This window comes from Sceloporus undulatus, chromosome 4, assembly GCF_019175285.1.
Source record: "Sceloporus undulatus isolate JIND9_A2432 ecotype Alabama chromosome 4, SceUnd_v1.1, whole genome shotgun sequence".
Classification (NCBI taxonomy): Eukaryota; Metazoa; Chordata; class Lepidosauria; order Squamata; family Phrynosomatidae; genus Sceloporus; species Sceloporus undulatus.
The window spans coordinates 108346977-108413779 of NC_056525.1; the positions used below are offsets into that span (position 1 = coordinate 108346977).

The following is a 66803-nucleotide window of genomic DNA, read 5'->3' on the forward strand; positions in this document are numbered from 1 at the left end:
CCATGCCTGATTTTGAGTAAACAGTTGAATTTCTAGCTAGTATGATTGATTTTTAACTGTATTCTCTTTTAATTCATGTTGTGAGCCATCTTGGGCCCCAAACTGAGAGCAAGTCAGGATATTAAATAAATAATCTGTTAAAAATATTGACCACTCTCTGCTGCCATCTTTTAATCATGATGTTTTTCTATCACCATCTCCCACTCTTTTTGATACCACCTACCTTGGTTAAGAGTTGTGGAAAATACAAAAGCTTGCACATTTCTGTGGCACTTTGTCTAGTCCAAATAGAAATATCAGACTAGCATGACTATCTTGGGGAGGGAGTGCAGATGAAATGGGAGAACTGAAGTGGAACCAGCACTGAAAGTTTTCCCATTACCAGGTAATAAAACAAACCAAATAAAGAAGTCTTACCAATTGTAGAAGATGCTGAGAATACTGGATTCAGGTCAGTTTGTTCACTTGCAGCCTCAGTATAGTAGAGATCAAAGTGCATGTTCCACACTGTAGCTAGTTAACAGATGCAGTGGGTTGAATCCAAATTTAGTCAGAGTAGCCACACACTGCAATTATGACTAATATAAATCCCATTGATTTTAGTGGAGGTAATCCAAGAAGGAGTAAGTCTGTATCCCGTTTCATATCTATTTTTCTCTCTAAACCCTCAGTGCATCCATGTTTGGGTTTTGTTTAGCATGGTACAACTTACTGTTACATAGCATAGGATAGGCTACCAGCTTTAATATATGCACAGGTTTATCTCAGTTAAGAAAGTAGATGTGTTCCTTGGTGTTACTTCTTTACCAGAAAATTTGATACTAGAAGAAGTAACATCGGAAGCAATAGGGATTGGTTCGTACTCACAAAAACAAAAAAAAACCCAAAGAGCACTTCAACACATATCAGCACACATTTTATTCAGAACTAATAATATGTGCATGTGAAATGAAACAACCAGGTTGAGTGAGCCTTGCATAAGTGAACAAAATATGTTAAACCCTCTAGAAGCCACCTGAAGACCTCTTCCAAAATGCAACTAAGGATGTTTTTATCCTTTCACCAGCTTCCACTTTCCTTATGATTTCCATTTTGGTGACCAAACTTATAGTTCTGTGGGCCTTTGTATTTATTGTTGTTGTTGTTGTTATTATTATTCCTTATACACCTCTACCCATGGATCATGGCAGAGGACAACAACAACCCACCTTGAATCCCATTATGGGAGAAAGGTGGGATATAAATCCTGAAAATAATTAAATAAATAATAAACAACAATTAATAAACTACAGTAATAACATCAATTAAAACACATCAGTTAAAAATAAGATGTTCACATATGAAAACAAAACACATCTAAAATTCATCATTTAAAATTCATCATTTAAAAATCATCTGAATAAGCCTGCCGAAAGAGACTGTTCCTTAATGCTGTTTTAAATTTGGGTAGCGTATTCAGCTACCAAATCTCTTCTGGCAGGTCATTCCACAGTCCAGCGTCATTGAAGAAAAATGCCTCAGGCTGACAGTTAGCAATCTAGTCCTGGCTGTCTGGAGTAGATGCCTGCCAGAGGATCTGAGTGTATGGGTCAGATTATATGGAAGCAATCCTGTAGGAAACCTGGACCCATATCACGTAGGGCTTTAAAGATTATAACCAGCACTTTATACCTTGCCTGGAAATGAACTGGCATCCAGTGGAGTGATTTTAATATTAATATACTAAGGGTGGCTGGTGAGGCAGGCTTATCCACTTTCCCCTTTTCTCTCTGTTTGTCTGTTCATACACACTTAGGGGCTAAATAGACCACCCTTTTGGAGCGGACTGCCACTGCACCTTTCCTCACTGGATCAGGGCTGCAGCAACTATATGCTGGGCCCTGATCCAGCAGTTTGCTGGCGCTAAAAAGAACGGCAAAATGCTGCTCCTTTTAGTATTGGCAAAAAGGTGCCCTTGCCACTGCAGTGGTGGCTTTTTGGCGCTTCTTTGGCACAGCGCGTTTAAATGCTGCGCCAACAGAGCTCCATGATGCCCCCACCATGTGGTTGGACACACAGTGTGACACCAGCATGGGGCCAGTGTGGGGATGGCTGGCGTGTATACACCATGCCAGCGTATAATGCCAGTCTGTTTAGCCCCTTAGTATCCCCCTCACCCACCACTACCAGGATGGCTAGGCATGATGAGAAATGGAACTTAAGAGCATTTAGATGACCCCAATTTCCCCAGACCTGTTTTACAGGGTAAAGCTGAATGTTGCATTAACATTGAGAACTGTGAATGTGGTATATCTGAAAAAACCAGACCCAGTCTGATTTTGGAAGCTAAGCAGGGCCAGCCTTGGTTAGTTCTTGGATAGACCACCACCAAGGAATACCAGGAGCTGTAAGCTATATTTCAGAGGAAGGAACTAGCCAAACTACATCTAAGTATTTTCTGCCTAGGAAAATCCTGTGAAATTCATGAGGTTGCTATACAGTAAGTTGACAGGTGACCTGAAGTTGTGTGCACACACACACATTTTTTAATAATATTTTAATGAATAAAATTGAATGCCTTCCCTGAATAGTTTAAAATACAATATTTGAAATATAAATAGTAGAGTCTTTGCCTTTTGGCAAAGCCTGGTGGAATGAAAGCTGAGAAAGAGCCAACTGAATCTCCTGTGGGAGGGAGTTCCACAGCATGGGAATAGCCACTGAGAAGGCTCTTTCCTGACCAAACATGCCTATGATGATGGTGGGACCAAGAGGAAGCTCTACTCTGAGGATCTTAAAATTCAGGCAGGCTCATAAGAAATCCCACACAAATATTCAGTTCTCACATTAACCATTTCACTCTCGAAATAAGCAAAAACAAAACAGTGATGTGCTGATATAATTTTAGTGATGTTACATTTCTTAAAGTAGGGCAACACATTTGGACCCTGTACCTCTTTTTTGAAAGTTTTCTGCCCCACCACTGCCAAACTCATCACCAGACATTCAAGCTCTACTGCCAAAAGTTACTGTCACTGCAGGAAGCAGCACAAATGCTAAAAGTTTGTTCAAAATTGCTTACATTGTCACTGTACTTTCCCTCTGAAAGCCACATTCTTTTATCTCATCTCCTCCACAACCATCCTTTCCCTTTGCTGGTTCCCTGACTGTCTCTCTTATGAAGGAGGTCACTATATCATCTTCCTACATAACAGAGCTGCAGCAGTTATCTCCAAATTTTGATGGAAACTGCAGTGGCAGTTACACCTTTAGTGGCAGAAAGCAAAGCTTCAAACCTGAAGGATTCAGGGAGAGGCAATGCAGCCTCCGGAGCCCTCAAATGTTGTCATCTCTTGCCTTTAGTATTAACTGAAAAATGACATTTCCTTTTGGGTCTTTGAGCAAAGGATGGTGTTTTCCCTCAGCTACTTTTTCGCTGAGCTCACACAGACCAAAGAGTTTTACTTTTTTATTAAAACAATTAATTCATTTCTCTTCATAGAAAAGCTTTTAAGGAGACAGACAGAGCCGCAATACACCAATGAATCCATAATAAACTAAACAAATGTGGAGGGGTTCATATATTTTGATGTGGCAAACCTTCACTATAAGACATGCTATTTGTTTGATGAACTGTGGGAATATGTGTGTTTGTCTCCTTAAAGGAGCATAAATACCTGTAGAATGCCCCACTGGGACAAAATGTGTCAGGAGAGTGTACTTCAAAATGTTGAGCAATCAACAAATCATAGCCTCTCATCTTAACCTATTTCACAGGGTTGTTGTTAGGATAAAAATGGAAGGTGGGGTGGAAAAAAAGTAATGTACGATATTTTTAGCTTCAGGATATAAATTGGATAAAATTAGTTAAGAAAGACGTAGCTGGAACTTCATGCATTTCAAGTGACTTCCTGAATTCCTCACTTAGGCTGCATCCATGCTGCAGAAATAATCCAAGTTGACAATACTTTAACTGCCATGGCTCAATGGTATTGAATTCTGGAAATTGTAGTTTGCTGTGGCACCAGAGCATTCTAACAGAGAAGGCTAAATATCTCACAAAACTACAGAATTCCCAGTTCCCAGTTCCCAGAATTCCCTGGCATTGAGTCATGGTGGAGTAAGCATTCAGACCCTGGCCTCTGCAGTCATATTCCAGTGCTCAAACCACATTCTAGACATTCTAGGAGATTATTACACTGCCTTCCCTCCCAAACTCGGCACGGACTGAAACTTTTTTAAAATGGGTGTTATCACACGTGTCCATGCCCAGTCTGGAGGCATCCCATACATGATCTTGGCATCCCATACCCGATCCAGACTTCTCCCACACTTTACAATGAATGGGCCTTGTCTTCCCCAACTCTTTTTCAATTGCAGGCAGGTTTATTATTATTGATGAATAACCCACTCTACCATTTGAAAACTTCGCCATCCTCTTTTATCTTACCCTCTTACCTCTTCTCTTACCCTCTTATGTCTGTATTATGCATAGAGACCAGGCTTGATAAGCATTCAGGTGACAAGACTGTTATCAAAAGCCTGCATATTAGTGGGGGGGGGGGGAGGATCAGCTATAAGCAAACCACTATAAACACAGGAGACATATATGGTCCAACGTACAAAACAGGTTGCTTGGAGCAGCCAGCCTGTGATTTGGAAAACAAAGGATAAGCAGACATCAATTAAAGCACAGCTAAGCTTGCTTTTTGTATTTGTTCCATCACAATTGTATATTCTGCACTGTGGATCAATTTCACTTATGGATTTCAAGGCGACTTTCAATGTGCAGATCTGTCAAGGCCACATTTAGGAGCCATTATAATGTTTTAATGAATTGCAAAACTACAAAGCACCGCAGCAAATTCAGGAGCTATTATTCTTACACAGTTTTGCACTCCTGGCTCTCTTTTCATTATGTTTGTTGATTTTATAATAATTCTTCATCTAATGACACATTTATAACAAGACTGGGATTTGCCAGAGTTAATAAGATAATAGCATTAATGTATTGGAAACAGTTTACTAGGGGTGGTAAACCAATGTTAAGTATTTAGCTAGCGATTGTGTCACAGATAAGGAAAGTGTGGAGAGAGTCTGCAACACACTTTTCCTATGTTGATGGTCTGAAGAACAACAGCAGTAACAGTGCAATGCTACTATAAGTCACTGATTCATTTCCCCCAAAGATATAGATTTAGCATTTGATCTTAAGTGTACTTATCAGGACCATAACTATCCTGAAATCAAGTGAACTTAGTTCCATATATATGGGGTGTTAGCTTTATAAGTCACCTTATAATTATGGCTGTTAGCTGGTTAAAGATTTTTAATCAATTATCCCTCTTACTTTTAACCAATTAATTAACCAATTAATTTACAGATGTAAATGATTACTTCTCAGAGCCACTAGCCTGATGAACATTTTCTATTAATTATCCATGTCGAAGCCTTATGCTTAATTACTTAATCTAGAATTATAGGACTCGAGGCAACAAGGTCATCAGTTTTGATCCCTTGATTGCAGGATCCTTCACACATCAGTCCCTTTCAGACTTTCATTCATAATCTTGACTGCAGGCTGCGATCAGCAGAATTGGAAGAAAATGAGATGTGTCTGAAGATAGGGAGCTGTAGAGCACATAGGCTTTGATGCTCTGGAGAGCCACTTTATACAATCAGAAGAACTTGGGGGGAGTGTCATTTCTAGACCAATAAGTTCTGTACATCTCATAGCTAAGATTGTCATCTGAAAGCTAAGACTGGGAAAGTCCCCCCCCCCCCCCTTTGGGGCCATTCACACTATGAAATAACTCGGTGTAGAAACTGGGTTATTTCTGTGTTATTCATACTTGTACCGATTACACTCAGTGCAGTTTGAAAGGGGGGGGCTGCCTGAAAATCCACTTACCACGGATTATTTGAAATCAGATTTATTTTTTGAGTCATTTGAAAAGATGCGGATTGCCGCAAATAAGAATGCACTGTCAATTCTATTTGAGGTATTCTGAATCACCTCTGTTTCCCCCCCTCCTCCTCTTTCAATTACTCTCAAAGGTGAGACAAGATCCCTTTGCAAAGAAACAAATGGGAAGAAGAACATTGCAAAACATCATCCTTCCTTCCTTCTCATCATGGCATTTCTCATCATGTCCCCCATTATTATTGTTGCTGCGTGCCTTCAAGTCATTTCTGACTTATGGCAACCCTAAGGTGACCCTATCATGGGGTTTGGTTGGCAAGGTTTATTCAGAAGAGGTTTGCAATTGCCTTCCCCCTGAGGCTGAGAGCATGTGACTTGCCCAAGGTCACTCACCTAATTTCATGGCTGAGCTGAGAATCGAATCCTGGTCTCCAGAGTTGTAGTCCAACATTCAAACCACTAATGCCACACGGGCTCTCTCATTACTGGCTCCCCCATTGCTACATGTTATTTTACCTTCCCCACCATTGCAACTTCACTGGCCAAGAGGATTGTGGTTGCAGTCATTGCTCTAATGACTTCCTTGACACCACTTCACCTTCTCCTGGACTGCCACCTCTTGGAATCTGAACGTTTTTCCTGATTTGTCTATGTGCTTGCCTTTGCCCTTGTTGATTTTGTATCACCATTTTAGATTCTGACATCTGCTAGACCTATATTACACCCTTGCCTCTGTTTCTTCCAAATGATTGCTGACAAAGCAGATCCCACAAACCCCTGACAGAGATTACTGGGAGAGCATACCATCTCAGTTATGTAGTTTGCTTTAAAAGCAAAATACAGTTTCTCACTGCATTGCACCTCTTATACTTGCTTTGAGAGACCTAATTTCTTCACATTAAGAAGTAATAATTTTTCCCCCTTCTTTGAGCAGTTTGTTAGGAGGGCGTACATTAAATCACCCCTTTTATTCATTCTTCTTAATGGATAGCAAAGAGTTCAGAACATTTAAGCTTAGCGATGGATGGAGTCTTGCTCTGACCTTTCCCAGCATGCAGCATGCCCTTTGGCACTTTGCTTCTGAATGTGGTGGCAGACAAATCAGAAATGGTCCTCAGTCTTGTGCAGATTAGTAGCACATCTCATTTATCCCACAGGATACAAATAACCAGTAAATATAAGGCAAAAAGTGAAGTCTTGGGCCACCTGCCATAAATGATGAGTCAGAGCTGGCCCTACCATTAGGCAGAGTGAGATGGCAGCGTCATGCAGCAGATTGGGAGTCATGAAAGGGCACGAAAATCTGGCTTAATTTGTTGTTACAATGTGTTCTCTTTTTAACTGCCAGTAAAAGGAGAGGTGCTTGTAAAATTTTATGGACTAAATCCTGCTATCAGTCCCAAATAGAGTAGAGCCATTCAGTCAGTTGGAATCACCTATGAGTCGACTCACAATGAAACAGTTGATTCAATGTGATTAATGTGATTAAACAATGAGACTGCAGCCTATGCCACACATGGTACAGAAGCCCAGTTGACTCAAGGTACTATTTTATTAGCATTGAATTAAAATTGGCTGAGACTAAATACTTCATTATAGGAATTTATGCCCTGTTGGAAAATAAACAGGTTTTTTTAAGGAGAATTGGAGAATTATTTAATGAATTAGATTATGACAATATTATACTTTTAGGTGATTGGAACAGGGTAGTTGATCCACTAAAAGACAGAACATCGACAAAAAAAAAAACTTTAAAAGAATCAAGGGAAGCTACCTTCAACTTTTTTTCAATTACAAGATGAATTTGACTTACATGACATATGGAGGAAATTGTACCCATCTAGGCAAGGACACATGTTCTTCTCTGAAACTCACAAAACAACTTCAAGAATAGACATGTTGGCCTCGGGTCAGATACTACCTAGAGTAAAGGATATGGATATCTTGCCAAAACTGGTTTCAGACCATAATTTGATCACAGTTACTTTAGCATTTGGTGGAAAAAAATTCATCTGGTGGCTGAATGATTTACTTCTAAACAATAATAAATTTGTGGAAAAGGACCAAAGTATACTCACAGATTTTTTTTTAATTACTAACTGTACACAGGTTATTCCCATGAAAACTATTTGGGATACAAGTAAATCAGTCATGAGAGGACTATTTATCCGGAGAGGGACAGAGATAAAGCAAAAGGGCAAAAAAGAACTTCAGGAGATTGAAAAAGAGATTCAGGAAGCAGAAATAGCTTTACATAAGGATCCAACCTTAGATAAAATAAATAAAAGACTGCATTTTTTCAAAAAACAATTAGAATATAAGATTTCAACAGAAATAACTAAGAAAATAAGATATGTCCAAGAGCGACACTTTGAAAATACAAATAAGTCTGGCAAATGGTTAGCAAATCGACTTTGACAAGAGAGATGGAATAAAATTGTTTCAGAAATATAAAGTGATGGCAAAGTAATATGTAATCAAGAACAGATTTTGGAAGACTTTAGGAAGTATTATATGGACTTATATAAAAAAGAAGAAATTCTGATGGAAGACATTCATAATTATCTGGACAAACAGGAGATAAAAACTATTTAGGATAAGCATAAGAAGAATTTAAAAAAATTTTATCTCCTGTTTGTCCAGATAATTATGAATGTCTTCCATCAGAATTTCTTCTTTTTTATATAAGGTTTTCTTTTTTATATTAGATTTTATTAATAATTTTTTTTAAAAAAGAAAAAAGAAAGCATCCCCAAGTAGAGCATTAGTTCAAATGGGATCTAACCAAGGCATTTACCAACAAGGTCAGATCTAGCATCTCAAGGAATGGGCACAGTTGGTGCACAAGTTTTAGATGTGCAAAGAAATTTCTGGCCACTGCAGAGACCTGGGTCTCCAGGTTCAAAGCTGAGCCCAGGAGTATCTCCAAACTGCAAACCTATGTATTCAGGGGGAGTGTAACCTTATCTAACACAGGCTGAATCCCTATGCCTGAATCTGCCTTCTGACTGACCAGGAACACCTCTGTCATGTCTGGATTAAGTTTCCATTTGTTTGTCCATTACTGATGACAGACACTTGTTTAGGACCAGGACAATCTCTTTGGATTGAGGCTAACATCCTTAGAAGAGGATTAGGTGAGAAATATTGTGACCATCCTTTTACTTCCATTTCCAGATATGTTAAATGCCTATAGCCACCAGTCATTCCCAGTATATTCCCAGTTCTTTTTAGAGAGAAAAAGAATAATTTGAGCCTCTATACAGTGTTGTGAATGGGGGAAAAAACCCCTGAAATACTCCTTTTTATTCTCTGTACTGCATAATCTGAAGAAAATAACACGTTTCCAAAGCCAAGTGGAGAACTTTCCTAAAGGATCAGCGACACTATCAAAATGGATTGACATGCTCCTGGTTCCAGCTGTGACATGCCAATAATCTAATTATATCGTTTGCCAGACTTCCCTAGCAGGATGTTATTCACTGCTAATGTACTTTGGTTCATATCTAAAAATGAAAGAGCAAGAGCTGAGAAGGGGCAGTAGTGACTCTGTGATTACAGTATATTTGAGATATGTCCTTTATTCTCTTTATTAGTGAAGTGCACTGAGGGCCAAGAGTCACTTTTTCGGGGTCCTCTGTTCATCTTTAACTAGCAGTCCAGAACAACATGGAAGGAATTTAGAACTAAAGTTGGGAACAGCCAATTCTAATTGTGTCTCCTTTATATGAAATTTTGCTCCTTCCCTCTGTAATGTGTCAGTGACTAAACTGAACTGTGAAATGGGAAGCCCATGGTTCAAATCTGTTTTTTGTCTTGAACTCTGGAACCAACATCTGTATGAGAGCCAAAGGTTATGTAATAGTCATAGAATCATAAAATTATAGAATTGGGTATCTAGTCCAACCCGCCACCTTGCAGGGATACACAACTAAAGCCCTCTTGAAATATGATCAGCCAACCTCTAATTAAACCTTCTCCAAAGAAGGAAAGTCCACTGCTGTCCAAGGTAGTCTCCTCCACTGTTAAATAGATCTTATTGTCAGGAAGCTCTTCCTCATATTTAGGTAGATCCTCCCTCTCCCCCCCCCCCCATTGCAATTTGAATCTATTTCTTTGTATCCTGATCTCTGGAGCAAAAGAAAATAGTCTTGTTCCATCTTCTATGTGACATCCCTTCAAATATTTAAAGATGACCATCATATTACTCCTCAAACTTTTCTTCTCCAAGCTAAACATAGCTAGCTATTTAAGCTTTTCCTCATAGGGCTTGGTTTCCAGACTTTTCCCATCTTGTTCATTTTGTTGTTTTCATTACTTGGCATCTGAATGTGAAATGATACATAGATTTCATTTTATATCTCATTATTTTCACATTGTCAAAAGCAGACTACTGTGAATTAATGATTACAAAAACCTATAAAAAGTTTTCTTTCAAACCATCCTGTCAATGAATTCACATGAGCTATAAAAACTTGATAGAAAGATACAAATCATGCACTCTTGTCTTATTGTATACAGGTTAGTTGCCAGTCTTTCAAAACTGAAGCCTACAGATGCATCATGCAATCTTGGGCAGGGATTCTTGGAGTTGTAGTCAAATACATCTGGATGGCACTAGCTTAGGAAATATATGTTCCAAGTAAATGATATATGTATACAATGCCCTGACATGTACAATTTTAAAGATATAGCCATGTTAGTCTGTAGAATCAGTATGTAGAGAGATCTTGTAGCACCTCTGAGACTAACTGAAATAAAGAAGTTGGCAGCATGAGCTTTCAGAGACTTCAGTCTACTTCTTCAGATGCATATTGTGAGAATCTTCCTGGAGAAGAGCTAATTCTAGTGAAGGCTTAGAGAAATGCTTCCATCTTTAAATCCTGCTTGGGAAAAGAGAATGATCCATGCTCAAGATACAAGTTTTGTAGATACTCCAGGAAAGCCTGGGGCACAGGGCTAGGTATAAAACTGCTTAGTTGCTCTGGCCTAGCTGTTAATGGTTTTGTTACAGCTGGTTTCTTGTTCGAATCGTTGGCTGGACAGCTCCTCTGCTAATTCAGCATCTCTTGCCAAGGTCATGACTTGTGCTCTTGTCATGTCAAACAGCTCCTCAGTTTCATCATCTTAGTAGTGAATTCAACCAAACAGTTTATAGAAAGGGAATAATTACAAATACCTTTTTTAGTACCTGCATGCCTCAAAGCAGAAGAAGAGAGGATCAAGCCAGAGATTATATCAATTAGTGTTTGCTGTTGTCTTCCATGTCAGTGGGACATTGAATGTATTCTAAGGTTTTGTTGTTAAATAGCATCAAGTCAGCTTAGACTTATGGTGACCCTATGAATGAGCTCTTCAAGTCACCTTAATAACCCAACACCCTGCTCAGGTCTTGCAGACTCAGGGCCATAGTTCTCTTGATTATTCATGCAGTCTTATAAATGCAAACATGTGAACATCTTTGCCCATTTAATAATATAGGACTTGAAAATCCGTGCTTTCCCCATCTGTGGCAGCCCCAGGACTGAACCCCTGAAGATTGAAAGGGTGCACTGTATTTGTCTTTCCAGCAGTCTCCAGTATGTATAGATCTCTTCTCCAGCACAACATTTCATATGAATTATTTTTCTCCCTATCAGCTTTCTTCACTGTCCAGTTTTCATAACCATAGATAGGAATGGGAAATACGATAGCATGGGCAATCCTAACTTCAACATTTGATGATACATCTTTATACTTCTTGTCTAGTTCCTTCATAGCTGCCTTTCCAAGGCCTACCCATCTTCTGATTTCTTGATAGCAGTCTCTAGTCTAATGAATGTCTGAGCGAAGATATGGAAAATCTTGAACTATTTCAATGTCTTCATCATATGCTTTAAAGTTATGCAAGTTATCTGTGGTCATTATTTTTGTTTTCTTAATGTTCAGTTTTATGTAAACCTGTCTTTGCAGGTATACAAGGTTAGCCCAGACTTTATAGGAGCTGTGGAAGTGTTGAACAACATCCCTTGAACAAGTTCTTTTGATTGTTTGGATCCTTCCTTTGATGTCAGTTTTATGTTAAAAAATAGAACAGATTCTCTACCTTACTGACTTTCAAGCCAGCAGCTGCTATTGCCACCAACCAGCTAAGAGCATAGTTAGGACAAGCAGCCCACTCCTCTTTTTCCCAGAAGCTCTGTAAAGGCACGTCTGCTTTAGCCATATGGGAAGGCAAGAACAGAGATGCTGATCATACTAGATTCTAAAGAAACCTTCAGTGGCCTGAGATTTTTGCTGCTGCTATTTTATTATTCCATCTTTTGTATCTTGACTTTTTTTTTTGTGGAACTTTAAATTGTAAACTGCCCCAGGTGTTTCAGCAGCAGATATGCAGTATATAAATTCAGTAAGCCAATAAATAAATGCGCAGCTATTGAAGAAACATACACAATATGTGTCAATTAGCTATTGAAAGGACACACAGAATTATATGTGGATCGGGATGATCAGTAAATTTATTGGTTAGATTATTGAGTTTTAATTTTTTTAGATTATTTGATTATCAGTCTGGCCTGTTACAAACCGTCCAAAAGGGGAGGTCTCGGGCCACTGCCGATTGCAGCGCGGAGGAATCGCAGCAGCCAAACTGCGCGACTCCTCCGCACTGCAAAGAAGGAGCGCGAAAATCGCGCTCCTTCTGGCAACCCAGAAGAGACGCCGCAAGTGCCAAAGTGCGCACTCATGGCATCACTTCCAGGCCATGATGTGCAGACGCAGAGCGTCCGTTACATCAAACACTGTAAGGGACATCTGGAAGAGGCGCCCCTTTTTCAAAATGTCCCTTATGGCGGTGTGTAACCCGCCTTAGATTATTTGATTATTTGAATCAGTTCAAAAGCTGCCTCAGTTAACTGGACAATTTTAAAAATTCTTTAAATACTAACAAGACTGCTGGGTGGCAGGCATTTAGACCAAAATGCATCAGTTGAGACCAGATGTAGGTATTACTTAAAGCTGCCAAGAATGTTTTCCCAGAATACCCAGGTGACATTTCCTTCTGTGTCTTCAAATTCTCAGGAGTTGATCTGCCTATTAAGTTTACAGTACCTTGATTACATTTCGTTTGGATTATTGTAACACACTCTATATGGAGTTGCCTTTGGAAACTGTTCAGAAACTTCAGCAGGTCCAAAATGCTATAGCTACACTGCTGACCAGGACTTGTTATACAGAGCATATAACTCCCTTGATGAAATGGCTTCATTGGCTACTGGTCCATTTCTGGGTAGAATTCAAAGTATGCCCTCACTCTCTTTTCTCCAGCAGGGCAAGACCGCCTTATTTAAATAGGCCTTCATCTTTTAACTGTATGGGATTTGTACAATGGATGCACTCGGTTTTAATATGTAATAGAGTTTAATGTGTTTTTAACTCTTCTGAATTAAAGTTCTAAAATGGATTGTTGTTCAATGCTCTTTAATTTTTTTTTTGTCTTATGATTGTTTTAGCCATTTTGTTTTAATGTACAATGTCAGTTGCTTGGAAGTGGAATATCAATTAATTACAATAATAAAATAAATAGTATCTTGCAAAACACGATAGCCTTGATCCAGTCCACCACTGACCAGCCCTGTTTTCCTTTCCTCTACCTACTGTAGATGAGCAGAGTGATGCAAGACTATTAGAGAACACTGAAGACCTTTATTTACCTGCAGTAAGTCTAGTTAGTCTGCTCCTCCACTTGGTAAAAGAGCACATCATTATCTTCATCATCATCATGAATAAACACCTCACCTTACTACAGTCTGATATAAAATAGAACGTACAACATGCATTGGATAAATCTGGGCTTGTCACAGCCTGACTTGCCCCATACAGTGGTTATTAAAATAAAATGAGAAGTGGAGCCATATATGAAACACCTGGATCTCTCTGGAGGAAAGATGGTAATAAATAAATATGCTCAGAAATGGACAAATAAGGATTAAGGCTATGATATCATGTGCACACCACTGCCTCATTGATTCAAAAAGAGGCTGTTTCTGAATAAAGTGTCCAAAGATTGTGCAGCATGGTTACGCACTCTATTTTAAAGATCTACATTATTATGATCACTACTATAAAGATGTGGCTTCATTTTGCTTTGGCTTTTGGCTCCTTCCCTCCCCTCCCATCTTTTGATAATCTCCAAGATTAATTTTGATAACACCCATGTAAAGTCCTCTCTTCAATGAAGAGATTTCTGGAGCATTTGAACTTGAAGTAATGTAACACCAAGTAAATTACTTAGAATTCTGGCTTCTCCTGAATTCTCCAGAGCCTCCACAAGGTCATGTCTTGTCTGTCTTGAGGAACAACTTGTCTGACTGAATCTGTCGCTATAAGGAAGAGGTGTGGCATGAGGTCAGATATGATCACCAGGTTGATCCTTTTTTTTTTATTAAGGCAGAGGACATCCTTAACCTGAGGAAAATGTGGGTTTTTTCAATGCATTTTGTTTTTCATGGCATGCATGATAAGCAGTTATGCAGACGTGCGCTTGAGACACGAGGACTATCTCTGAAGTGGGGAAACAAAAATTGCAATTCTCTTTAGTCACACTAAATAAGGGTAGAAAAATATAATGGGAAAAAAAAAAACAGACTGCAAAGCGGTTTGGTGAAGGGGCTGAGTATAAATCTTACAGAACAATAAAATGTTTGAAAAGCGATTTCCAAGGCAGCTGCAAACTATGTGAAGTCAGCAAAAGTGGGAAAACAACAACATCCAACATTTTATTGTTGCTAATTAGCAACTTGTCTCTCCACTTCAAATTTAGCCCCCACATGACTGGGTGGGAAGTCATTCCAATTATATTCATTTATGGATATTTCAAAATTATCCTTTTTCTGGAGGCTTTAATTCCAGTTTTGAGTGGATGTGGGCATGTACTATGAATAAAAGCCTGCAGGGGTCCAAAAGATGAAATGCTATTTTAAAGATTGACTTGTTTCTGGTGTGGGTGGCTGGGTAGGGAGTCTGGGAACATAAAGAAATAACTGACTTCAAATCCCATTGGATCCTGAATGTGTTCTGCTTTGATAACGAAAAAGATTTTGGCTCTAATCCAACTGTAGTCACAGGTGGGCTGAAATGGGACATGAAACTATCCCTTCTCAATTGCATTTAAAGATCAGAGCTTAGAAAGTTCCTTTAAAAATTATTGCAGCTCTAGTTCCAGGAGGAAAAGTATAGATTTGTAGTTCCAGGGGGCAAAGTATGATGGTTTCCATAACATTCACTATTTTGAAAGAAACTCTTTACTTTTCCATTTCTCAGAAGTAAAATGGTTACCTTAAAATATCTGAGGGCCAGGAAGGAGCAGCCAGAGTCTGCTCTGGCTGCAAGCAAGCAGATTGGGACTATGGCAACCGTATGGCCCACTCCCAAAATACACTATGGCCAATGGTTCCAAGCCACTGGCCCCAAACCATGTTCCTTCTCCTGGCTCCTTTTTGTTCTGGAACAGACAGCAGTGTTGCAGTGGCCTTGCGCTGTGTTGGAGGTGTACATCTGAAGACCATACATCCAAAGCAGCTGGAAGCCACTTCTTTTGGCCCATCTGTTTCAGGCCTGAGTTTGCCAAACAGCAGACCTGTTTGAGAATACAAAACAGACTCTTCTCCCTTACACTTTGTCACTTCAACACCCACAAGCTGTTGGATCATATTCTTCTCCCATGCATAACTACAAAAGTTACTAAGGTGGGTTACAGACCGCCATAAGGGACGTCCTTAGGACGTCCCATTTTGAAAAAGGGGCGTCTCTTCCAGACGCCCCTTACCCTGTTACGGACAGAGTTCATAACAAATGGCGGTGGCCGTTCCACATGGCCGCCGCCATTTTGACATAATGGACGCTCTGCGTCCGCACATGGTGCCCCGGAAGTGACGCCGCGAATGCGCGACTAGTGCCTCGCGACATCTTTTCCGGGGCCCAGGAAGGAGCGCGATTTCTGTGCTCCTTCCTCGGAGCGTCCAGGACCCGCGCGGTTTGGCCGCTGCGGCTCCCGGACGCTGAAACCAGCGGCGGCGGGAGACCACCGCATTTCGGTGATCTGTAACCCACCTAAGTTACAGTACAGTTACAGGAAGTTACAGTTAAACTGCAAAGCAGTTATCTTTCTTTCGATATGAAAGACATTACCACATGAGACTTTTAAACTGCAGTTAAAGTTGGGGAACGGTACGTTTGAAAATACATCTTGCATGATATCTTCAGTGCTGTGCTAGTGAAGCAGAGTGTGCCTTTTCATTGACAGGGAAAACCCATCAATAAGCTCCAAATTATATTGTTGTTCCACTATTCCACAGGTGTGATAAATTCCTCCCACAGCAGTTGTTGTATTGGGCAGTACCATGGTGTCAGTTTCTCCTTCTCTCCCCCTGTCCCCTTCACTGTTCCAGAGCAGACTGTTTTCATACCTCCCACTTCTTTTGTAAAAATTCAATCTTATTAGCATAACTCTAGAATTGCATTAAAATAAAAATAAAACTTGTAAGTCCCACTGGGTAAGGCATAGTACAGTAAGGTAGGGTGGGGAAGAAACCACGCAGGACTACTGATGGTAAAAACAGCACCTTCATGCTATTGTAGAGGTCTGCAATAATGAATGCTCCTAAACTAGTATGTTTACATTTTCTTTTACTAACATGATTGCAGTCAGACTGAAGCTTATTGATAATGTCCTAAGTATGCCACTGGTATATGGAAAAGACATTAATTACAAGTAGGTAGTTATTTGCAACTAGTTTTTTGTAACTAGTAGTGCAAAAGATTGATAAATCCACATCAATCTGGATAAATGTTGCAATGTAAGTGAGGTCATACAAGCATAGGAAGCTGTCTGAATATTAAGCCAGACCCAATTTGTACATTTAGATCAATGTTTTCTACTGATTAGCAGAATCTCTCCAGCATTTTAGTCAGGAATATGTCATTGCCATACTTTTTGGCCTGAAATTCAAGCTAACCTTTTTTTAAAATGCAATGCATGTGCTTACCACCAAACTACAGGCTTTTCCCTTATAGCTACAGCGCTTTTCATGTCAGCTTTGCCTCTTGTAGTCTTTTCCATAAAGATCTTCCTTGGTTGATAAAAGATATTTGTGTGTCAGGGAGTCGTGGAATTAACAGCTAATTTACTAACAGCTGCAAAATTCTGGCAGCTTATTAAGTGCAGGGGGAAATGTTCTTCTGTTGAATGAGAATACTGAGAGAAAAGCTAATATGGAACTGTATCCAGGATCTGCTTCCAGGCAGTTTCAGGGATCTTCCTCACACTCCAAAGCTCATGCCAATCACAGGATCTTCCAAACACCCACAATAGCATTTTCAGGGGGCTGGAAGGGATGCCATAGGATGAAGGGCTGGGCAAACAGAAGCCAGTTTCTGCCTGTCCAGTTGCATGCACTTACAGTGCCTTGAAAAACTATCCACCCCTTCCACATGTACCTTGACTTTCCACATTTTGTTGTGTTGCAGCCTGGAACTGAAATGGATTTCATTGGCCCTTCATGTGAGTAAGATACTCAACACTGCAAAATATTTTGACTGGGTACAGAAGGTAAGTAAACAAGAATAACTGGACACTTGTTGGTTGCCTAAATATCTACCTGCCCACCCTCAACCCTGAGTCAATATGTGGTAGAAGGATGTTTGGTATTAATTAGAGCTGTACTTCTTATTGGGTAAGTCTCTTATCAGTTTTGCCCATCTGAATCCTGAGATATTCATCCATTCTTCTTTGACAAAATTGCTCAAGCTCGGTTGAGTTGGATAGGGATGGTTGATGAACAGCAGCTTTCAACACTTACCACAGATTCTCTATTGGGTTGAAGTCTGTCCTTTGACCAAGTCATTCTGAGACATCCAGGGTATTATTTTAAAATCTCTCAGATTTTAATTTGACTGTGTAATTTAGGATCATTGCTCTGCTGGAAGGTGAACCTCCACCCCATTTCCAGGTCCCTTGCACACTGAAGCAAATTTTCTTCTTGAATCGCCCTGGATTTGGCTCCATCTGTCTTGCCTTAAATCCTGACCAGTTTTCCTGTCTCTACAGAGGAAAAGCACCCCGTGATGTTCCCACCACCATGGTTTGCTATGGGGATATTGTTCTCAGGGTACTGAGCACTATTGGCTTTGTGAGACACACAGCATTTTGTGCCAAGGGCAAAAAGTTCAATTTTGGTCCTATCTAAGAGAAGCTTTTTTTCCCTTGTCTCTTTTTTGCAAACTCCAAATATAGGTTTATTTCCGCAGTGACTTTCTTCTTGTCACTTGTCTATAAAGCCTATTTTTGTCGAGTCTCTAAAATATATTTTCCCCATGGACTTTTGCTCCTATCTCATCTCCAAATCTCTCCAGTTCCTTTAGAGTTACCAATGACCTCTTAGTCATTGACTTAGTCTTTGACTAAAGCCATCCTTACATGGTCATTGAGTTTTTATGGAAGGCTTTCTCTAGGCAGAGTTTGGGTTAGATAATATTCTTTCAGTAGTAGTAGTAGTAGTAGTAGTAGTAGTATAATGGATTTGAGGGTCCTCTGGATTTGAGGATAATGGATTTGAGGGTCCCAAAAGAGTTTGGGATTTTAAAATTAACCCAATTCTGAATTGATGCTTCTGCCTAACTTTACCCCAGATGTGTTTTGATAGCTCTTTGGTCTTGATTAAGCTGTTTGTTTATAAATGCTCTTCAAAATACTCTAGGACCTTCAGAAACAGTTCATGTAGCATTGCAGTTGCAGACAATTCCACTCAGTGATTTATGCAACTATTGGAGACAGTGGGTTACACCATAACTTCTTTAGGCATGTCACATCAAAGGAAATGAATCTGTATGCAAACAGCAAGTGTCAGTTGCATTTTGTTTACTTAAACTCTGTACCACAGTCAAAATATTTTTCACCTTAATGGTGCTGCGCATATTGTGTACATTAAGCGATAACAGCGCCAATTAAATCTATTTCAATCCCAGGTTGCAACACAACACAATGTGGGAAAGTCAAAAGGGTTTGTGTGCATGTATGTGAATATGTCTGCAAGGCACTGTACAATACAAAACAGTGTCTATTATACATTACAATGAATTTTTTACCGTATTGATCTTTTTCAAAGGTTTCAGTTAAATAAATTTTTGCTGTGTTTCCTTTTGTGAAAAAAGAAAAAGAGATGCTCTTCAGATCAGTTTGACTTCAAGCCAAACACTGTCTGATGTCTTTCAGCTACTTGGAAACCATTGCCCTCTGCAGTTTGTGTCTCCCTTATCCTGAAATCCAAAATCGTCCACATGGACAAACATTGTTTCATGCACACCATTATTAAAAATGTTGCATATAAAATTATCTTCAGGCTATGTATCTAAGGTGTGTAGGAAACATAAATGCATTTCATGTTTGGACTTGAGTCCCATTTCCAAGATACCTCATTGTGTATATGCAAATATTCCAAAATCCAAAAAACAAAACACCCAACTCTGAAATCCAAAACATTTCTCATCCCAAGCATTTTAGATAATGGAGAATCAACCTGTAATTATGGACAATATCACAATACACTGTTATAGCACTATTATTCCACTTTAATTGCCTCTTGTGGAATCCTGGGATTTGTAGTTTAGGGGAAAGCATTTAGAATTCTCAGACAGGGGACTCTTAGGCCTCACTAAACTAGAAATGCCACAGAACATTCTGGGATTGGTAGTTTAATGAGGCCATAGCAGTTAAAGTGGAATAATAGCTCTATAACAGTGTAGTGTGATATTATTGTGCCACTAAGGATATGAAAATTTGCCAGTCATTTTCCATTGTGCTCCTCAGAACCCCACAAACATTCCTGAGCAATTCAAGTTCCACTTGGGGACTCCATTACACACACACACACACACACACACACACACACACACACACACACAGCGTCTTGCATAGAAATATATGCATACAGAGATTTTTCAGCGAAGTGGATTTGTTTCTGGGCATTACTTCTTTAACAGAAAATTTGGTATCAGAGGCAGAAATAACATGGAAAGAATAGGGTGAAGTTCATATACCACAAAATAAGAAGAGAAGATCAACATGTTTCAGCAGAAATTTTATTCAATATTAACAATATGCACATGTGAAGTGAAACAACCAGCTCAGGTAAGCTTTGCATAAATAAAAACATTTTGAATCTTCTAGAATCTAGAGACCACATGAAAGCTTCTTCCAGAAAGCAGCTAGGGATTATTTCTTCTTTCACCAGCTTCTACTTTCTCATGATTACCATTTTGATGACCTGACTCGTAGATCTATGCTGGTAAGTCAGGCTTATTTGCTATTTTCCTGTCCCCTGTTTTGCTGTTCATACATGCTCAGTAAGTGATTCTTCTGAAGACGGCTGCTGCTTACCTTGCCTGTTATGGACAGGCACATGCTGCTACAGGAGGATCAGCTAGAGTAGACACATGTCTTTTCCCAGCTCACACTTGATTAAAACCTGGCACTAAAGTCTGTGTTTTCTCAACCTTCCTTCACCATCCTCCCAATGATGGTGCCATTCCAAGTGTTAATGCTGCTAAAACAAAACAACACAAACTTTCAACTAGAAAAAGGACAAGGAAGAAAGTGCATTGGGTGAGCATAAAAAGACTGTAAAAACAAGCTTCTTTATCAGAGGTTTTGTTGACTGAGGTATTACTGTATTTAGGTAGCATTCAGGTAGCATGTTACCTGTGAGCTACCCAGTGGCATCACTAGGGTTGACATCACCCAATGTGGTAACTCATGGTGTCACCACGCCCCCATTGAACTCCTCTTATCCCACACCATAAAGAATCTTTAGTCATGTTTTTGTACTAATGTTACTTGTTAATCATAATTCCTGATTATCACTGAATGTCATGGTAATAGTTATGACATAAACAACCAGCACAATTAAAATTACATCTTTAAATTATAATATCATATGTACAGTCTCAGTGCATTTCCATATATATAGTTTCATGTGGTTGAAGTGAAAATTTGGTAAAAGGTGATTTTTTATTTTATTTTTCAAAATAAAATTTATATATATATATATATATATATATATATATATATATATATATAACAAACAACACCTTGGGACCACTCATTTCTCTTTCCACTGAGCCTTATCCCACTCACAAAAGCTCTTCAGCATTTTAATGGAACATAGGCAAATGCCACTGCCAATTTCTGCCAAAAAGCAGATGTTTGAGGAACAGTGGTGTCACCTGGTGCAGTGCGCTATCCCCCACACCCTCTTGGTGATGCCACTGGAGCTAGTGTGGCCTAGTGTTTTAGTGTTCGACTACACCTGTGGAGACCAGAGTCTGATTCCCAGTTCGGCTGCAAAACCCACTGGGTGACCTTGGGTAAGTCATACTTTCTTAGCCTCAGAAGAAGACAATGGCAAATGTTATCTGAACAAATCTTGCCAAGAAAAACCCATGATAGGTTTACCTTAGGTTTGCCATAAATCAAAAAATTTTTGAAGGCACGCAACATACACAACATGTTTCCTAATGCATACATTTTAAGCATTTTTGTTAACCTGCACATTTTAATGCACTTTCCCATTGACTACAACATATTCTATGCCTCTTGTGAGAAACACATTTAAAAAGTTAGCCATATGCATTTGCTTGTATATTATTTAGAAGAAGGAAAAAATCTGCTTCTCAGAGTTTTCTCCTAATGATGACGCATTGAAACACATGGGCATGCTTTCATTGATAGCGTCACAGGCTATGAATTGGATACCTTCATTTTTAAAATATCTTGATTCATGCAAATATTGTTTCCTCTCCCCATGTACACCAGGCAATTTCACTCACAATACTCTGGGCTTAAGATATTTTAGTTCTGCTGTTTTTATGAAGAAGTGGGTTAAAAACACCCAGCCCATGTGGCTGTGGTTCTTCCATAGACAAAAAGTTCACAGTGGTGAATGCAATTTGCAAAGATTTAAAATTTCCTTTTTGTTTTTTTAAAAAAGCTGGAATGGAGATCAGAGCTTGAAATAATCAATCTTTTGAGCCCAGTGAAGCTGTGCTGTAAAGAATGTGTGTGTTCGTGTATGTGTGTGTATGTGTGTAAGACTCTAAGATATAGTAACAAGAACTTCACTATTTGCTTCTTCATTTGAGCTAACTTGAAGAATGTTTACAAGTGTAAACCAGGTCTCCTTCCACTGAGCAATCATTTGCATTCACAGGTCTCATGAGAAATATTAGAAAAACAAAATGAAGTCTGGGAAGATAAATTATAAACATTAACAACAGTCTTTCAACATTTCCTGCTCATAAATTGTAGACATGGCATTACAAGGAACAAACTTAACAAGATAATAACTACGGAGTTCTCATACCATGTGGAAGAAATCATGAAAAGTCCTGAATGTGAGCTTGATTATTAAGCACATAAGTGTGCATTGAACTTGTACACACAATTGCATTCTTAATTTGTGCACTCAGTTACTGTGATTGTGTGTAGAAATTGAATAATTGAATAATTACCCATAAAACAGTTAATTATGATTATTTGTGTGCATAATTACTTGATCTGCATGTACATTCATGTTCATTATGCACAGAAATTAGGTATTGCATAATTGCATGACTTACCTTATTAAAAATAAAGCCCAATTCATTTATTTCACATTGCATTTGCTCAATGCAGCATATGTGCACACATGCGTATACACACACAAATATTGGCACTGGTTTTAGATTTCCAACACAAAACACAGAAATTGTGTAACCTGATCTATCCAAGGACTTCAGCACACATGTTGGCCATACTGGAGAAATACATGCAGTGAAATAAAAAGAAATCCTATTGTGTTGGTTTTCTAGTTAACTGTGAAAGCACACACGGGTGCTTTGGAGTCATATGAGAGTTTGCTTAATGAGAGCACAGTGATGGAGTAAGCTTTCCAATACCTGCTGGTATCCTGTTGGTGAATAATGGTGGTGTGTGTCAGACCAGTGTGATGGAGTGGTTTGAGCGTTAGACTTTGACTCTGGAGAGCTGGGTTCAAATCCCAGCTTGGCCATGTAAACCCACCTTCACACACTCTCAGCCTCAGAGAATGGCAATGGCAAACCCCTCTTAAGAAACATGCCAAGAAAATCCTGTGATAGGGTCACCTTAGGATTACCATATGTTGGAATTAACTTGAAGACAAACAACAGACACATGTCAGAGTTAAACCATAAATACTAGCTTTTTGATACTGTGAAGCTTAAAATTGTCTTCTGAAATTGCATCCTCAAAACAACAACAACACAAAAACACCACACCTTGTAAGCAGCGCAGCCCACTCTCCCCATGGCCATTTCCATATTGTTGGAGAGCAAGGGGGACCACCAGGCATGCCTACAGCTATTTTCCTATACTGTAAATGCTGGGATGGACATTAGCAGAGACCTGCAGATGACATTCTCACAGTACATCCAGGAGAGAAGATCAGGGTGGAAATGGTCTCCCAGCCTCTATGCAGTTACTCACCCTTGTCCACTGCTATTGCTCTCTTGACCTTACAGATACTACTTCACAATAAATCAGACGTGGAATAGTTCAGGCCTCTACCTGTGTATTGGCCTGCAGCTTCCCGCCGCCCCATCCAGCATAGTCTGTAAGGAATGCTGGGAGTTGCAGTCCAGACAGCAGTAAATTATGGTTTGAGTGACTGAAAACCCACAGTGTGCATGAGTTTGCTCATTCTCTCTCTCTCTCTCTCTCTCTCTCTTATCAGTATGTGTTTGTGTAAAGAAGGCATTCAAATTTCAATGAGAAACACATGATTATAATATTGGTTAAGATCTCAGTATAATAGATAGAGGCAAATCGTTTGAAGAGCCAGGTGTCAAAATATGTCAAAAAGTATCATTTTAGTATTTTATAGGAAGAAAGAACCATATGACTCCTCCAGAATAGATGTTTCTATATTCTGATCAATGGTAATTTAGTTCACATAATTCAGAAACACTAACTTGGATCTTTGCACCTGTTAAGTAGTTTAAGTCTCTGTGAGGGCGTTTTAAAAATTATTTAATGAATCCACATTGACTAATATTCTCAGCAATGAAAGAAATTATGAACAAACATGATAGTGAATGGGCTAGGTGGCATGCATTTAAAATAACATATTTGAGGAGGCAGGGAGGTCATAAGGCAAATGCATATGTAATACAGACATAATGCTGATTAAGGTGTTATGCCCCTCTCATGTGATAAAGGGGAGAGCTGGGGTTAGCATGGTGCCTCTGCCCTTCTTTGGCATCCCTGTGCCCATGCTCATCACCTTCCACATGTTGGGAAAGCAAATGTCTGGAGTAGCCAGGCAATGAAGCCAGGAGTCAGGACATAACAGAGCTGGTGGCCATGTTCTTTCACTCTCAGTATGGAACACCCAATGTTAAATCTAGTGTTACACTAGTGTATTTACAAAATACAATTGGATTTTCTCCTTTCCTACTCCCTCCAGCAGCATTCACATTCTGAAAAATGTGCTTCAGGCGGTTTCCCAGACTTCTGGAAAATTTTTTGAGAGAGTTGGGCAGGGGGTGGGGGGACTGCAGAAAAATTGTCCCCTTCCCAGCTTTGTTGAGGGTACTGCCCATCAAATAATGCTGTTGAATCCTGGTGTCAAGTAGAACCATAAACATACATTTCATACACCCTAAGAAGCTTATCACACACATTTCCCCCCATTATGGGAATGGGAATGGGACACTTGGGGCCATGCATCACTGAGAAAAAACAGATTTTATTGCACACCAAAGTGTCCTCAAAATGGCCCCATTCCATTTCCCGGTCCCAAGTCGACCCCTTTCAATGCTGAGGGACATTAAATGTTCAGGTCGGAAGTCTTCCAGCCAAGCAAAATGGTGCGCCTCAGCACTGAATGGGGTCAGCTTGGGACCGGGAATGGAATGGGGCCATTTTGAGGACACTTTGGTGTGTTATAAAATCTGTTTTTTCTCAGTGATGCATGGCCCCAAGTGTCCCCTTCCTGTTTCCATAAAGGGGGGAAAATGTGTGCAATAATCTTCTAACTCTCCCTATTATGAGATCCTCTGCTAACTCATTTTTTAGCTGCTTTTAAAATGTCCCAGTTCTTTTTCTACCTCCCACTTCCCCCTTTGCCCTCATCTTACTTCATTTGTTGCAAACTGAGTTCAAAGTGCACAAGTACTTTGCACTCAATTGACTTAGCATGTAGAGCAAACTAGAGAACTGAATCATGGCTTTCCCAGTAGGCACAAGCAAAAGCAAACTGCTGCAGCTTCTCTTAGCTTATGTGTTCTTCCTTATTAATCATTTTCCCCATCATGACCACACTCTGATGTTGCTTGGGTACATGTGTCCATGTTTTCATCTGTGAAATGTTAGCGGGAACGGCATTTTATGTAACTCTTTTTACACATGCATACACATATATACATCTGGCTGTTTAGCACTAAAAGTAAATATACTTCAGTTCAAAGCATACATAACTTTGGGCCTATACACACTACCAGATTATAGCAATATTTCTTCTCTTTAACTGCCATGTTTCCATCCCACAGAATCCTGAAACTGGTAGCCTTGTGAGGCACCAGAGCACTGTGGCTGAGAAGTCTAAATCCCAAATGCCCCTTCCTAAAGCAATTAAAATGGAATAATAGTAATATACTGTATATACTCATGTATAAGTAGAAATTTAGGTGAAAAAATTGACCCCCCAAAAACTGAGTTGACTTATCCATGGGTCAATATAAGTACTGTACTTTAACGTGTGTGTGTGGTGAAAAGCAAGAGTTTAATCTGCCCTGGAAGCACTGACCCCCTTCTACTCTCTCATCCATCCAGCCTTTAGTATGAGCACAAATAGTTATACCCACTAGAATTTTGCAAATTATTTCGTATTGTTTTCCTTTGCTTTGTCCTTTACATCTTTCATTACATGCGCCTAAGTTTTACCCTCAACTTATCCACTGGTCATATCAAAATCCATAATTTTGGCTCCAAAACCTGTCCTTGACTTATATATGAGGTCAACTTATAGTTGAATATATACTGTAATTCTATAGTATGAATGGGCCCTTTGGGGAAGTCTCACTGAATTACTTTTGAGCAGACAAGTATAGAATTTTAAGCCATATTTATCAGGAAGGAAACAGGAGTGACCCAAATTTCTCAACCACTTATGGCAGGAAGCACAATATGATAATACTCCTTGCTGCCCTCTTCCATTGCAAATATGAATTTGTATTACAAAAATAGCCCAAGACATTTGCTGCAAAGAACAAGAAGGCTGGGGACCTCTCCTATTTAATGTACAACATCTGAACAGTCTGGCAGCTGAAACTTTCTTTAACAGTAAAGGGCACGGGTCAATTACACGGGTCAATTACGGTTTCCCCATGTCCTCACAGCAGTCAGTCCACATGATGCAAGGCCTAATCCCCAATTTGAGTGTTAATTGCCTTCACAACGGAAGGCCAGTTCCACACCAAATCTGCCCTTTCCCTTCCTTAAACTAGTGTAAAATAACTCATATTTTGCTCTGGATTTTGCAGAAAAACCCAGAGCACTCTGAACAGACAGACAGCTGTCTTCATTCCGTCTGAGGACTCAAGGAGGCACCCAGGTATATGTTTGATACTGGGTGCTACATTTCTGAACTCAGAGAGAGTAATTTGACACTGGGCGACACAACAGGGATATGTGCATAGAAAGCTGTCCCACAACACTACAGGGTGCAGAGGTAATGAGGAGTATCCAGGGTAGCTCTGGAGATGGAATACTTTGAGACCAGCCTGGAGTATTCTGGCCAGTGTAGGCAAGGCCTAAGAGTGGTAGGTCATCCTCCACTGTACTTCAAGGTAGCAGGCTAGCCTAGGGCACAAGAGGGACTTGGCTGCCATCTCTCAACGTCAGCAACATCAAACAAAACTGCCTAATGGTAAAAAATAACAACCTATCACAGCTGCATGAGCAGAATGGAAATTGTATATAACTCAACCGACTGATACAGTCTTTCATTATAGGAATTATTTTCAGTTCCTATAATATTTTCAGGAGCAATGGCATCCCCACCCCTGGTGTCACCCGGTGTATGTGGGGCTTCCTTGGAAGGTTGCGCTGGGGGGTCGGCGATCAAAAGAGCATGTTTGGCTCACTTCTTTTCTGCAGCAATAGCAGAGGTCTTCTTGTGATGAGGTCTCCACCACCACAGCAAGGTGGGAGAGGGTTGCTCAGTCCACTCTTTTCTTAGAGCAGTGGAAGTCTTTTCGTGAGGAGACCTCCGCCGCCACAGAAAATCGGGGGGGGGGGCACAGGAAGAGGAGGGTCCAACCACGTATCACACCTCTTCTGCGGTGTTACCTGGTGCAGTCCACCACCACCCTGCTCCTCTTCAGGAGGAAACCCATGGCAGTGGCATCACTAGGGAGTGTGGGGGTGTGGACCACACCAGGTGACACCCTAAGAGGGGGTGACACCACTGCTCCTTAAACACCTACCTTTTGGCAGAAATGGACTGTGGCATTCACCTGCTTCTCTTTCAAATGCTTTAAGAGATGGTGAGAACTGGGTGAGGCTCAGTGGGAGGAGAAGAGAAAGGCCCCAGATTTTTTTTAAATTAAAATTTCAAATTTCTAATTTTCAAAATTTTTAAATTTCTATTTTTTCATTTTTAATGTTCTTTAAAAACATTTTAACTAAATGCTCACTATGCATATGTAAATACATTTAGGTTGTGCATTTGATATCGTAATTTGAAGGTATAATTTTAATTTTGCCAGTTGTTTGTGTCACAACTATTAGCATGCCATTCAGTGGTAGATGGGAGTTAAGATTGGTGAGGAACATTAGTGCATAAAAGCATTGCTAAGGATTCTGTAGGGTGTGAAAGGGGAGGAAGTCAACGAGGGGGTGACACCATGAGTTACCCCACTGGGTAACACCAAACCTAGTTATGCCACTGCCCCATGGTAGATCTAATGTGTGCTCTCAGACTCTGGCGCCCCACAGAATTAGTTTTATAGATGTTTCATAACAATCTAGGTGCTAGAACTCAAATACTGTAACATTATGCCAGTGATTCACAAGCATTAGTTTGCCTTTCATGGCAGTTGCTAGTGTTTAGGATCTGACTATTAATATAAAGGCCTGATGGCAGACTGGTGCCATGCAGATAAAAGCAATATTTATTTACAAAATTAATTTTTTTTTTGTAAAACCCTGTCAGTTTAACACAGCTATAAGAGATGTGTCCTGTCATTCTGCTATTCTGTATAATGATTTCTGATTACTAAAATACAGAGCACAAATGGTAATCAGTACCCCTTTCAGTGTAAGGGCTGATGCTGAGTACCTCCTATCAGTTTAATCACAGTGTGCAATTCACTCAGTAATGTGTCATAATTGCCCCCTGCAAAGTTGGCTGGAGGGTCTGACTTCTTTCTAATACAACTGGACTTCCTAAGCGGCTGAAACTCAACATGCATTCCCTGGCTGCAGAATCCTTCACTGTGAATCCCATAGGCACGATTAGTCTCTCCTGTAAGGTTGCTATAAGAAGTCCAAGAGATTCCTTTCTTTCTTTTTCAAATCCTTTTGTCTGCTAGAGAATAAAAACAAAAATTAATAGCAGTGGTGTTTCTTTTTCTTTCTTTTTCTTTTTCTCTTTAAACCCCATTGCCAGCCACTTTTCCTATACTTGAAGATCAGGTCTGATTGTTGCCATTTTGTCAGATAATTAAATCTATTTTTTCAGCAAGGGTGGATTACTAAATGCTGCACCGGCAAGCTTTTTCATTTCTGCTGGGTTCACCCCACAGGGGGTTTATTCTCATTTTGATACATTGAGAGTTGCATGTATAAATCACTGCACATATAGATCATTGCACAAATATCAGACTGTAAGTCTTCTTTGAAAATAGCAAAAGCCAAAACAAAAGATACCATACAAAGCAAAGGGAGTAGAGCTGTTCCCCCCTCTCCCCATATCGCATCCAAAGACTCTATTGAACAGCCACTTGGAGCACAAAATCGACCTGCTATTATGAGACATCAAGTATTCAGACTCTGATATAATTTCATCAGAAGCAATGTTATTGTAAACCACAGCTAGATAAATTACTCATTGTGAATCTATCCCACCCCCCAACACAGTATGAGAGCTCTTCTGTGTTAATTACTTGCCAAGAATGTATAGTTGCCTATTATTAAACAGTTCTCTTAAAGAATTTATGTGGCCAGATATCTTAATGTTTGAATATGGCTTGAGCCCAATTAGGCTGCCTCAGGTCAGATTGTTTCCGGTATCTTCTACTGGAGTCATGGCCACAAAAGATAACAGAAGGTGCAAAATTTGACATCTTCAGAGGAGTCTATTCTTTCCATCCCACCACCCTTACAGGTATATCTGGTGGAGCTGGCCTTCTTGGTGCCAGCTCCAAGGCTATGGAACTTATTTTCTAGAGAGGTACACTGACCCCCTCCATGATCTACTTCTGGTGGCAGAAGAAAACTCTCTGAACTTTATCGTACCACGGGCTGCTGACATGGGACGAGAATGGAATGGAACGGAAGGGGCCAGGAATGAGTGTGGAACGAGTGGGGGACGCATTTTACTGCATGCAAAGTCTTTCACTTGTTCCGTTCCATTCCCATCCATTCCAGAGGGGGCGATTTTTGAGAACTGTTCAAAACAATTCTCAAAAATCCCCTCCTCTGGGGATGGATTGGGAACGGAAGGGCAGGGAACGGAACGAGTGAGGGACTTCCTTATGTGCAGTAAAATGTGTCCCCCACTTGTTCCGTTCCCTTCCAGGCTCCTTTTGTCCCATTCTCGTCCCTGCCTGGAGCCCTGTGCGATAAAGTTCTTTGTTTTGACAGGCCTTGGTGAACTGACTGTTTATGAGAAAAGGGCTTTTACTGGTAGTTATACACTGCAACATCTGATTGTGTTGCTTTTACTGGGTATGCTTTTAAATTACTTTTAATTCTATTAATAGTTTGATTATACTGTATACTGTTTTTAGTGATGTGAACCTTTATCTGTATCTGTTTTAATTTTTGTAAGCAACCTGGTCTTTGGTTCACATGCTTTCCTCTACCTATTTCCTCCATCCATGGAGCCAGAAATAGTTCAGAAATGAATGGTTTTAGTTAAACATGGCTTATTGTATTACCATGAGAACCAGGGTGATATAGTGGTTTGAGTATTGGACTCCAACTCTGGGAGTCCATAGCTCGATTCCCTGCTTGGCCATGAAATCCTCTGGGTGGCCGTGGGCAATCACATACTCTCAGCTTGAGGGGAAGGTAATGGCAAAACTCCTCTGAATAAATCTTGCCAAGAAAAACCCGTAATAGATTCTCATTAGGGTGGCCATGAGTTGGAAATGAGTTGAAGGCAAGCAACACCCTCACATGCCATTAGCAACTTTGCGCAGTTGGGGGGGGGGGCGCTATGTCTCTGCTCAAACCCAGTGAGGCTTGCTGCAAAATCTGTCACATCTACTGCTGTATCCACTGCTGCCACCCCTATGCAGCCCAGCAATTTTGGAAGGAAACATGGTGTGCAAGGTGCATATTTGTTTCCCAACAAAATCATGCTGCTGGTCAATGCTCGGGAGTGTGATTTTACTGGGAAACAAGTCATGTACTTCTTAAACAGCATTTTATTCAGAGGAATTACTGGGTCTGGCTGGAGACAAAAACTTGATGAGCTGCATGAACCTCATGGCTCACAAGTGTCCCTGTGAATGCCTGAATAGACTTCAGGTGAAATTTGCCTTGATGAAAGAGGGCTGCATATTTCAGATGTCTAATAATTATCTGCTTTCAGTTGAGTTGTTGATAGTAGGAAAGAGGAAGTATTCCTACTATTAACTACACTGGAAATTCATAAAACCGATCTTTCCTAGTTCCTTTCTGCAACCAAAGCAATCTAGCAAATGCATGTGACTCACATTCCAGATTAGGGTCCCAGATCTTGGTGCTTGACCCCTCCTCTCCAGTCCTCAGGGAGGGAGAAGAATCTGTGGGCAAGAACACTGACTTGAACAGTATGTGTATGTGTGTGTGTATCTACTATTCATTTGTTAGACTTGGTGTTTCTTAATTGAATAGTATACTCTATGCAATTGCAGCTGATGCTCAATGCAACATACTTAATAATGGACGTTATCAGACAAGGGAAATTGGAAGTATAATCTAATGGCAATCCGAACACAATCATGGGGTTTAACGTTACTGCGTGATAGACTACCATATGCAATTTCGGGCAATGGCAAGCTATTTTCAGGCAATGGGAAGTCAGTTCGAACACAATTCAAATTCATGTAAATTCACTGAACTCGCAAATTCACTTGAATGTGTTCTGGCCCCACGCTCTTTTCATTCGAAATTAAGAGAAATTTCTCCCATGTGATAAACTCCAATATCATTAGGGGCTGTCCTTAATAATATTATCCTTATAACATCACCAGGACCCATCTCCTGTGACATCACAAAGGTTCATCCCTAGGTCTCAGGTTTGGGCCTTGAAATAGCCCTGACTTGGCAACCCTATTCCTGATAATAAGTCCTGATGTTTCCTATGAACAAATAGGCCACACAAAAGCCTACAAGTCAAACCATCTCACAGTGGCAGAACTGCTCTGATCCAAAGTACAGTATGCATTGGATTGTTTAGGAACACTTCTGTGCATGTATTCCGATTGTCCCCACAGCAACCACAAATACGTCTTTTAAATCTTAATCTAATTTAAATATTGATTACCACAATATAATTTATTTTCTAATAGATGCAGGGAACTGTGTTGCCATTTCCAAATACAAACTTTTCATGTAAGCATGAAAAACATTTTCTTAAACACAAGGAAAATATTTTTAAAAATAAGATAAAATAAAGCAAAATAATTCACAGAACAGGAGAAGCAATATTATAGCTGACACAGACCTTTGTTGGGTTTACGGATTTAGTGAGGTTAGTTAGGTTTATGGATTTGCCATTGCCTTCCACTGAGGCTGAAAGTTTGTGACTTGCCCAAGTTTACCCAGTGGGTTTCATGGCTGATCTGGGAATTGAACGCTGGTCTCCAGAATTGTAGTCCAACACTCAAACCACTGCATCAGGTCAGCGGGGGGGGGGGGGGGGGGGGAATGAACAAATAATGAAAGTTATACCTCTGACTCTGCCCTTATTTTCCTCCCATATGTAAAAAAATTCTCAGCATCTCTAAAAAATAAGAAGAGTATCATTCACATGTACAGGAACGTAAGCATGGTGGACTTCTTCTCCTTCTCCTTCTCCTTCTTTTTCTACTTCTGTCTTTCCCCCCAAAATTGGGACTTAAGTCGGTTTAGAACTTAAAAATAGAAAACAGATAAGAACACGCCCAAATGTGAACACTAAAATAGGAACGAACTTATGACAGAACTAAAATGATTTCCAACTACATCCAAAAAGATAACATCTTTAAAAGATAAAAAGTTGTGAAAGCAGTTCAGTCTGAAAGAAAGCCACACTCTTTAAAAACTTTCCATTATACAGTAAAAGCCTGCCTAAATAAATAAAAAAAAAACAAAAACTTTTTTCCTGGGGAAGGAAGGACAGCAGGGAAGGGGCCATTCTGGGCTCCCTGGGAAGGGAGTTCTAGATTCTAGAAGCAGCCACTGAGAAGGTCCTCTCTCATGTCCCCAGCAGCTGTCAACTTGATGGTGGTGGGACTGAGAGAAGACCTCTCCTGATGATCTCAGGGCCTGTGCTGGTTCATATCTGCCTTAAGCTCTGTGCCATTGGAACATATGGAAACAGGATGCAGTCAGAAGGCATGACCTTAATTCCCTTCTTGCCCCCAAATTCATACATTTATTTCTATATATACCAGGGATGAAAAGCATCCTTAGTCATTGGAGTAATTGAAGTAATTATAAAGAAAAAATAACGAAGTTTTGCATTTTAAAATATAAATAACTACAATAATATTGGAATTTGATATTTTGGTAAACATACACAAATATTAGAGTAAATTTACTTTATTTACTTTATTTACTTTAAGGGAAAATAAAAACAAAAATAAAGAGAATAATTTTTCAAAATAATGATGGTAAGAGTGTGAAAAATTTAAATAATATATAGACACTAATTCATTGAGAATAAACTAAAGCAACTGAGGAGAACTGAAGTCCAAACATATATGGAAACAAGAAGCTTAAAGAAAAAAGTTGAAAAGGAACGGAAAACAGAAAAAATGGCTATGGTAAAAAAAGGTTACACACAAACACAAACTCTTATACAAAGAAGAGGCTCTGGAAGCATAGGGGATGATACAATGAAAATTGTAGATCCAATTGCTGCATTGGTAGATGAAATAAAAAGCTTAAGACAAGAATTAAGAGAAAATAGACAAGAAATGAAAGAGGATTTAAAAGAATCTATTAGAGATATCAGAGAGGAAATTAAGGAAGCAAGGTTGGAAATAAGAAAAGATTTTAAAAAAGAAATTGATAATATGGGGAAAAGAATGGACAAATTTTCTTCTGAATTAAACAAAAATCAGAAAGAGATAGAAAAATTAAAAGATAAAAATAATATGATAGAAAAAATGACAATGGAAATATCAAAAAAACAGGAAACGCAACAGTCTCTAGATTGGACAAACGAACTAAGATATAGAGATAGATGTATTAAAATAAGAGGATTAAAAGAATCACAGGGGGAAAACCTGGAAAAAAGAATAATTAAACCATTGGCCGATTTTATTAAAATCGAAGAAGAAATTATGAATTTGGAAATTGATAAATTATTCAGAGTTAATTCACAACAGGCGAAAGATAAGAAATTGCCAAGAGACGTAGTCATTTGTTTTGTAAGAACGAAATTTAAAGAATTAATAATACAGGAAAGTTATGCTAACAAATTGATAGTAGAGGATACAGAAATTAAGATTTTCAAGGATATTCACCCACAAATTATGATTGAGAGACAGAAATATAAATCATTAGTTTTGACATTAAACAAAATGGAAATAAACTATAAATGGGACAGAATAGAAGGATTGTCCTTCCTGTATAAGCAAAAAAGGTATAAAATTGATAATATTGATATAGCAAATGAGTTAGAAGAAAAACTAAAAAATGAAACTAAAAATATGAATGAAGAGAAAAACAGTTTCAAAGAGTGGAAGAATAGCTCATACAGACAGGAGAGAAAGGAAAAGAGAGAAGAAAGGATCCTAATGAAAACTAAAGAAACTAAAGAAAACACGGGAGAAGACGAACAACTTATTGAATTGGAAACTGAAGGTAATTGAAATAATCAATAGATAAATTCTTTTTATTTCTTTTTGTATATATAACGTGACAAAGAAATACTATTTACTATTAACTATTTATTTTTCTCTATAACAAAATGGTAAAAATTATCTCATGGAATGTAAGGGGTCTTAATTCAAAATATAAAAGAAATATGATATTTCACCGTTTGGAAAAAATTAAAGCAGACATAATATGTCTACAAGAGACAAAAATAAAACAAGAAGAATTAAAATATATAAATAATACTAAATTGGGAAACAGTTTTTCATCAACATCTAAATCAAAGAAAAAGGGTGTGACTATTTATGTAAACAAGAAATTTCAAACCAAAGAAATATTAAATGATAACCAGGGGCAGTATTTAGGAATAGAAGTTAAAACACAAAATCAAACACTACTTGCAATTGGGGTATATGCCCCATTGGAAGAACGAGAATTTTTTTTTGAGAGGCTATATAATGAAATGTTGAAACTAGAATATGAAAATATCATTATAATGGGAGATTTTAATGCAGTCATTGACCCAATTATAGATAGGAAATCTAATAACAACAAGGTAATTGGAAAATATCAAGGGAAATTGCCAAAATCGTTTTTTAAGATAATGGAAAACTTTAATTTAGTTGATATATGGAGATATAAATATCAAGACGCAAGAGAATTTACCTATTACTCGGGAGTTCATGACTCCTTCTCTAGGATAGACCTAATTTTAACATCTAAACCGTTGTTACCTAGTATAAATTCTATGGATATTAAATCAAATTATGAATCGGACCATAATTTAATAATATTGAACACATTAGAAAAAAAGAAACAATACTTATGGAGACTACAGGAAGATATACTGAAAGAAGAGAAATGGTTGGAAAAAGTCAAGAACAGTTTAAAATTGTATTTTACGGAAAACAAAACAGAGGATGTATCATCAAAAGTTATATGGGACGCAAGTAAAGCAGTTATAAGAGGAGTTTTTATAAAATTACAATCCGAAAGAAATAGATTAAAGAATGAAAAAGAAAAAAGATTAATAGAAGAGCTTAATAAAAAGGAGGGAGAATGGAAGGGAAAAGGAGATAAAAAGTTAAAGTGTGAAATAGAAGATATAAAGGTGCAACTTAGAATAATAGCAACAGAAGAAATAGAAAGAAAGTTAAGAACATTAAAACAAAGACAATTTGAGTCTGGTAATAAAGCTGGGAAATTAATGGCATCCAGAATAAGAAAAGAAAAAGAAAAAAAACTAATTACAGAGATTTACGAAAATGAAGAAGTAATAACAGATTGTACTAATATAAATAAAGCATTTGTGAATTATTATAGGGAATTATATAGAAAAGAAACACTGGAGAATAACAAAGACAAGATCGAGAATTATATAAGAAAGAACATAAATGTAACATTACAAGAGGAACAAAAGAAATATTTAAACCAGCCATTTAGCTCAGAAGAAATAATAGAGGCTATAAGAAATTTAAAAATACAAAAAACACCAGGACCAGATGGATTATCGGCAATCTATTATAAAAAAATGGAGGACGTCCTGATAGAACCATTAAAAGAAACACTGAATGATATACATTTGAATGGGATTCCGGATTCATGGAATGAAGCCTATATATCATTAATCCCTAAAGGAGAGCAAGAGAAACAAACTGTTAATAACTTTAGACCCATTTCTTTAACCAACACAGATTATAAAATATTTACATCAATCTTATCCGCTAGACTGAAGAACTGTGTTAATATATTGATAAAAGAGGATCAAAACGGTTTCATACCAAATAGACAAATAAAGGATAACATAAGAACTGTCCTGAATTTAATAGAATACTATGAACACAACAATGGAAAAAACTTTGCAATGATCATGGTTGATGCGGAAAAGGCATTCGATAGGGTAGACTGGTATTTTATGATAGAAACATTAAAAAGAATGGAACTTGGTAACATGTTTATGAAATGGGTAAATGCGATCTACGGAAAACAAAGGGCACGAATATTGATTAATAATGATTTAACAGAGTATATACCAATAACGAGAGGAACAAGACAAGGATGTCCTTTGTCTCCCCTTTTGTTTATTTTGACATTAGAAGTATTACTTAATAGTATAAGGGACGACAATGATATAAAGGGAGCCTGTATAGGTAAATTTAATGTTAAACTTAAAGCATTTGCTGATGATTTGATAATATTTCTGGAAGAACCAAGAGATTCAATAATACCATTAATAAGAAAAATAAACAACTATGGTGAATTAGCAGGATTTAAAATAAACGCAAGTAAAACAGCTATTATAACTAAGAATATGACTAAGATTGAAGAACAAGAACTAAGTTGCATATCGGGATTTAAGACGGTCAGAAAAGCTAAATATTTGGGCATATATTTAACAAACAGAAATATTGATCTATACTCTAATAATTATGAAAAAGTTTGGACTGAAATCAAAAAAGATATAACAAAATGGTCTAAATTGAATCTTTCCCTATTGGGAAGAATAGAAATACTAAAGATGAATGTGTTACCGAAACTTATTTTCTTGTTCCAAAATCTACCCATTCTATGTAAAGAAAAATATTTTGAAAAATGGCAAAAATGCCTGACTGACTTTATTTGGCAAGGGAAAAAGGCAAGGATTGGGTGGAGATTGTTAACGGAGGATAAAAGAAAAGGTGGCTGTAATCTACCAAATTTAAAATTATATTATTATGCAGCATGTCTCCAGTGGATAGAAGAATGGATTCTTTTAAGAAATGATGAATTGTTAGAACTTGAAAGTACAAAAATGAGATTCGGGTATCATGCCTTTTTATGGTACGAAAAACACAAAGCAAATGCTGACTTTTCCCATCATTTTATAAGAAATTCATTATTTAAGACCTGGTTGAAAATCAAAAAAATGTTCTATAGTCAATGGCCACTATGGATATCAACTCAGGAAGCATTTTATAAAAGAACTAAACAAGTTGGTCAACGTTGGTTAACGTATAAAGAACTATTAAAAGAGGAAAATGGAACATTAGTGATGAAATCTAATGAAGAAATAGAAAAACTGACCAATAAAAATTGGCTATTGCAAAGACAAATAATGGAAAAATTTAGAATTGACAAAAAAGAACATGAATTAACAATTAAGAGGAATGAAATTGATAATATTATATTTGATGGGAAAAAAGGGCATATATCAAAATATTATAGAATATTGAAACAGAGAGATTTGGAATCTGAAACAGTTAAAAAATCTATGATAAGTTGGTCGCAAGATATAGGAGAAACAATTGATATGGATTTATGGGAAAAAGCATGGAGGGATACAAATTCCTTTACTTTATGTCAGAACTATAAAGAAAACTATCTCAAAATTCAACATCGATGGTACTTATCTCCAAACAGATTAAGTAAAATGTATAAAGCTGGAAATAGCATATGCTGGAAATGTTGTAAACAAAAAGGTACATTCTATCACTTATGGTGGGAATGTGAAGAAACTAAAAAATTTTGGAAGAAAATACAGGAATTTATGTCAAAAATCTTAGAAATTGCGTTACCATTAAATCCATTATTGTTTCTCTTAAATATGACGGGTTTACTAGAAAGAAAAACTGAAATAATGTATAGACGATTAATATTATACATGATCACAATAGCAAGGATTACCTTTGCCAGATACTGGAGATCAAGAATAATACCTCCAATAGAAGAATGGTTAGAAAACCTAACAGAAGCTATGGAAATGGACATACTCACAGCACGTATGAGTGATTTGAAAATGGAAGAAAGAGAAAAAGAATGGGAATGTTTGAGAAGGTTTAGAGAAATTTATACGGATTAAGATTTTTTATGATTTGAAACTTAAAAAGTTTATAATTTGTGTTAAGAGAAATTAGAATAAAAATGTAGAAATCTATGGATTATGCATAAGAGATAAGTGCAAAACTTTGTGGAAGCCTTAAATTAATAGATGGAAATTAATAGATGGAAATTAGATATAAATTTTTTAATTGTTTTCAAGATGGAAAACCGAGTGTGTTTTTGTATAATGTTTTGTTTTGTTTTGTATAATGTGATATTGTATTCTCTTTTGTATGTTTGACACAATAAAAAATATTAAAAAAAAAAAAAAAAAAAAAGAAAAGAAAAGCATCCTTAGTCAGTATAGCCAGGGTAGGGTTGCCATAATTGTCCACTTTTACCAGGGACAAAATGTGGAACAAATTCAAGACCAAACTGTAGGACAACTGCAGGACAAAACTCAGCCCAAAATGTAGGACATTGAAGAAAAATGGTGGACAATTGGAGTTGCAATCCAACAACATTTGGAAGGCTGTACATGCCCTACATTGACCTACATGAATGCCTGAACAAGGCTCCTGTGAAAGATGTCCTGACCTCTTGTTTTTCAGGGAAGAGCCCCGAGCAATATGCCAGTGTTGGAACTTTCAAGTTAAATCCCTTTTTAAGATGGAAACTTGGCCACAGATTTTCTGAGAGTATTTGGAACCATTGTCACGAGGCATTTGTGTTTCCCAGAATAATTAACGCAGACGTTCTTGGGTATATCTTGCCAAGGTCATCTGAAGATTATTCCCTGAGCTGCATTGTTTGAGAGGCAGGAGGAAGGTGGGGGGAGGCCTGTTGTGTGAATAGTAATTTCTCAATGCACGGCAGAATAAAAGCTACACAAGATTCGTTCACAGCTGAACTGAAGTGTTTAACACATGAAAACTCTAATTGACAATTCCATACCAAAGTGTAAATTTGTCAAGGAAGGATACACAACAAGTTTTTTAACATCTCTGTGCGAGCTGTTGTGATTTGGATCTATTACTTTTGAATATTGCATGAAGCTGACAAGCACTTGTCATTTAAAGACCACATGGAGACATTTAGTTTTCCATTTAGACATAATAACACATTATGCTAATCAGCTTGCCAAGGGAAAGCTGGAGGTTTGCATTAAAGAAATACTCAACGACCAGTTGCTAATAAATGAGCAGCTTTCTGTTTTTGTTTTAAATAGATTGCCTTAACTTGGGAGGAGATACAGCCATATGAATATGGTGGGCTGTAATGCTCTTGGCTATGGCCTATATGGATGTGCAAAGCTGCCTTCTCGTGAAATTTTAAGAGGAAATTAGGACGCCTTGCTCTTATGTAATCAATCCTTTTTCCATCTGAATATAAAAGAACAGAGCTTTAAATAAAGCTTTAATAACTCTTGACTGAAGAGCAGGTATACAGAAAAAGGGAGGAAACTTTTTTTTAACCCAGGAAATTGGAAGAGAATATCAGAGCATCATTAACCCAGGAAATTGAGAGAAAATATCAGATCATCATTAGCTGAAGTAGCAGCCTTACTTTCTTTTTAACAGAGATAAATAGATGGGGAAAGAAAAGAGAAAAGAGTGATGGAAGGTGAGCTTACCTTTCAGAAATAAACACCACCCCACTGGACACAACCAAGAGAAAGGTGGAAGACGTTTTCTCTGAAGTGTTCCTATTATTTCTGCTTCACACAGTAGTATATGCAGAAGTCTTCCCTTGTACATGCACCCATTGTAACATGGAATTAGTTTTGTTATTAAAAACATTGGGAATCATCAGTACTTGTTATCGCATGTCCACATTTATCTATGCACTGAATTCTGTATACATAGGGAGCTATAACCTGCAACAGGGACATTAGAGTGCGGAGGCCACCTCTGTCAACAGATTTTGAAATGTGCAAATTGTTAGTTAACTGATTTATTAGCAATGTATTCTTTTTTTGTTGCTGCTGGGGTGGAGATACATATTTAGGGAGTTTTCTACCTCATATAGGGTTGCCATATCTCAGGAACAACCAGGACTATTCCGGGTTTTTAGGGCTTGGCATGGTCCCATCCCAGCTTGCCCTAATTTCCTGGGTGGCCACCCACGACTGGCCGGGGGCGCAGCCGCGCAGGGCTCCAGCCTCCCTCTCCCTTTTGTAATGGAGAGGGCAAGCACACTGCACAGGAGCCTGTGTGGGGGGCGGGGTCTGCCAGTCTGCCTACCCTGTCTCCATTGGAGGCGGCACTGGCCGCGGCCTCCTCCTGCCTCGGTGAGGCTTTGGAGGGGGCTCCACCATCGGGGGTCCGGCCGCGGCCCCCTCTGGCCTCAGCGAGGCCTTGGAGGCGGCGCTGCGATTGGGCCCCGATTGCGGCCTCCTCTGGCCGCAGCAGAACTGCAAGGGGCCCGTCCAGCTGTCTGGGCACCAAAAAGGAGGCTGCCATGACAAGGCTTCCTTCAGGCTCCAGTGGAGCAGCAGCAACTAGGCAGCATGAGCTTTCCTAGACAAGTCTATTTCCTCAGATGCATCATTCAGTCAGGACTCAGGCATGACATCTCCATATCTTTGAATTCTACTGTTGTGTGTCTTTTTAAAAAAATAATGTTGACTCCTAGTTGGTTGTGTCCTCCATTTTTCTTGAATGTCCTACATTTTGTCCTACATTTTGTCCTACATTTTTTCTACGTTTGTCCCGGTTTGGTGGTAGCAAATTATGGCAACCCTAGCCTCATACCAAACTAACTTGGTTGCCTTTGGGTGTTGTGATCTTGACTTTTGGGAGACCATCAGCCCTACTTCACTTTAGGCAACAAAATGTTTTGGATTGGCTCTGTCTTGCAGTGGGAGTTTTGTCTTGGCTTCAGTGGCAGGTAAGGAAGAAAAAGCCAGCACATAAAAATGGATAAACAACAGATTTTTCATTACAGAACTCATGATCCATGTTAGTTTGGCATGTAAGGGTAAGGGATCTAGAGCTTAACCTACCTGTCCTGTTTGCTGGAAGATACATCCAGGTTGTTGGATAACTTTAGGATGTTTGTGTAAACCCTATACCTATAGCTGTTCTTGTGGTGTGTGATTGTAGGACTGGAGTTAAGGGTGAGCAATAGTTTCGCCTTAAGGTTGCTATAAGAAACTACTTGAAGGCCAGACAACACATAACACAACAGTGATGCCAAATTAAGCTGAATTGGAAGTAATGGTGGTGCTAAGGCAAATTAGGGCATTCTTTCCCCAAATAAATATTCTACTCCCTATTACACTTTCCTTCAGTCCCCAAATTTCTAGCATTGCAATAACCTGTAACTTCAGTTGGGTATGTTTAAGAAAAGATACAGGCAACATTCCCAAGAGAATGTGAATGCAGCAAATATAAGAGCTCTAAATGTGCATAATTTTCGAATGTCTTATGTTCTACTATGCTAGAAATTTTGGGAATGAAGGACAATTTCATTGGGGGCAGAATTCTCATTTAGTTGGGCTCTCGTTTTATTTCCCACAGTATAAGCCTTGACTGTTTTTTGTTTCTTTGTTTTTTAAAATATACTGTCTCCAGTGAGATAGAGGGGAAACAGCAAGTTCTGTAATCTATTTTATTTTATTTTTGATCAAGGTTCTACAGGTGATTTGGATTCTAACTACAAACACAAATTTCCTTCAGTTAACTTTGTAGAATGATTCTTTTACAGCAGGGGTAGGCAACCTTTTTGAGCCGGGGGCCGGGTTGCTGTCCCTCAGACAACTGGGGGGCCGAAGCCAAAAAATAAATAATTAAATAATTTTTTTAAAAAAATTAAATATATAAATAAACCAGGACAAATGTAGGACAAAATTTTCAAATGGAAGACACATTTTTTTTAAAAAAAAATGGAGGACACGCAAAAAAATTTGTTGCTTTTTAAAAAAATGTATGTTTCTGAGGGTTCTATAGACAATTGCCCCCCAAAGGCCCCAGCGGCAATCGGCGGTAGGACCGGGCTGGGGCCGGTCCCAAGGCCTTACCGGGCCGCAGGTTGCCTACCCCTGTTTTACAGTTCCCAGTGTGATGTCATTTGTGCTAGATAAAAATCAGTGGAACACAACTTTACTTTGAGGCAATGTTACCAAGCACTTTATGCTTTTCAAATATTACAACAACACTATAAGAATTATATAGATAGTAATAAAACAAAGCCATAAAATAAAGATGTAAGAGGTCAGCTGGATTTTTTCAAAGTATAACTTTTTTGAATGACAAAAAAAAAAATACAAATATCTTGTTCCTATGACAAAGGAAGAGATTATAAAAATTCAAAATATAATGTTGAAATGAAGAATGATCCCTTTGATTCCAGTAATTTATTAAATCATTCCATTCCAAAACTGGCTGTCAATCTGACTGGTCTAAAATGACAAAGAACACTTCATTTATGGATCAACATTACTCAGAAGAACAACTGGAAAACTGGATAACTTTAAAAAAGAGTTTACCCTAACATGGTAACACCTATATCGAAAGATAGGAACTTTTACAAAACCTCAAATATTACAATGCAGATATGTGATCATTCTGCTGTGTTGCAGTGCATTGCTGTTGTTTAAATGGGAGATCATGAGCAACATCATTCCCAGTAGATAGAATAGCAAGTGATGTGAGCCTCCTATTTGCCGTGCTAGATCACCAAGTGCAATTTGATGAGCTTTAGTTCTAAGCAGCTGGCATTGGCAAAGGCAGCTCTTGCAAATGTTTTGCATCAGAAGCAAAATGCTTTGTTGGCACTCTAATATAGACAAGCCATGTCTTTTGCAGCTTCTCACGATACTCTAAAACCCTTTCTGCTAAACTTTTCAAAGAAATGTAATTTGCTTGTATCTAGAGGAAAAGGCATATCCTCAATTTTGCTCAGCCCATTGGAAACTATTTTTACATATAAAAGCAGACTACTTTAATTTTGGTTGCAATGGAGAAACAGACATAAAGGTGAGATAGGCTGGAGTTTCTTCTCTTTCACTAGGAGGACCTGCTGGTGAAAATTATCACAGGCAGTCTCTGAAAGCAATCATCTCATCATGTGCTTCCCAGTTTTGTACATTTGTGTATGAGTCCTTATAGGGAGCAGCAGCAGCAGGCCATCCAACATCATACTTGTGCCAGGCCTGTTAAGCCCTCTGGCTGGCCTAGCAAAGATGACCATGGGAGGAGGAAGGGAAGACACCTCTTGCCCAAGGCCAACCTTATGTGTCTGAGCCCCATTTCACTTGCTGGGTACCTATTGTGTAAAGCTGTATCAGAAAAATACAGGCAAATTGGAAGGGGTTTACAGGGGGACAAGGTATCCTATGAAGAATGGTGGAATGGACCAGAATTCTTAGGAGGAAAGGTTGAAGAAATTGAGAACATGTATTGTGGAGAAATCTGAAAAAAAGGACATGACACTATTCTTCAATACCTGATAAGATGCCACACAGAAGGCAAAAATTTGGCACTGGCCTGCCTCAAATAGCCTTAAGCAACCAAAGAGTTTCTTCTGGTGACATCAGAAGAAACTTCTTTTCTGTAACAGTGTTTGGCTATATCCTACTGGAGGTCTTTTTTCAAACAGACTGAACAATATCTTATCTGCTGGATGGAGTTGTTCTAATTCTAGATGTCCTCTTTTGCAGAGAGGTTGATAAGTTAGCTCTCAAAGTCATCTCTATGATTTTATGAAATTGCACAACCATGTAGTCATTTACTACTGATCTATAGTGGATTTATTACTCCAATTAGCCTATCCTCTGGGAAATGAAGGAAATCAGCTTGCCAGTTTTCAAGGTACAACATAGCCTGTAAGGTTGAAATTCTACACGTATTTTCTTGGGAATAAATCACATTGAATTGTGTGGGATTTGCTTCTGAATAAGCTATTAGAGAATAAAGCCTAATATAAAATGACCAGATGTGGAGAAAGTGACAAAGCTAACTATGGGTCACTTGCAGCCTGATAACCAAGGAATTGGTTGCAGCAGATACATCACAGGACATGTGATGTATCTGCAAGGTCATCATGTTCTGGAAAGCACTGTGAAGTGTTGAAAAACTAATGTAAATATGCTTGGTCATCTTGGTTGGGGAACAACAATTAAGGTGACACAGCAGGAAGAGGCTGAGCTTGGTGGCCGCATGGCAAAAGTGTATATAAAGCCGAAGCCTCATTGTACAGTGTGGCATTCAGCACATTCCAACATAAGCATGTACAACATCAGGCTGTATGACTTGGTAAAATGTTGGAGAATCAGTGAATGAAGCAAGAGAACATTAAGGAAACAATATTACAGTTTGCAAATTAGAAAGATTTAAACATATTTCAAACTGCTGCTGAAATGAGGTCTAAATAGAGAGAGCTATCACGTGAAGCTCAAAGCAAATTTGGCTGTGATCCACCTTTCCTGAAGCAGAAAATTTATTTGATTGGATGAATTAATGTTGAATATTTGACACAATTTCAATCTAGGAGTCAGTTTTCAATAGGATAAAGAAGATAAAAGATTGGAAAATCCTCTATTGTATTGTCAAAGAACGTTTTTGGATTAGTCATCCAACACATGCTATAAACAAATGTGTTTATTCCTCAGACAGCACAATAACACAGAAAGTAGTTCTTCACATTTTAGGCTGTACATAGAGGTACACACTTTGTGCAGTGAACCTGTTGTAGATCTATATCCACTCTTTTTAAAAAGACATGTAGGCCTGTTACAGACTGCCAAAATAAAGCTGCTTCGGGTCTCTTTGGAGGTGTGCTATTTAAATGATGCATGCATCCTAAGAATCCGGAAGCTGCACCAAAAGCTGCACCAAAAGTGTGGCTTTGGTGCAACCTCCGGACTCTTAGGACCTATGCATCATTTAAATAGCATACCTCCAAAGAGACTCGAAGCAGCTTTATTTTGGCAGTCTATAACAGGCCGTAAACTTCCAAAATAAACTAAGAACAGAATGATTCAGTTCTTCCCATGTCCATATAGAGCACTGATGGACTGTGGTGGTGGTTGTGGTGGTGGTGGTGATGATGATGATGATGCCATCTTCCTCTTACCTTCTCAGACAGCCATGCATACATACTGTCCTTCTAAAAACCATGAGGCCATTCTTCCTTCAATATTTCATTCCCCCCCCAAGATTCCAAATGACTATTTAATGCTAAATATGTCCAGCCCTTGAAAAAGGGCACACTCAATATTGTCAAGCATTTGGAAGCAGTAAAGATCCATGCCAGAATGACAGATAAGTTCCAGCTTCTCTCAAATTTTCCAGTCTTAAACTTAGTTCATCTGGAGAATTTTTCCAGTCTTAAATTTCATTTGTTATGAACTCTTTTTATTTAATGTGTGCATGAAAAATTGTATACATCTTTCTGTTCATTTATCACAAAAAATGTGGCCTCCAAAAGGTAACTTTTCCAAGCTCTTAGAGAAGTGTCCTCCTACTCTTAGAAAGATGTACATCTGCAGACAGCCTCCAATGAAAGTGGCAAAGATCCTTTGTGTCTCTTTGAAGTCTGATTTTTTTGTTTTACAAGATAGTATTTTTTTTCTAATCAAAAATTAGTATATATTCATTTGCCTTTGGTATAAAATAGGCTATATTATCTAAATAATCCAGTATACTCTTCCTTGTTTGAACTCCTGTAACCTCTTTTAGTGGACTTTCTCCATACTAATTGACTATTTTACAAAACTCTTTTTTAAATCTCAGAAAGTTAATACAAAATTGAAGATCTGCCAGGAATACAGTGGTAATCTAATTTAACTTTTATGCCTTGAGCAGAATCACATTGACATTAGCCTTCTATGCTAATGCCGGAAGTCTAAACACTCTTAATGGAAATGAAGACCAGTTGAACAGGATGTAAATGTGCATTAGTTTTCGCTGTCAAGTATAAGAAAAAATAGCTTAGGAAGCCATCCTAGGATTGCCCCACATCCTATTACCACTGGTTTCAGTAGCATCACTGCACTCTCATAGACTGCTTTTCAATAGCCTTCTCAAAGGAATTTATTCTTGGAGTGGTCTTTTTAAGTTTCTCTGATACACTTTGTCATCCTAGGAGGTATTAAGGCTGGCATCAGTGCCTAGAATATTTGAATACCTTGGGGCCCTAAGGGCACTGTTCCTGAAAGCTATACAGGATCACCCCTGGTTAGTGGGAGACCTCCAATTAATACTGTAGGCTGTATTTCATAGGAAGGAACTAGCAAAACTACCTCTGAGTATTCCTTACCTAAGAAAACTTTATGGAATTCATTGGGTTGCCATAAGTTGGCAGGAGACTTGCAGATACATACTACCTTAAGAGCCCCAGAAGAGGCTACCTTCAGATGGACTCTGTCGAATTGTATTCATTTTGATAATATATACTCCACTTTCAGTTCAAAGCAAGCATTCCCTATTTAGTTTCTATTCAGCTGCTTTAGTAGTTTCTCATTTATTTTGCACTAACCATCCACTCCAAAGTAATTAATCTTTTGATCAACAGAAACAGTTTTCTTTTCCCTTTCGCCAAACCAGTATTTCCTTTGAAGCTACCTCTTAGGTTTCTTTCAAAGTAGAGCAGGATCATACTGGTGAGATTTGATGACCAGATGAATGAGTGGGGGGGAAGACACTTGGCTCTTATTCCTGGTACATGACACGTTTTTATCTGATCCAAGCAAAGTATGAATGCATAATTTCATAAACATGACCTGCTGTTGATCAGCTGCAAGAGCAACTACCCTCTAGGATATATTACATGATATGGAATTCAACAGTCTAGGAAAAAAAAGACGACTAAGATATGATAGAAGCAGAGCTTGGAATGTTACTTTAAAAACGTAATTACAGCCCTTCTTATACATAGATTTCTTATACACGGATTCAAGCATCCACACTTTGAAAATGTGTGTGTGTGTGTGTGTGTGTGTGTGTGTGTGTATATATATATATATATATATATATATTTCAAATATCAAACTTTGATTTTCCATTTTTTTATAAGGACATTTTGCTATGTCATTATATTTAATGGGACTTGAGCATCCATGGATTGTGTTATCCACGGGGGATCTTGGAACCAAATCCCAGCGTATAACAAGGGTCCACTGTAGTAGCAGTTGTAGTCCAAAATCTCCCAATGTATAGATTCAGTTTTAGTATCAAGGCTGAAATCTTGCATTAGAAGCTGCCATTCATAACTTTACAATGTCACAGCAACATCCCTGACAGGACAAGCAACCCTTCTAGTGAACTGCAACAGTGTGCACCTAGAAGTCTGCTGTGTTATCCTGTTGTGAAATGGGGGTTTCTGTTGCACAATGAGTCCAGTAGTGTTTTGGTATCCATTGTGCCATGGGTCCCATAGCCCTTTGATGCCTGTAGCACAGTGGGACCCATGGCACAATGGCCACACTTTTGGTTCCATATGTGCAATGATCCGAGAGACATATGGCCACACTTTTGGCTCCATTTAAGCAATGGTCCAAGAGACATAACTATTTCACTGCTCTCCTCCTAAGAATATGAACATTACACAATGTCACAGTTCACCTTTATGTGATCATAGAGTTAACAATTGCATAAATATCTAACAGCAAACCAGCCTATTTTTTCCATATCTCAAAAGTAACACAGTTACTCTTTAGCCAGCACTAGAACCCCACGATATTGCTTTTCCTCTTTTAGTGAGGCTAAATGTTACTTTGCAATTAACATTCCCTTGTTAATTTACACCTACAATGTAATATATTTAAACTTTTATGATTAGTGAGTAGGAACTAATCAGAAAAACCCTCATTATCTAAAACTAGATCGTTCCAAGCTCTGAACAGAAAATCAATAAAGGTCTGTAGAAACTGGATGGGAGAGAGTTTTCTCCACTTCTATGATAAAGCTGGACAGTAGAAGATCCAGGACAGATAAAAGGAATATTATTTTGCATAATGCAGGGACGTAGCTAGGATTTTAGAAAGGGGAGGGGGGGTTTTTTGGATGCACGTTCTGACTTTCATTTCTCAAATGTCTAACCAGACTGTTCACTTTTGTGGAGCATTGTTTTTGGCATCCATGTTTTGCAGAAAGAAACAGACTTAAAGAAAGAAAAAACTCTGATATCTTTCCTATGGCACAATCAAGGATAGAAATTACTCACCAATGATGACATTTGAATGAACTCTCATGTGTCAAATAGCTAAAAAGAGTGCAGTGAATAACCTTATATGAAAAACTGCAATTAAAAAAATGTTATCCAATAATAATAATAAAAAACCCAACTTCATTGAAATTCAGGGAGCATTTACTGCCTTTGCTAAGAAGAACACTTCCGCATTTAAATTGCCATTGTGTATGGCCATGTTTTGGCTCAATGTTCTTTGAATGCTTTAGCTGGACTGTTGTGCTAAACCACCATTTGAGTGAATCACCCAACGAGATACTTATCACGTGTTACTGTTATACTCTTATGATGGTGGATTAATCCTGCCTTAGCCTTATCGCATAATGAAATGGCTCTCTCAGTGCTGTGATGTGGGGCTGTTGGGAATTTAAAAAAATTCTGCTGGAAATAATATGTTAAAAAATCCCTTTCTGGCTATGTTTCAATAAACAGTTTGAATGAGAATGTCTCATTCCACTTCACTGTGAGAATGACCAGACCCAAGGCATTTTGGGTGAGCTGGTTTTGGACAGTCATCTATGCCACATGACAGATGATGGTCCAAAGCACCCCTGAGAAAAACATGCTCCCACCATTCCAAGCATTCAATGTAGATAACAAAATACCAGCTCACTTGGGTAGGGATGAATATCAACTGTGCCTCTACTTCAATTCATTACATGCACAAAGAGTGACACTGTTACTGGTAAACCACTTTGGGCCCTAAAATTATATATAAAATGTTATTGGAAATGGAAGTACTATATTTTAAAAAAGGGTGAGGAATCTGCATCTTGGTTTGACTAAATAGATGGCAGAGGACCAGAGGTCTGAGGTCATTCCTTAATCTGGCTTCTCTGTTAAAGAAGATTAGGAAAAGCCTAACACTATTAGAATGTTCTCCTTTGGTTACTTGCTCAGTTAATGCTATGTGAAAAGTTAAAAGGCCACTACAATGCAAAGTACACACACACAAACCACAAAATATGCTAATTTCTAATGTGTAAAATATGGCAAGGCTGCTAAGATTAATGAAATCCTAGCAAACCTCCCTTCTAAATGATGGGGGCTTCCACCACCACTGCTATCAGGGCTATATTACTGATTATATATATTAAGGCCCAAGTGCTGCATGATGAGGTGAGCTCCCATCACTAGACCTACTAGTCTTCCAACCTAGCAGTTCGAAAGCATGCAAATGCAAGTAGATAAATAGGTACCACTTTGGTGAGAAGGTAACATTATTCTGTGCTGTCATGCTGGCCACATGACCCACAGAGTTGTCTTTGGACAACACTGGCTCTTTGGCTTAGTAACGGAGATGAGCACGGTCCCCATGTCAATTGCAAGAAGACATTCTTGTCAAGGGGAAACCTTTACCTTTACCTTTATATTTAAATGACAACAGTTATTATGAGAGTAATTTACGTATGTAAAGGAAAAAGTGGTGTGTGTCAATATTTTTCCAGCTCAGAAACAAAATGTTCAGAACCTTTGATAGAAGAAGTTTTGGAGTGTCTAAATTTTCTCTTGTTCAGTATGTGTATTAATCTTCCAGATGGCTGGATATCAAAGGAAAGAATTTTTCCTCATTTTTAAAAAATATATATAAAAACCCTGTTTTTCTGTACTGTACCTTTCCCCCCACCTTCTCTGGAAAATGTACAAACTGTAATCCTGATTTATTCTTGATAAAGTTGTTAAACAGTTTCATTTGACTTGTCAGAAAAGGAAGATTTGGATAACACAACAACAACAACAACAACACAATGCGATGAAATGTGACAGGTTTTGGATCAGGCCCTGAGTTGCATCTAAGCGGAAAAGAACTGCCACTTCATTCCTCAATAGTGTTACCATTTCTTAAATAAAAATAAAAATAATGTATACTTTCTCTTGAAGAGCCAAAGAGGTTGCCATCCTCTGCAATTCATTGTCATCTAAGTAGATGTAGGATTGCAGTCATAATGTCTCACTTAATGAAAGGGCTGGTGGGTTGCAGTTGAGCCAACAATTTCTATCCCTCCCCCATCAATAAGGCCCACTTATGCTTTGCCAATCTTTATTGAGGGGAAACTTTTACAAAGCTCATGTTGTTCATGCAATGCCTGATTTTTTTAGACATCTACCAGCAGTTTCCCGTACGATAATCCACATTATTGTGTCAGGGCAGCAGAATGGCAACAGGGTTATAAAAAAGAGTGCTGACATTAGCAAGCCTCTAATCCATGAAAAGAATGAGGCGTTGTTCTAATTGGAAGGCTGAAGCCTTTTTAAAAATGTCTTCTTGATGCAGTGAAACAAAATAAACATGTCCTTGCATGCTGGGACTAATTAAAAAAATGTGGTAAAAATTGAGGACCCACTTCTTCTTCTGCTTGGGATATTGCCATGCACCTCTAATAGCTTTTTATCAGATTATTATTTTTTTCCTACTCTCTTCATGATACAGGAGATCCTCAAGGTGCATTTTACGTTAATACATAATTATCTCTGACACAGAGAAAAAGATCCATGGAAAGAGAGTTTACTTTGTACCTGACTGCATTTTAATAAGCAAAGATGGAATTGAAGTTTTGTTAATCATACCAGTGTCCTGGATTGCATCTGTACTACAGAAATAATCCAGGTTGACACCACTTTAGCTGCCATGGCTCAATGCTATGGAATTCTGGGAACTGTAGTTTTGTGAGACATTTATCCTCTCTGTCCGAGAGCTCTGGTAACAAATAACAGTTCTCAGAATTCCCTAGCATTAGGAAATTCTCTAGGAGCCCTAGTGGCACAGTGGTTAAATGCCTGTACTGCAGCCCCTCACTCACAAACCACAAGATTATGAGTTCAGTACCAGCCAGAGGTTCTGGGTCAACTCAGCCTGGCATCCTTTCATAGGTTGCCAAAATCAGTACCCAGCTTGTTGGGGGCAATTAGCTTACACTTTGTAAACCGCTTAGTACATTGGTAAGCGGTATAGAAATGTACTTGCTATTACTATTGCTGCCACAACAAAGCTGGGAAAGGTGCATCTCTTCTGGGGTATCACCCAGCACAGACCACACCACCAGCACCCTCTTAGTAACGCCACTTGCCAGAGGCAGTATTATCTACCTTTTATGGGTGTTTAAAAGCCATGTGTGATAAAGTCTCTAGAATACCTCTGGAATAATCTCGGAAGCATATGCAAAAGCCACAACTGGGTGACAAACAAAAATTCTGACATATTATGGATTATGTGTTCCACAGAGCATCAGGCCATATTTTGGCAATATATATTTGTGTGGAAGAATGTGAAGTATTCTTGACTGTTTGCCTAAACAAGGACTTCACAACTTATTTCCAGGCCTATATGTGCACTGTTGGCCACAAGAAGAACTCAAAACTGAATTAGGATGAGGATAGTGACTGTTTTTGAGGCCCCTAGGGTTCCACAGTTCACCCCAAAAATGTTTTTGGGAAAAAATATTGACGTCCTCATGTCCTCAAGGGATATAGGGGGCAATTTTGCTGTACTTTTGAGACCCATGGGATATTATTGACTCAAGAGAGTCCTTTAAAAAACTCCAGGAAATCATCATTTTTGTTTAAAGGAAATTCAGAATGGAGGGGGGCCTAGTGAGAAGTTGCATACCTCAAAGGTGGCCTGGAGAGTGATGCTGCCCACTAATTCTTAACAGTTGCCTACCCTTGTAATATGACAATGTATTTATTCATCCAACCCTAAACATAATAAAACAGTGTGGAAATATTGATATGCGATCCTTCAATCGCATATGCGATCCTTCAATCGTGCTATATGATTTCCAAAAATGGCAACAGTTCTAGATACTTTTCTGAAAGTGGTCCACAACACACTGCAGAAATAATCCAGTTTGAGATCACTTTAACTGCCCTGACTCAATGTGAGGGAAACCTGGGAACTGTAGTTCTGTGAGACATTTAGCCTTCTCTGTCAAAGAGCTCTGGTGTCACAATAAATTACAATTCCCAGGATCCCCTAGCACTGAGACAGGACAGTTAAAGTGGTCTGAAACTGGATTATTTCTGCAGTGTGTTTTGGACCAGTATCTCTGAAGCTTCTAAGGAAATGAAGGTTTGAAAAAAATGTCCATGATTGAAAATAAATTGAATAATCCCAAATTGCATCCTTTGTTTAAGGGTGTATCTACATTGTATAAATAATGTGATTTGACACTGCTTTAAGTGCTGTAGCTCCATCCTATGGAATCCTGGGATTTGTAGCTTTACATGGTCTTTAGCCTTCTCTGCCAGACTGTCGAGTTTATCATACAGAGTTTATCCTATGCAGAAATGGGATTTAAATTGGGAAAATCCAACAAAAGTGGGATCTTTTTCAGACGATGGCAGGGGGCATCCTGCATAGAAAGTGGACAAATCTTGCAAATGCAGGATCATTTTCAGATGACATTGGGGCACTGAGCATTAATCTGACATTAACATGCACAGAAAGTGGACAAAATTGGCAGCTTTTTACTTTCAGGATTTTCCAGAAAGAAAAAAGCGGCTGATTTTGTCTACTTTTTGTGGGGGTTAATGTTGGATTAATGCTCAATGCCCCCAATGTTTCTGAAACCAATCTTGCTTTTGCAGGATTTTTCTAGGATTTAAATCCTGTTTCTGCATGGGATTTGGGCACTTAGCCTCCCATGTGATAAACTCTAGTGATAGTGCCTCCCAAAAAAGATGGGTGGTGCCTCACAAAACTACAAATTCAAATTCAAAATTGTAGGATGCAACCATGGCAGTCAAAGTGGTGTCCAAATGCATTATTTCTACAGTACAGATGCACCCTATGATACAGCCAAGTACAAGCTGAGCCTTTTGGCTCACGCTTGTTGCTCTGCATTGCCAAGAGAATGTATTTCAGTGAACTTAGTGATGGTAAATTAGAAGGCATTTTTTCAGCCAGTAAAAGCACGTATAAATAATGGTACAATGTTCAAAAATTAATATATTGGCTAAATGCACATATCATTTATCTTTAAAACTAAAAAAGAAACAAACAAACACTTAAATACTTTTTAACACTTTTTAAAACAAGAAAATCGTATTTTTGTACAATTTTATTTTTTATTTTTATGTTTGTAAAAAATATTTTTTAAAAGAAAAAACACAGAGACATCTCCAAACACCACACTATTGTCCTCTAAAGATGATAATCACAAGTAGCCTTTATTACTTTCACTAAACACCTTCTTTAAGCTATGAACTTTAAGAAGAAACGGACTTCTTTTATACCATCCTGATATATTCTTCATAAGGAGTAAAGAAGGCTTTCACTTTTGTATAACAATGTCTCTGGCAATGCAATGATGCCTGTCATCTTTCACCCCAGTGAAAATGATGCAGTTTGCTTGCGATTATAGACTCCTATTGATTTCCAATTTTCACCAGACATGTTCAAGTCCCCTGGGCTCTAGGCGCTTGTAGATTCTTATCAGTCTTGTAGCAAAGAAACAATGTAGTAATATAATTGGCACAGTGCAGCAATAAGGCTCTCCTATTCTACTTTCAATTTAGTCCTTTATTGCAATATCTTGACAGTAGATTTCTTCTTAGTGATAATGGCCCCATATGTGGTTCTCAATGACTAGGCTAAATTTTGCAAAGCGTGCATGGAAGCTCTTTTCAGACTGAAGTCTCTTTACCCCCAAAATGACTCTAATGTCCTGAGTTGGTCATGCAATAAAATAAAACAGCCTTACAGCAAGATCCCTCTGTTTGCATTTTCTGCTGTGCTCAAATCTATACCATAAACTCCCATCAAAGCTAAAAGTACATGTAGGAATGTAGACTTTAATTGAACTACAATGTAATGACCAAACTGTGACAAAATGAGTGCATAGAAAAGCAATATAAAATCTGATATCTCCCTAAGGTACAAAGAATAATAACAGTGCTGAGTTTAAGGACTTTTGCGGAGGCCAAAGAAAGTATTGAGCAGTAGGTGGAAGTAACAGAACATTTGCTCACTGTTTATTGCTATGAGTTTAAATTGACCATCATCTGCTGATCTCACTGCAGCCTGATCATATATAACCATGGATAAGTGTGGTGACGCTGCTGAACTCTGCAATAGCAGTAGAGAGACGACTATGGAGAGCTAGCATGGTGTAGTGGTTTGAGCACTGGATGATGACATTGGAGACCAGGGTTTGAATCCCACCTTGGCCATGGAAATTCACTGGGTGACCTTCGGCAATTCATACTTTCTCAGCCTCAGAGGATAGCAATGGCAAACCCTCTCTGAAGAAACTTGCCAAGAAAACCTGTGATAGGTTCATGTTAGGCTTGCCATAAGTCAGAAATGACTTCAAGGCAAAACAACAACAACAACAACAACAGTTGTAGCAGCAGTATCTGGAAAGCTGTAATTCTTGCCATTGCAAACTTTGCCTATCTTACATATGCATATTTAAGAACTGTGTCCATCTTTCACATTTCCTTCTGGGTTCTAAGATCAGGATATCCTCAACTGTTATGGAGATGCCTTTTCCTGGTCAATCCTACCTGTTTGGATCCAAGCTTGGAAAAGTTTGCATCTGCACTGCAGAAGTAATACATACAGTCAGACATCGCTTTAACTGCTATAGCTCAATGCTATGGAATTCTGGAATTTGCAGTTTTGTGAGGCACCAGCAGAGAAGTTTCACAAAACTGCAAATCCCAGAATTCCTCAGCATTGAGCCATGGTAGTTATAGCTGTGTCAAACTGCATTATTGCTGCAGTGCAGATGCAACCTCAGTAACCTTATCTGGTGTGACCATCTCAAATGAGATGGAAACGTTATTCACGTGTGCTTCAAATCATCAACATAATGAATGGGTCTCCTTCTCACCATGCAGTTGAAGCTTGCTAAGGTAGTTGTGGGGGAAAGTTACAATTATAGCAATAGTGTCACAGTCATTTGGAGAAATTGTGAATATGAAACTGTTAAAAATGGTTATGAAAATCATGAAAAATGGATGAGTAAGGCCTTCTTCAGACCGGCCATTAAGGACAAACTGGGGGTGGAGTTGGGGCGTCGCATCCAGATAATGCACGCCCTGACTCTGCCCCAGGGCACCATGATGCTGTGCACCACTCCACATGGTGCACAGCATCATGGTGCTCCTCCGGTGCTGCATCCATATGATGCAGCACCAAAAGAGCGCCGCCGAGCTGTGGCAGTGCAACTATGGTGTCCTTTCCAGGGTGCAAAAAGGAGCCACTTTTTGCGGCTCCTTTTTGCGCCCTGGAAAGGCCAGATTAGGGCTGTGGCATGTGGTTGCTATGGCCCCAATCTGGCTAGGAAAGGGGTGGTGTTGCACTGCCCCTTTGGGGTGGTCTGTTGAGCCCCTACCTTTTCTTAAATCCATTGGGAAGTATCGGCTGGCTCTTGGCACTCACTATGTCTTTTCAAGAATGCATCTATCCATTACACTTAATAGAATGGATGTAAAGATGCTCCACAGCTTCAGTATTCCTGTCTTGTATAAATTTGCCTAAGCATCTATATATGGATTTGCATGGACATGACTGCCATGCTTGCAGTGCTAACGTATGGTTCCTACACTGGGGTTTATTGCACCTACCACATGTAGTCTAAAAAGCATATTTGTGCCCGTCAATGAAAGTTGAGAGACAGCCATTGGGAAGTACTGGATGGCTCTTGTACCTCTTTTCATGTCTTTTCAGAATTGCTTCTATCCATTATACTCAATAGATTGGATCTAAAGATGCTCTCTGTCTTGCAAGGAGAGGTCTTCTTTGAAGGAAACATCTTTGAAGTTTCAACCCAGAAGAAGCTTCTCCAAATTCAAAAGGAGGTGATTTTCTCTGACTGCTTTTTCTCCTGTGCTATTCCATAGAGGTTCATAATCCTCTACAGCAGATTTTTTGGGCAGATAAGAGGCTTCAGGGAGAAGGGAAGAGAATTACATCCACCCACATTCATTTATGGGAGCCAAGACTACATGTTCCATGGATGGAACACCCTATATACTGTATTTATTGCCTGATATCTCAGCATAGCTAGGAAACAAACTGAATTACCACATAAAAACTGAAACAGATCTGACGTTGATCATCATTGTACGCTGTGGCAAAGAGCATTTCCAACATCAAATTAGAACTGGAAAGGGGGGGAAGCATTCTGGCTTTTTTAAAAAAACCTGTTGCTAGGGAAAATCATCATGTGTTTTTGTAAAAGGGTAAACAGGTGTTTCCTAAGCTCATTTTCCAAACCATTAATGATTTTATATACCTCAGCATACCTTCCACTCAGCCATCACTTGTCTAAACTGAAGAGCCCTAATCTCTTCCATGCAAGTCTTGGTATTCAGAGCAGCTGTTCCAGCAGAAAACAAAACTCTTGTCTCTTCTCATTTTGGTCTTATAATACCTCTACCCAACCCCCTAAATTCTAAACTGACAACACAGGCCATGAAATTCAGCTGAAGAGTAATTCACGATAAAGATCAAAGCAATTATGTAACGTTCTGGAGAAATCAAAGCCAATATGTTCCTATTTACAGCTAGAGAGTGCACAGCATTTACTGTTGATTTAGAGACTTTGTGAGAAGATGAGGCATCATAATTATATAATGCCTATTTTACATAACAGAAGCAAAGCTGGTGCTTTTTGCATCCCTACTGAACAATGCTATTTGGCATTGTGATGGAGTCTGTCTAACAATAGGAACATGATTTGGCATCAACAGATATTCAATTTGTTTAAAGACAGATTATTGGTTGGGTTCCCCCCCCTCCTCAACAACACTATATCCACTGACTTACTTTAGTGACATCTTAAAGGGATAGGTTATTTGTTTTATTTTGTTTTCTAAGAGAATTTTTGGATTTAAGTACAATATAAATATATCTGTAGACGTATACAACCTTACAAATACCATTGTCTGATTTTCTGAGTGTTGGACACTGGGAGACCAGGGTTCAAATATCCACTTGGCCATGGAAACCTATTGGGTGAACTTGGGCAAGTAATACACTCTCATTCTCAGAAGGAAAAGGAAGACCCCCTTTGAACAAATTCTGCCAAGAATGCATTGTGACAGATTCACTTTACGGTCACCATAAATCAGAAATGACTTAAAGGCACACAACAACAACAACAACAACAACAACAACAACAACAGAACCTCCCTTGGTTCCCCCCTCCCTTGTCATAATCAAGTACTAGTTTTTTCAAACCCAGGGTGTGATGCAACACCTACAAGGCTCCAAATACATATCCAAACAATGATCAGTTTCCTTACAAACACAATTTCCCTTCAAATAGCAGTTCAAACAGTGCCCAGTTTCTCCATGAACACAACAAAAACAAACATTACATAAAAGCATCCTATGTATTCATAGTAAAGTCACTTTACTGACAGATGGAATCAGAAACATATTGTGTGTGTTCCCAGGACACCCCAACTGAGTGTTGCATTCAAGCCTATAGGAGAAGCAGCACGTTCAGATTCTATTCTAGTAAAATTTCCAAACAAACCAAGCAATAACTCTTTTCTTTTGCCATCAGATTCAGATGGTTTACCCAAGGATACCTTAAAAAAAATTCCCACTATGGGAAAATCTGATAACAGCTTGGAAATATAGGAAGTCTTCCTCTCTTCTGTAGTTGTAGATCAGCTTTTCTCCTCCTTGTGCCTTCAGTATGTTTTTACAACCTATACAGCTAGATACCTCATATCCAGATTATTTGAAGGGCTGTATTCTTCCAAATATGATATGCAGTGTCTTAGTGGTTAAGATGTCAATTCTGATGATCAGAAGATTGGAAGGTTGGCAGTTCTAGGCCCAAATGCTACATGATGGGGTGAGCTTCTGTCACTAGTCCCAGCTTCTGCCAACCTAGCAGTTTGAAAGCATGTAAATGCAAGTAGATAAATAGGTACCACTTTAGTGAGAAGGTAACAGCGTTCGGTGCAGTCATGTTGGCCATATGACCACCAGATTTATCTTCGGACAATGCTGGCTATTTGGCTTAGTAACGGAAATAAGCACTGTCCCCTACAGTTGATAATGACTAGACATTCATGTCAAGGGACTACCTTTAACTTTATTTTTCCTTACAAACTTGCGTTTATTTTTGAGATCTTCTGTGGAGGCTGTTCTCTTTGTCCCATGACCCTCATGGGTGCAACTGGTGGGAACCTGGGAAAAGACCTTCTCAATAGCTTTCCCAGATCTTGGAACTTTCTTCCCAGAGAAGTTAGACTGGGACCTACTTGCCATCTTTCCACAGAGAGATCTCTTTTGATAGGCATTTGATTATACAAGGCCCTCCCACTCCCCTAAACATTGTGTTGGAAAATAAAATGTTTAGTTTTTAAAATTATCTAAAAACCAATGAAAACTTGTAAGAGAAATGGAGAGACACCAGTTACATTCAAAGGCAACTGCACAAGAACTGAAAGAAAGGCAAGTTCAATTAGAATCATGGAGCTCAACAGAATAAGAGCCAATAAATATTGTTGCAGTTAAACTGCAAAACACTCACACACATTGATTGTGCTCATAACTAAAAGTGGGGAAAATATATCCATTCAAACCAGTCAATAGAGGCATCATAAGCTGTCTTATAACCTGGTCAGACAATTTGTCCATTCCCTGTCTAGTCTGAGTCATAGCACCTTTGTAGGTTCTGTCTATTATTCTGTAGTCTGCACCAGGTGCTCCCCACATATTTTATACTACAATGGTAATCTTACTTGACTAGTTGACATGCTGTCTGGCCTGCGGTATCTGGGAGCTGTACTCCAAAAACCTGGAGGACATCATTTTATAGGGTGAGATGCTTGTTTATGTGGGACAATAGTGTGCCTCAATGTGTCTAAAAATTATTTGGAAAGCAAGTGACAGGTTTAGAATGCTCAGTCATACAGTATGTAGGGATGAAACAGCAAAGAACCTGATGCTGAATGCTTTAAACACTGTATTTATTTTCAGCAAAGGCCTTCAATCCCTTCCTGACTCTCCCTTAACACCACTTCCCTGCCTTATGCCCTACCCAGCATGCCTTTAAAAAAACCCACTCTTTTTGCACAATTTCAGAGCTCTGCTACCACAATCGAAGTCAAAAGAAAGAAAAAAGACATAAGAAAACAAATAAACAAACCATAAACTTACTAAGGAGCTAAGCGCATGGTAAAATAAAGCAACTTACTGCTCCCGAATTAAAATCCAATTCAGCCTGTTCCCTGGTGTAATTACATGGCTTTTGGCCCTCAAACCACCATCCAGGTACAGCTTGGCTTCAATACTGGTCCCTGAACTCATTTCAGTGGCCATTTTTCAAAGTTGAGAACTTTCTGACTTTGAAAAATGGCCACCGAAGCGAGTTCAGGGATCAGTATTGGAGCCTGGGTGTACCCAGATGGCAGTTTTGGGGGGCAAAAGCCATCAGATAATACCAGGGGGTAGCCTGAATTTGTCTTGAATTCTGGAGCGGTAAGTCACTTTATTTTGCTGTGCACTAAGCTCCTAAAGGTTATTCAGAATAACAAGGGGCAGATCCCCTGCTGGATAGAAAATCCGGTAAGAATATAAAAGCTAATCAAGGGAAATTGCCCCAGAAATTTTTTGAGTTAAAGGAGGATCTCTTGCTAACAGATATATGGTGTCATTTATACAAGGATGAAAAAGGTTTTACCTTTTTTTCGGACAGGCATGAATCCTTAGCAAGAATTGACCTCTGCTTAGTATCTAACACTTTGACTAGAGATGTAAGCAGTATGGAAATTCTTAATAGGGTTGTGTCAGACCATAATCCCCTTATGATTACATTTAAGGAAGTAAGGAAGAATAACGCATGGTTTTTTAATGAAGAATTGCTGAAAGATAAAACTACAATCAAAAAAGGAAAAGAATGGTTAAACTTCTTCTTTGCAGAAAATCTGAACGGAGAGGATAAGAATAGTATAGTATGGGATGCTTGCAAAGCCTCTATTAGGAGTTTTTTTACTCAGCAAAATATAATTTGGCATAGACAGAAGAGTAAATTAAGAAATAATTTGAATAAAACCCTGAAAGAAAAAGAAGAAGCTTTAAAGAAACAACCAAAGAATAAATTAATCCAAAAAGATATTAAAACTTTAAAGAAACAATTGGTTTTAGAAATGACTTTAGAATTAGAAAAGAGACTAAAAATGGTGAAACAAAAAAACTTTGAACACGCAAATAAAACAGGTAAATGGCTTGCATTCCAATTAAGGAGACATAGGGAGAAAAAAATTATTAACAAAATAAAGAAGGGAGAAATAATACTTACCCAGCAAGAAGCCATCAAAGAAGAGTTTCAACACTTCTACGAGAATCTGTATAAGGAGAGAACAACAAAATCAATTAAAATAGAAGAATACTTAGATGCAGTAAAACTTCAAAATATTCCAGAGAAATGGAAAACAGAATTAAACAAACCTATTCAAAGAGAAGAAATATGGGAAGCAATTTGTAAAGCGAAGAATGGGAAGGCACCAGGAAACGACTATCTCCCAATATCCTTTTATAAAGTCTTTATCGAGGAAGTAGTCCCACCTCTTCAGCAAGTTATGAATGAAGCTCTACAAGATGATCTACCTAAATCATGGAAAGAAGCGGACATATCAATAATCCCGAAAGAGGGGAAGGACCCGGAAAACCCCAGCAATTATAGACCAATATCACTACTAAATAATGACTATAAATTATTAGCGGCTATTCTATCTAAGAGATTGAAAAAATGCTTGGCGGAAACAATTGGGGAGGAGCAGAGGGGTTTCCTGCCAAACAGGCAAATTAGAGACAATACAAGACTTGTTATTGACATATTAGAACTTAACGAAAAACATAATGAAAAAAAGATTGGCTTGTTATTTTTGGACTTTGAAAAAGCCTTTCACTCGGTTAATTGGAATTTTATGTTGGCAATATTGCAGAAAATTGACATAGGTCCAAACTTTTTAAATTGGGTTTCAAAAATATATTCCAACCAAAATGCTCAAATTAGAATTAATAAGGATAAAACAAATAAAATTCAAATTCAAAGAGGGACACGGCAGGGTTGACCTCTCTCTCCCCTTTTGTTTCTGCTAACCATAGAAGTCTTAATTAAAAAAATCAGAGAGGAATCAAAAATACAAGGAGTTAAATTAAGAAACTCAAAAATTAAAATTAGAGCATTTGCAGATGACGTGGTCATATTTGTAGATGACCCGTTAAACAATATTGTAAAAGTGATGGAAATATTAGAAGAATTTGGTAAAGTATCGGGATGTATAATTAATAAGAATAAATCGAACATTTTAACAAAAAATATTAAGAAAGAGGAAGAAATCCAATTAGGTAATCTAACAAACATCAATATAGCTAACAAAGTCAAATATCTGGGGATTGATATTACAAAGAAATCTACAGAATTATTCGAAAATAATTATTTAAAAATCTGGAAAGAAATAAAGAAAGATTTAATTAAATGGAATAAATTAAATATTTCCCTGTTGGGAAGAATAGCTGCGGTCAAAATGAACGTCCTCCCAAGAATGCTATACCTATTCCAAACAATACCTATTATTACAACTGGGAAAATTTTCAAAAATTGGAACAAAGATATTTCGGATTTTATTTGGAGAGGGAGAAAACCTAGAATCAAGACAAAAAACATTCAGGATAAAAATGAAAGAGGAGGTCTGGGTTTACCCTCTTTGAAATTATATTATGACTCGTGTGGTTTAGTTTGGATTAAAGAATGGGTAACCCTTGAAAATAGAGTACTGCTAGACTTAGAAGGGGATGATCTAAAGGCGGGATGGCACGCCTATATAGTATATGGTAACAACATGAAAAACAAATCATTTGTAAATTATGCAATCAGACGCCCTCTGTTTGAGATTTGGACAAAGTATAAGAAACATATTCTTTCAAAAATTTGTGGGTGGGTATCCCCACACGAAGCCATATGTAGAAAAGAATTGAATGTAGGGACTAGATGGCTCAAATATGACGATCTATGGGACAAGAAAGAAGGAAAAATAATCTTAAAAACAAGAGAGAAATTGATTAAAGAAGAGGATGATATAAATGTTAACTGGTTTACATATAGACAAATTAACGAAAGATTTCGGATGGATGCAAAAACATGGATTTGAAACAGATATTAAGAAGGTAGAACTGGGGAAAATTTTGTAATGTATTTGGAAAAGGATAAGCTAATTAGGAAAATTTACGATCTCCTTCTATCCTTGGAAATGGAAGACGAAACAGTAAAAGTTCAAATGATTAAATGGGCTACCTGTATAGGACATCCAATTATGTTAGACCAATGGACAAAGGTTTGGAAGGATGTAAAGAAGCTAACCCTCTCTCAAAATATTAGGGAAAACTTTTATAAAATGATGTATTTCTGGTATCTCTCACCCTATAAACTAGCTAAGATTTATAAAACAATGAAAGAAAATTGCTGGAAATGTAAAACGAAAAAGGGGACATTCTTTCACTGTTGGTGGGAATGCTGTAATGCAAAACGGTTTTGGAAAATGATCAGCAATTCAATTAATCATATATTAGGAACAAAACTAACTCTAAGACCCGAGCTATATTTACTAGGGATGATAGACGATGAAATTAAGAAAGAAAATGAAAAAGCGGTATTTTATATGGTCTCCCTAGCGAGAATCTGCTATGCTCAACTATGGAAGAGTGAATCAACTCCTTCCTATGAAGAATGGTTATTAAAATTATATGAGGGTATAGGTATGGATATCTTGACCCAGGCACTGAAAAACGAATGCGGGATAAAAGCACTAGATGATTGGAAAAAGTTAATAATTTTCTTTGAAAAAGAATGGGGTAAAGAGGCGACTTTAAGTCTACATTAAAATCTATTATATGTCTGTAACTGAAAATAGAATATTCAGCCAATCTCCATTAATAAGTGGCATGGAATTTCTTGTATATTAGTATGATGTATGTTAATAAGCATATTCGGTATGTAAGAAACATCTTAGATAAAGAAGTGTTAACGGATTGCCAAATACTAACATTTTGAATCATATTGGTAGGAAGGAAGTCATTCGTCTGTCTTTGTTTAGTGTTAAATGTTTTAGAGTAAGGCGAGATAGTTTGTAAGGGGAAGGTTAGAGGAGAAAGGGGAGGTACTAGAGTGGATTGGTATTTTATCGGGGTTTGATTGAATTTGGGATATCTGGTATATTTGATGTATTACGTATGTTTTTTGTTTTTCTATAAGACTTGTTTGGATGTAGGTCTGAATGTATGTATTTATGTATTTCTGTACCTTTGTTTGTTTGTGTTTTTTTCTATTTTTGTTTTAACCTAATAAAATTTAAAAATTAAAAAAAAAAAAAAAGAATAACAAGGGACATGAGGGATAGGGAGGAGGTGACACTGGCAACTGTCCCAGGAGTGATGTTTCACATCTGATGACCTGTGCACTTGCCAGGTCATTGACAGCTTTCCCCCATCAATGAAAAGAGTTTGTTTGTTTGTTTGTTTATTTATTTGTATCCCGCTCTTTTCCCAGGACTGGGGCTCAGAGTTGAGGGTGGCGCAGCTATGGATCAGAGGCATTGTGGTGTGATGACTATGGCCAATGCTGCTTCTTTCCTCCTTAAATGGAGTGTAATCTCCATTCAAAAGCTATGTGTAGCAATGTCCCTATGCCAACAATTAAGACAACAATCCTAATAATTTACAGTGTTTAGAATATCATATTTTAAGTTATCTCTTTAAGGACTGATCTTTTTTCTTTTTTAAAAAAAAAGGTTTAATATATCTGACCATTTATGGTCCAAAGCATACTGCAGAAATAATCCAGTTTTACACTGCTATAACTGCTCTGGTTCAGTAGTAGGGAATCCTGGGAACTGTAGTTTCCTGTGGCAACAGAGCTCCCTGACAGAGAAGGCTAATTGTCTCACAAAACTACAGTTCGCAGAGAGCTCTGGTGCCACAATAAATCAGGATTCCCTAGTATTGAGCCAGGGTAGTTTAAGTGGTCTCAAACTGGATTATTTCTGCAGCGTATTTTGGACCCATGAAATCTTTAATAATGCTTGATAGTACTAGTTTTTCATATAAATGGGTATATATTTTAAGCACTGATGCTAAAATCTACTTATGTCACTACTACCTTCCTTCTTATTTATTATCAAAATTTACATTTGCTAGTTTGGGTAGTGGTGTTTTATGTGGCATTTTTATTATTGCACAGAAAAGCAGTCTTTGGCGCTTTACAGACCGCCCAAAAAGGGTGGTCTGCCGGCGCCTCCATTTCCGCTGCCAGGAAGCCTCAGCCTCCAAACGGGGAGGGTTCCCGGCTGCAGAAAAAGAAGCCGCAAAAAGCGGCTTCTTTTTGTGCAGCGTCATTTCCGCGCTGTGACATGCTGATGCTAAGCGTTCTCTACGTCAAGATGGCGGCGCCCATGTAGAAAGGGCGCCGCCATTTTGTATGTGCTCGGCATGTACTAAGGTTAGGGCGTCTGGAAGGGACGCCCTTTCATAACCCTAGTATGTGCCGAGCAGGGACGTAGCCAAGGGGAGGTTCTTGGGGTCCGGACCCCCCTTCCATTAGAAACACGAATGGTGTGTGCTGCTGCGCCGCCGCACCCATGCCCCATTATAATGGTGGCACTTAGTCTGGACACCCCTTCCTAAAATCCTAGCTACGTCCCTGTGCCAAGTACGTACCTTTTGCCTGTGTGGAACGGGCCTTTGGAAAACATATTAATAAGAAGATATAGTGAGGGGAAACAGTTTGATCATTACAGATCTGGGGAGGGCAATAGGATTTTGTTGATTGCTTCAAAACTGTCTTCTGTTTCAGAGAGCCTGAGTAACTTTGGTGACAGTCTACCACAGCCAAAAGACAAAATAAAATAAAATAAAATAAATACATCCCTTCAGCAGCCATTTAGGATGGTTCTTCTTTGGTGCCACCACCATCAGAAGCATATCTGACTGAGATATGAGAATAAATGCCTCCTCAGTTTAGTTCAGTTCAGTTCATCTTTATTATGGTCATATATCAGCACAGGTAAAAAGGGGATACAGAATAAAAGAAGGTAAAAACAAGGTAAAAAAACACAGGTTAAAAATAGTATTTATAATATCCTTTTAGATTCCAGTGTAGCAAGATGAGATTGGTATTAGTCAGATGTGGAAATCATTGCCTTCCGAATCTCAACCGCAGCTCCACAGAATCTGGCAACATTATACAGTGGGCCCTTGCTACCCACTGGGGTTTGGTTCCGGGACCCCCATGGAGAACAAAATCCGTGGATGCTCAAGTCCCATTAAATATAATGGCACAACAAAATGGTGTCCCTTATATAAAATGAAAAATCAAGGTTTGCTATTTGGAATTTATACTTTTTTGGAATATTTTCAAGCCATGGACGCTCGAATCCATGGATTAAAAATCCGTGGATAAGGAAGGCTGATTGTATGTTGTATCAGGGTTGATGTCCAAAAGCAACAGAAAAGTGTAAAATTGACTGGTGTGTCCTTGGTATTTATGCAATACAGGTGAAATAAGGCTGTGGCAGATATTCCTGTGGCATGCGCTCTATAATTGTACATGCTTTGTTGTCTCTATTTGGCCAGAGTCACAGGGGCATAGTCTGTTTGAGACAGAGATCTTCTTATATTGGCCTTCAAAGACAGCTGGGAGAAGGGCATGGCATCATGCGAAAGTAAAGGCTCTCCAGTGTTTAGGCACTTCAGGTTTTGCTAAGTATGCCATAGGTGCTGCCAAATATCTATTGCTGTCACTAGCAATAAATGTTGGGGCACTAACTAGATCTAGCTGTCGCTCTGTATCTACCACCCATTGTTTGATGCTTGCTTTGCCTTATCATATCCCATGGTGAGCAAAGGATCTGGAGAGAAGCCCAGTGAAGTGATTTTAGTTATCACTGTCTGTTTCCACGTAGACTGGAATTCATCAGTCAGGGTTAGTGTAGCAAGGCCGGTGGGAAAGTCTGAGCCAGTAACTGAGTATAGTCATCCACACTCTGGCATCCATTTTCATAAAGCCTGGCTCCAGTCTTAGAGTTGCATTATGGATACATTTTGGAACTTGGAATGCTGATCTTAGAAATTTGGATTGCATAAATTCTAATGGTGCCGAGTTGGGAAGTGGTCCCAGCTGGGATCCATAAAGTAGTTGTGCAACTGATTTGGCTCAAAATAATTTGAGTGCTACCGGTATATAATGGCTTCCTCTTGTCATAAAATATTTGAAGATGGCTGTTGAGCTTCTCTGCACATTACTAGCAGCATAGTCCCCATGCTCTTTGCTACTACAGTAGCATGAAAGATTATGCTCAGATATTTGAAACAGGAGACCTGTTCAATCTTATGGCCATCTATACTCCACTTATGGTTCTTGGAAGCCTTCTCAGTGTCCACTCTTAGATTTCAGAACTCCCTGAAGAAGGAGGCTGGGTTAACTCCTTTTTCTGTTACCTTTTTGCCAATAGGCAAAACCCTATTTATCTGGACAGGACTTTGACATATAAGGTGGTCTGCTGTTGGAAGATGTTAAACTACTTAGGTGAGAACCT

General features: G+C 38.5%; 1 protein-coding gene across 1 annotated transcript; it reads left to right on the forward strand.

Annotated features, from left to right (window-relative positions):
• The first annotated feature begins 32883 nt into the window (after positions 1 to 32883).
• LOC121927841 (uncharacterized protein PF11_0207-like) lies at positions 32884 to 38197 on the forward strand. The gene is made up of 2 exons (XM_042461776.1): positions 32884 to 34238; positions 37923 to 38197. The coding sequence occupies exons 1-2, from the start codon at positions 33131 to 33133 to the stop codon at positions 37940 to 37942; spliced, it is 1128 nt and encodes a 375-aa protein (XP_042317710.1). The 5' UTR covers positions 32884 to 33130; the 3' UTR covers positions 37943 to 38197.
• The last annotated feature ends 28606 nt before the right edge of the window (positions 38198 to 66803 follow it).

Coding starts and splice junctions, on each gene's coding strand:
- LOC121927841 (XM_042461776.1), top strand. CDS start 33,131: ATGGAAACAAGAAGCTTAAAGAAAAAAGTTGAAAAGGAACGGAAAACA. Junction 34,239..37,922: donor TATTGAATTGGAAACTGAAG/GTAATTGAAATA, acceptor TACCTTTGCCAG/ATACTGGAGATCAAGAATAA.